The sequence below is a fragment of the Thermobia domestica genome, chromosome 8, assembly GCF_964235325.1.
Source record: "Thermobia domestica chromosome 8, izTheDome1.hap1.1, whole genome shotgun sequence".
Classification (NCBI taxonomy): domain Eukaryota; kingdom Metazoa; phylum Arthropoda; class Insecta; order Zygentoma; family Lepismatidae; genus Thermobia; species Thermobia domestica.
The window spans coordinates 88348986-88413263 of NC_137461.1; the positions used below are offsets into that span (position 1 = coordinate 88348986).

General features: G+C 36.1%; 2 non-coding genes and 1 pseudogene across 3 annotated transcripts; 1 reads left to right on the top strand and 2 right to left on the bottom strand.

Moving 5' to 3' along the window:
• Nucleotides 1–12965: 12965 nt before the first annotated feature.
• TRNAG-UCC (transfer RNA glycine (anticodon UCC)) lies at nucleotides 12966–13037 on the bottom strand. Its single transcript has one exon. It is a non-coding gene; the product is annotated as a tRNA-Gly (tRNA).
• A 1884-nt stretch (nucleotides 13038–14921) lies between these two features.
• TRNAG-UCC (transfer RNA glycine (anticodon UCC)) lies at nucleotides 14922–14993 on the top strand. Its single transcript has one exon. It is a non-coding gene; the product is annotated as a tRNA-Gly (tRNA).
• A 5711-nt stretch (nucleotides 14994–20704) lies between these two features.
• On the bottom strand, nucleotides 20705–53115 carry LOC145691781 (glucose dehydrogenase [FAD, quinone] pseudogene; annotated as a pseudogene). Its single transcript, XR_014132543.1, has 2 exons — nucleotides 52540–53115; nucleotides 20705–23857 (listed from the first exon to the last, which is right to left on the bottom strand). The product of XR_014132543.1 is annotated as a glucose dehydrogenase [FAD, quinone] pseudogene (transcript).
• Between the last annotated feature and the right edge of the window lie 11163 nt (nucleotides 53116–64278).

Genomic DNA, 64278 nt, shown 5'->3' on the forward strand with positions numbered 1-64278 from the left:
TGTGGACCTTTTCGAAGAGAAAGCAATTCTTAAATTGTTCAGCAAACCGTGAAGTCGACATAATTTAAAATGGAGAGTCATTGGGGATAACGACCTTTTACTCGTCTAATGAAGTCGATGTTTTACACAGAACATAGGCTTAGTAATGAGGAATTTTGATTAAGAAATGGTTCTATTCTGTTAATTTGTTCTTTTTAAGCACATTATTCTCAACCACACACACACACACACAGAGAAAAAATGGCCCTCAGTGGTGCAAAAGCTCAAAAGAAAGTTATTTTTCCCCCCTTTTCGGACTAATTAACTGTCAATATGAGTTGGTTACCAGAGCCGTAGCTAGAGGGGGGCCAGCGGGGCGCTCGCCCCGGGCGCTGGTAACAAGGGGGCGCCGAACGAGCAAGAAGAAAGAAAAAGTGTTGAAAATGAATAAACGACGCGGCGCCCCATAAAAGTTCTGGCGCCCTATTAAATCAATAGTGTTGGTTAGCAAAGAAATGGATTTATTAAAAATTTTCTTGCGAGCTTCGCTCGCAACTCAAACGTTTCAATAATAGTAACAAGTTTTTCAGTTATTAAAGAAAGTTGTTATATATGATATGTTAATGACGATGTGATATCAAGGTGCAGAGATGTCTTATAGATTACGCAGGAGCATTTTCAAAATCAAATGTTCAGAATCTGAAATGTGTTTTGATGTTGATGAATTTGCTCAGTTAATCACGCCTTTCTACCCAATCGGGTTAATCGCGATGGTGAGAATGAAGGTATGAAAAGTAGAGGAGTAAAGAGAACATGCAAGCTATTGTTTGCGCGAGAATATTAAAAATGAAAGTAAACAAGAATAATAATATTTTCGAACTTGAAGAAGTTGTAAAATAGGGGCTTAGGAGGTCAGAACTTAACCAACGATTTTGTCTTTTTCAAAGACTGATCACTACCAGTGATTTTAAAAAATTCAATTGACATACGAACTGCTTTCAATGTTTTTATTGGAATCAATTCTCCATGGTATTTTTTCTGCGTATGTATCTAATTGTGTGATATTTTTATCTATCTACATACACACATTATATATCCGTATGTATTCCGTTACATTTCACAAAAATATTTTTTACTGTAAAAGATTCGAAATTAAAATACTATTCAAATAGAGAATAAAATTACGAAAGTTTACAATTATTACTGGAAATCAATGCTGTCCCCCATTTTGAACATTTTAAAAGAACATAGTTTCTAATGTATTAAAATTTTATTTCTTATGGATAGTTTGAAACGTTGTAATTAGTTGTAAAGAGCCTGAAGAAAATTCCATTAAAATCCTCCTACAATAGGGAAGCCGTGTTATACATGGAGTTAGTAAATGCAGATGGTGGCGTTGGAAAAGTCCGGGTCTCCTGAGCACAGTGGTAATGTCAGAAATTAGGCCCTTGTCTCAAAGGACCAAAAATGTTGTCCCGAAAATTTGAGCTCGGCTTCATTCTATTTTTCTTTTAAGCATGGAGTTATTGGATACAGATTGTGGTGTTGGAAAGCTCCAGGACCTGAGGCCCCAGAAATGAGGTCCCAAAAGTTTGGGTTCGCGTCTCTTTTATTTGCCTATTTAACATGATGTTGTAGTAGGGTGTTGGCGTTTGAAAGATCGTTGTCGATTAACGAAAGCGGTAATGTCAGAAATTGGGCCCTGGCCTCAAAGCCCCAGAAATGAGGTTCCGAAATGTTGGGCTCGAGTCCACTCTATTTTTCATTCAAGCATGGAGTTGTTGCACGCAGATGGTGACGTTGGAAAGATCCGGTTCCCCTAAGCACAGTGGTGGTCAGAAACCGGGCCCCCACCATGAGGTCCCAGAAATGGGGTCCCGATGATTTGGGCATGAGCCCCTTCTATACGCCTATTAAACATGAATTGTTGTATGAGGGTGATGGCGTTGGAAAGGTTCGGATCATCTGTCAGAGGTAATGTCAGAAATTGGGCCCTGGATTCAAGGTCCCGGAAATGAGGTACCGAAATATTGCTTTCGGGTTTCTTACATTCGGCTATTAAACAATGTGTTTTTGGAGGCAGGTGGTGGCGTTGGAAAGGTCTTGGCCCCTTGAGCAGTCCGGTGATGTCAGAAATTAGGTACGGGTCCCGAAGTTTGGGTTGTGTTGTAAACTTTTGCAATGGCTCAATCTCAATACTTGATTGCGAGAGATAAACCCATTAATTCAGCTATTAATATGCTTTTATCTTGCACAATCAGGTATTGAGATCAAATTAGACAAAAGGTTTACGACATAAATAAAAAAAATTGGGGCCCGGAACCAATTTTTCATCAACGTTGTATTCAAGGGACAAAGACTTCCAACGCCACCACTTTCATCCTACAATTCCATGTTTAATAGGCAAATAAAATGAACTTAAGCCAAAGACTTCGGGGCCCCATTTCTGAGGTTTCAGGGCCCGATGCCCGGTTTCTGACATCACCGCAATGCTCAGAAGATCCAGACCTTTCCTACTCAGAAGATCCAGATCCATTCTCGTCCAACAACTGCACGTTTAATAGGCAAATAGAATGGACCCGAATCCAAAATTTCGGGAACCCCACTTCTGAAGCTTTGAGACCAGGGCCAAATTTCTGATGTTACACTGTACCCAGACGTCTAGGACCTTTGCAATGCCACCTCCCATGTCCAACAACTCCATGTTTAAATGATGAATAGAAGAGACCTGGGTCCAAAACTTCTAGATCCCATTTCTGAGACTTCGAGGCAAGGGTCCGATTTCTGACGTCACAACTGTGGTCAAGGGACCAAAACCTTTCCAACGCTACTACCCTCGTCCAACAACTCCATGTTTAATAGGCAAATAGAATTGACCCGAATCCAAAATTTCGGAACCTCATTTTTCGGGCTTCGGGTTCCATTTCTGACATCACCAATGTGCTAATGAAATCCAGACCTTTCCATCGGCACCACCCGCGCCCAAGGATCATACGGTTTTTTAGTCGAATAGAATGAACGCGAGCCCAAAATGTCAGGACCTATCTTTATGTATTCGGGATCCGGATTTCTGATATCACCACTATGCTCAAGGGACCAAGACCTTTCGAATGCTATTAACTCCGTCCAACAACTTCATGTTTAATAGGGAATAGAAGGGACCCAAGGCAAAAGCTTCAGAAACCCATTTCTGGGGCCTTGAGTGCCTGATTCCATTTCTGATATAACAGATGTGCTAAGGGGACAGAGATCTTTCCAACGCCATTACCCGCGTCCAAGAACTCCGTGTTTAACATTCGAATAAAAGATACCCGAGCCCAAAACCTGGCCATTTCTGAGACCTCCAGGCCTGGGCTCGATTTCTGACATTGCTGCTATGCTCAGGGAAACAGGATATTTCCAACGCCACTACCCGCGTCCACCAGCTAAATGTCTAACACGGTTTCCCTGGCGTAGGAGAATTGGCTCCATGCTCTTTCCATAACTGTTCTGCAAATGGATTTGTATACAACCAAAAGTAGTTTTGTCAAGTTAAACAGAAAGTACAAAATAAGCATCATGAAAGCAACTCTTATTTCTAAAAGGATACATAATGATCGCTTTTGGCTGTTGCAATGGTCTGTCCAAGAAGCTTGATAAAAATTTAGCATAACAACAAAAGCTGCTTCTCTTACTTGTAAAAAAAATAAATAAAAAAGCTTTGTAAGGTGAGTGTAGAGGGGCGCCGAATTCTTTTTCGCCCCGGGCGCCGAAATCTCTAGCTACGGCTCTGTTGGTTACCACTTAGGACTATCAGAAGGTTATATTGACGCAAGACCGTTGGGAGTCCTAGTATTAAAAGGTGGAGGAAATTTAAAATGTTTTGTAAATTAGCATGTAAAAATACTGTCTTGATATATAAGTCGAACGGAGTGTTTTGGTCTGGTAAATGTACAATTTTAAAAGTGATTTTGTTTTTCATTTAAAATCAGAAATACACTTGAATCGAGACTTGATTTTTAACTACTATCAAAATAGTTTATTTACCAAGCCAAACCCATTCTGAAAGGTAAAGGGAATTGAGCTGGGTCGATTTATAAATTAGATTGGATTTAAGTTTATCGTCCCATTCAGCAGTGAGGCTGTATGAGATGTGGACCTACATCTTAATATGGGATCCGAACTAGATGAGCTCCTGACGGGAATCGAACTCGGGTCTCTCACTCTCTCAGTCTCTCAAGAAGCGCACGCTGTCCACATAGCCACAGAGGAGCTTGACCGATACATAGAGAAATTCAGATTTCTTATACATTAAATCTCTTAATAATGAACAGTGATGGAACATGATTATTTACAAAGAGGGTACATAAATTTACCACACTTAACAGCTCATGCAGTATAGAGTGAATAAATTGTAATGAATTTTTTAGTTTAACGTCCCACAGTTATGGTCTTTAGGCTAAAGGAAACGGGTGATTAATGAAAGTGAATGTTTGTGTAATTAAATTTTTGGTGGGCTCCCACCGGAAATAGAACTCGGGACCACGTGTACCAAAGAGGGACATTAGCCATTACACCAGCAGGGAGGCAGTAAATACGTTAGTTGTAAATGTAAATATAGAATACTATCGAAACACTGTACTCGAGTGTTCAAATTACTAAGGGAGATGCTGCTCTATAAAGATAAAATATGTATTGAAGGATGTGTTTATATGAGATGTCCTGCAATACAATATAATGCTTGTATGATAATTATCTTCTTAGCTGCAAGGCATACATCTATAAAAGTTCCTTAATACTTACTCACTATTAAAAATAAAAGAACTCTGAATCAAGAACATGAAATTATTATTAATTACTGAAAATTAAACAGAACTAAGTAATCATGACAGTTTATGACTTTCTCAAGAAAAAGTAATAGATATCTGCAATGTAATCCTGCAGACACAAATTTCTGATCTATATTTGCTTATAACTGCCTGATCATTTGGGTATATTTTTAAATTGCAGAAAGTATTTTCTTATGTGCTTAAGAGCTAATATCGTTTTCTCTCCATTATGAAAAGGTTTCTGAAATGTTTGGAAGATAAGAAGACTATCTGGGTCCATATCTGAGGGTATCCGTAAACGGGAGGGTTCTCTCCTTTGGCGGGACATTGCCCGTGTTATGGAGGTAAAAACTATTAGGAGATGGCCATCAAGGGAGGCTTGACTGTATTTAATTTATTGTGTCTGTCCGTCAGAAGAACAAAAAAGAATCACACTTCTTGATTTTTACCACAACCCCATTATACATTTGCGGGGTACAGAGTAGCTTAGTGGTAGAGCGGTTACCTCTGGTGCGTGGGGTCCCTGGTTCGATCCCCGGCCAGATAAGCTTGTAGTGGACAACATTGTGTCTGTAGGCTTTCTCGGGGTACTCCCGTTTCCTTCCACATTCTCCTCCCACCATTTTCCATACTTATTCACTTGCCTTAATCATCCGTCTCCCTTAGACTAAAGGGCATAATCGTTAGACGTTAAACTGAAAGATTTTATTTCATTTTCTTTCCATAATGCACTTATTTTGTCTGTCTATGTGAATGTGTTTGTGTGTCCGTCCGGAAAACAAACAAACAAAAATCTGAAAAAATTACCTGATAGATCATCATCGATCTTCAGCAGGATATAAATCTAGAAGATCAAGAGTTAAGAATCGAGTTTGTTGATGAAGATGATATTCAGACTGAAAGCATCAGAAATCAACCACTTTCTGTTCTAAAGTTTATCACGATAGAGTGAAAACGGTAATAAAAATGGATAAATGGTTTTGTGCAATCAATTAAGCGTCCCAAGAATATATTCAATATCCACTGTAATCTCTCTCTACAAAGGGTGGAAGTAGTAAAATGTACTACCACTTCCAGTTTCAATATTAATTGAGAAAGTATCACGCCACACAAACCAAATTCCTTTACGAGATGTACCTGCTTTTATTCTGTGGAAGAGACTTTTCTTATTTGCTCCTGATTCTTTGTTGTGCACTTAAATATGTTTGTTCTTTTCGTGTTATTTTCGTGTTACATGTTTCCTTCAGTTCTCTACTCAGATACGGCCCCGCCAAGTGAACTTTGTGGTGGACAAACACCATGTGCGTGGGTTTCTTCGAAGTTTTCCCGTTTCCTCCCGTTTTCTTCATTCCAACATTTCATTCATCTCTCATCATCACCGTCTCCTTTAGCCTAGCCGGCATAACCGTGGGACGTAAAACTCAAAAGATTTCATTTCATTTTTTTTCTACTCAGATTACCTGGGTACTCGTGCAAATCATCTTCGTTTTCCGCAATATGTATTAATGAAAATTATCTATATCATTTGGATGTAGAGTAATTTTATATGGAAGCCATTACCCTATACTACACTATAAGAGCAGCTGTTTCAGTTTCATTAAGTCATTTCAAGCTCATCTGTTGTGGTTGTTCCAGATTCTACTTCCAACAATATACAGTGAAACCTCTGAGTAATGAACACTACAAAAGAAAGGTGTTCGGTGCAGAGAAGTTACGTCCATTTATGCACGTACTATATTGATCACAGCTCATGCAGTACTTCATGTAGTATATAGTAAATGTGAGTACATCAGTTGTAAATGTAATGTAAGATAATTTAGAACCATTCTAGTCGGTGTTCGAGTTACTAGCGGACTTTCCAAAGAATGGAAGGGGGGATATTGTAAAACTAACAACGTTTGTTCCTTTATTTTTGAAATTGCAGGGAAAAGTGGAAGCTACAAAGAAAAGAGGAGTAAATTTGTCAGTGAAGGGAATAAGTTCCTTATAGAATTCTCGGTGTCTTCCCACTTGCGACAGTCCTATTAGCGACAGGAACTGTTAACTGTCCTATGAGCGACCGATTCGATCTGTTAACTGTCCTATGAGTCACCGATTCGTTCATATTAAGATAATGGAAGAAGATACGGTTCTCTCTTCTTGAACTTGTTTCATGCTAATGTGATTTAGAACCTAACAAAATGTACTATGAAAAATTTCGCTCTATCTGAATTTAATATGTGAGAATGCTCTCATTACATTAACAATCTTTTGTACGTTTTTCCTAATATTATATTTTTGAATTAATTTCTATGAATACATTGACTGTCAAGGGGAAAACTAACTAAATACATTTAGAGTAGCTCCGCCTTTGTCTATGATTCTAATATAATTAAAAATTTCATGTTAAAATGATACGGAGCATAAGTTTAGATTGAATATGTTTATGGCATAAGAAAGAAGTCAGAAAAAGATAGTGGCACCCGAAGAAAATTTTCTAGGGAGGGGCATCTCCATGGTTGCTGTATCATGTCTGGTATATCTGGTATTTAATATATGTGGTTTCCTATATTACGTATACATTTTTGTGAGCCAGGGGGGCGACCCCTACCTTCCCATCGGGCGTCCATGGAGAAAAGATGTTCACCACTTGAGGATATCAAAGAAATCTAAACCACGGTGTATTCGAAGAAATTAATACACAAGTTACAAACCTCTCGCAGGACTTAACAGTTCGTCTAGTTATAAGGGATTATTTCAGATTGCTACACGACAAGCTCTTATGTATAAGTTAAAAGAAGGGAGGAAGGCAAATTAAGCAATTAGTTTACGTTTTAGTAGCTTACAATAGGGGGGAAGGTACTTTAAAGAGTTTGTTTACCTTTTGGATTGTTTAGAGTGAAGTGCATTGTAATTGGTGGGATTAGTTGAGAATAGCCAATCAGATGTAAGGGATCTCAAAAGCTGTCTTTTATCATTGACATTTTTTTTTTCATTTTATTCATAGAGACTTAGGAAGTCTAAAAAGTAGATAGTTGGCGAAACTGTTACACGTTTAAGTTCTTCAAAATAAAATATATTACTGTGCTTACTGAGTAATTAGATTTGAATCAAATTAAGTACAGAAAACAAAGTTTTTGAAGAAAGGGGGATATTACAACTGGATTTTCAATAATTACATAGGAATATACTTTTCATGGAAATATCCCTGTTGTCTCGTTAAGTCATTTGTTATGTTTTATGTCAAATCTAACTCAAAATTAAAATAAGTTTTATTTGCACTCATAGTAGAGGAAAAATATATTTGACGAACAGTATCACTGGCACGTACATATTTCATACCAAGGTTTTTCGGGCGCTAATAACACCAGAGGCAAACATATTTTACGAGATGGAATCATATCATCTTCCATCATCTCAATGTAAATGAATCGGTCGCTCATAGGACAGATAACAGTTCCTGTCGCTAATAGGACTGTCGCTTCTGGGACTAATTCGAATTCTCGGCCATACAACCGACTCCTCACAATGTCGTTTACTCTCTGAAGATTTTCTAAGATTTTCATTAGAAAGCAATTTAGTGTGAAGAGAAAAAATAATTTATTCAGATTCAGGATACATCAGTTCTGTGTATGGTTCACCAGGTTATTGCATTCGTAACAAAACACTTCGTGGGAAGAAGTTTTATATATATATATATATATATATATATATATATATATATATATATATATATATATATATATATATATATATATATATATAAATCTACTGCTCTATATCGCTTATTTATTATCAGCTTGCAGAAGAATATTTTTTGTGCTAAAGGTGAATGAAGGAGAATAATTGCTGTCCCTCATGAAGAGGTTATTCAAATGTAAGAAAAAACAAAAAAAAATTATGATGATCCAAAAAATGCATCAAAAGATTGCGATCTTGGCCAATAATTAGTTTTTGGATCAGGACCCACAAAAATTTTGAACGGCCCCTAAATCGAGTTTTCGTATTTTCTACGGAATAAGCACATTATACTGACTTAAGTGATAATTTGGGTGTGACTACACTATATGTAGTTCCCAGAAGGCGTACAAGAATCTTTTTGTTGAAATTTATTCTATCTTTTTGGCAGTTTTTGGATCAGGGACCACAAATTTTTTGAACGGCTCCTAAATCGAGTTTTCGTATTTTCTGCGGAATAAGCACATCATTCTGGGTTGAGTGATAGTTTAGGTTTGGCTACACTATTAGATCTTCAGATATAAGGCATGCGATAAAATTTTTGATTGAAATATATTTGATCTTAGATCAGGGGGCACAAAATTTTTGAACTGCCCCTAAGTCGAGTTTCCATATTTTCTACGTAATAAGCACATCATACCGAGTTAAGTAATATTTTAGGTTTGGCTACACTATATGTAGTTCTCCAGATATAAGGCGTAAAAGCAAATTTTTCTTTGAAATATATTGGATCTTTTGATCCAATAAACAAATAAATAAGGACTGTTCCTGTCTGTATCCGAAAGTGTCTATAAAAACTTTCTGAGCTGTTTTCTGTATTAGCTCATTCTAAATGGTAAATGACCTGATGATTGAATTAAATTTTATGGCTCGTGCTGTTTTTTCTACTGATTTTCCTGTTCATGATGCGCCCAACATACTTCTCTAACACATCTCAAATCCCTCCATAATTATTTTCTTTCAGATTTCCGAAATGTCATGTTTTTTTCTGATTCATACAGAAGAACAGTACTTAAAGTGAGGCGGTATGAGCCGGTTATGCATCCGAAAGTTAGAAAATCGGCCGGTATGGCATACCGGTAAAAATAACTTATTTATATTGTAATTTGCAGGTAGAGAAAAGAAAGATTTTACACAGTAATAACTACGATGTTAGCATTGAGTCAACAAATATGTTTGCACTATCAAAGATTTCGTTGCTACTGCTAATAGTTAATAGTTCCCTATCACCCTATTCAATGGCAGAATTTATGCTCTTGATTTTTTTTTTTTTTTTCAACATTTGTGAGAGCGATTCCATTCCCCCTCAAACAATTCTAGATACTGTACTGCCCGCCTAAAATGCTTAACCTGGATTCGTCTCTGATATTGACAGGACTCTTTTGTTAAATTCAAAATTATTCTTTTCATTTTGTCTAGAATTCTGTGTTTACAACTATACAAGAAAATTAGTATTGAGCACGAGACGAGACCAGAGGAAGTTTTTGAAAATGGAAATGAAGTTGGAAAGAATCATTAAATATTAGATACAAGAGAGGAGATGAGATTGCCTACAAAGCCTTGCAAACGAGACGAAAAACACATGAACATATATGTATTTTCTTGTTTTAACCCACTTAAGGCCGCGTTGGATCGCTATGTTATTGTAAATACGATGTTTAGGTAAACGTACCATCCGTGTTCTTCCACATTTAGATCGCCGATATGGTCAAGCATAATTTTTATGAAAGCATACCGCCTCTGCTTCTTTCCTCACTTCGTAATCACTATTGCTCAACAATCAGTTTAGATGCAGAAGTCTAAAGGCTAGTTCATCAATAGAAAGCCTAAGCCTTGCAAGCCGTTTACCTTTTACACTTTTATATTTTGATATTCAAAAGTTTTTAAGTTCATTCAGTTTAGAGAAGGAAAATTCAGTTCCTTGCCGGAACTAGAGCCTTTTTATTTCGAGTGTGCCCCTTCTGGAGCTGCTGTCAATAGTATGTGCTTTCCCATACCTCTCTCGAAAGAGGAAAGACAAGTTGATGTAGCTGAGACCCTTCATTTGTTGGATGCGGACAGAATTGCTACATTTACTAATTATTTCACGGGCTTCGCTGTGCACCGACTGGTTAACAATTTTAGGTAGTCCACGATCTTCAATCGCCAAAGACCACACGATTGAATGACAAATTGGCGACGCAGCCGAAGAAATTCACTTCTTTCCCAAAAACCAAAGGGAAAGTTTCCTCCATAAGAGGGATGGAGGGAGTGAGGTCGAAGTATGTTTCACAAATTTTCCTCTCTGCAGCAAGAATCGTGTAGCTATGAGCGTATTCCTCTTCGCTCCATCTACATCCGCAGAGTACGAACGGCCTGCCAGGTAGGACTAGTTGCCTCTAGAGAAATCGGTTTCTTGGGCGTGAGCGAAGAATAAAGGAAAGTTATACGAGTAATGACAGCGCATTTCCGGGTCCCTGGAGCCTCGTTCCGTAATGGTTTGCGTCAACGCAACTCAAATTTTGTGTTTGACAGTATTTTGCGGGAATTGGCAGAGCTTTATAGTTATTTGTTTCATTATTTACGTTACGTTTCGAAGGTTCTTATAGACTGAGCCTCCTTCATTGGCTAATTGCCTCTTTCAACGTTCTTCATTGCTAGCACAACTTATCCAAAGCATAGGTATAACTGGAAGGAAACTAGGCTCCCTAGCAAGAACTCAATATTCCAAAGAGGAAGAGTTATTATTATTATTATTATGAATGTACAGGTGTTATGAAAGGTTAGTGGTAGCTCAAGCCAGCAAACCAGTATGTACGGCACTGATGATAGTGGAGCGTGAAATATTTACATATTAGTTCTCTTTCTTTCTCTTTCTCTCTCTCTCTCTCTCTATACATACATACATATATATATATATATATATATATATATATATATATATATATATATATATATATATATATATATATGGTCATATTTGTTCCATACCGTCACCTCATCTGATGTCACGTTAAGCACTGCAGAAGAACGCATTACATTAAGATCTTAATGAATCATTTCTTTATCGCTGAATACTTTTTTCTATGTCAGTAGTCTATTCCTTTTATGCAGGATGTTAATAAAGTATACCGACTTCTATGAAGTGATTTCTCACATCAAAGTAAGGGGAAAAAAATTAAATGGGTCTGTGGGGAAAAGTGCGTAATTTGAGAGCTAAGAGCTTCCAAAACCGTGGAAAAATACATGGATGAGTCAAGTAATTTCGTTGCTTCTGCTCTAAACCTATATACAAGACTCTCAGACTCACATTTTCGATTTCATACAAAACGTCAGCTAGATAATGATGACATACGCAGTGGGTATTTCACTATATTTTCATATGTAAATACGTTTTCTTACCTTTCTTATCTTTGATCCAATTTCTTTTATTTTTTTTCTTTTCGGTAATTTCTCTCCATTAAAATATTTATAAGTAAACAAAAATCATGAATATTGCAAGTTCAATTTTTTGCTCAAATTCCTGGAACGCTATAGAAGCAACTGATGCAGGAAGTACTGGCGGAAATACACATCCAATGTAATATGCGTTATTTTGAACACGAGGAACCGTGGAATGACGATCCATATCGGCGTGAAGGAAGTCACATATATAAGTCATTCAGTAATGGATATTCTAGCAATGTGCAATGGTGTAGAAGGGATTGCACACAGGGGATAATTCCTAGATACGCTCCCAATAGAATTACTAGATATTCACGAACTTAAAGTGGGGTCAAAGTAGGCAAAAGTAAGCACGAATGGCAGTGAGCACGGAATGGGCCAACAGGAAGTTGGAGGAGTTAGGAATGGCCGGCCAACTCCGCGTTTCCTTATGTTTTTTATAACCTGTGCTGAGATGCATTTTTTCATAATTTCGAGGACCCTAGGTCCGAAACTGTACGTTTTTACTTACATGCCCAGATGATGATTTTTTTTTCTTATTTTGATGGGATGAATAACCTTTTAAAATTTGTCGGTATAGTTCATTAACATCCTATATATTTATTGACTGAGTGTTCTAACTTACCTCAATGTAGATATTGTATGAATCACTAAGCCAGTTAGGTACGGGTAGAGTGGGTTTTTATGTTCATGCATGTAATTTTACCATGTGTGCATATAATTTTTCCGCATGTAATCTTTATCCATGTTTTTTTTTTTTAATTACGGATACTACATGTTTGATTTTTATTCATTATCATCATGTATTTGGCATGTTTCTTTCATTATTATGATTTTATATATAAACTGCTTATTTTATAATTGTACTGTATTATCTTGGCGCACTAATAGATGTCAAGTTATTGTTGCCGCCAATAAACTGCTGTGGAATTATTACGCTCATACAGTGGTTGGCTAAAAGCTGCTGTGGAATTATTACGCTTATACAGTGGTTGGCTAAAAGAAATTGAAGAACAAATCTTAAAAAAAGACTGGACTTGCGATGGCCGGGAATCGAACCCGGATCAACTGCTTGGAAGGCAACTATGCTAACCATTACACCACCATCGCTCCACGTTTTAGGTCTTTCTTTAAGAGGTAATTACGGAAGAGAAAGCAATTCTTGACTTGTTCAGTAAACCGTTAAATCAACATAAATGAAGAAGAGTAGAGCCATTTCAGATGAAGTTCAATTTAAAGCGTCTAGTGCAACGATATTATATTCAGTAACACAGGTGCATAAACATGGGCTCATTGTACCCCCTAAATTTTGATGAAAAGGTGTTGCTATCTGTTAATTTATTCGGGATAATTTTGGAACTGGGGGGCCAAAATCAGATAAAATCACCATGTTTACAGGAGAAATGAATTGATGTTACGTAAGAGTAATTACTGAGTACTAACATAACAAAACATGACCTAATGCAACCTTCAAAAGCACAGAATATATATAGGAAGAATGTACGAATTTTAAGAAAAGAATTCTGGCCAACCAAATCCAACCTAACCTAAACTAAACTAACCTAACCTACCTAAACCATCAAAAAATACAGATTATATAACAAGAAAGCACGAAATTTAAGCAAAATATTCTGGCCCCCAGTTCCGAAAATATACCATTTATTCTTTTACGTATCACCTTATTCTTAATTACAGAGAACAATTAATGTATTTATACACACGAAAAATTCTTAAAAGTAGTTACAAGATAGATATTAATGTAGCCTACACAAACTCTTCGTCTAACAGTCTTTGTATCTTTTGTTACTCCGCTTCAAAATAGAAACTCCATTGCCTTTATTTAGAGTAAAGTATCTTCTCTGTAAATCAACGATGTATTCTCATAGAGTCATGTAAAATGCATTGTATTCCCGGCGGGAGCTCATGTGGTTCGGATTCCACGTTAATCAGTAGGTCCACGTCTCATATAGCCTCGCTGCTGAACGAGACGTTAAACTCAAAATCAACTCAACTCAACTAAAATGCATGCTTACGGTACGTTTCACAAACACGGATAGTTATTATAGATATAACGTAACTATTAGTTTCTGTATAATCTGTAAATTCCTTAAGCTTGGTTCCATAGTTTTGTAGCGGGAATGCTTCGAAGTCAGATTTGTCATCCTCTCGGTAGCATATAACATTGAAAGAAGCAGGTTTCCAATCCACGCTTGCTAGAGCCCTCTTTATTCATTTTGATGAGAACTTATCGGCGTTGAATTATTGACATGGAATTTAGATCAAGGTGACCCGACGTTCCGTTTTAGCCGGGACAGTCCCTTTTTTCCAACCGTTGTCCCGTTTTCTTCTGATTCTCGAACGGGACGCCTAAATGTCCCGTTTTTAAGTAAAAATGACCTAGGTGTCCCGTAATTATTATTCAAAATGTAAATCGTCAATGCAAATTCTACTCTTCCGTACCAACACTTGTTGCCAAGGTTCAGCCGTGTCTAGAACTTCTGAATTTTCAAATGGGAATTGAATGTTCGTGGTTCAAGTGGGAATTGAGTGAGAATCCTGAGTGTTCAACTAGTTAAAAGAATTGTTGGGTAGAGCTTGCAATCGGGAACCATTATTTGTTGTGTGATACACGTAAAGTTAGAAGCCGTGTGTTCACTCTTACTTGTGTATTTTGTAAATTGAGAACACTGCTGAATCCCAAAATGCAATCTGGAAGTCAGATCTCCCCCTCCCCCCCCCGTAGCCGATTCGTATGCGTCTCGTTTTCGCAAGTGAAAATTCTGGTCACCTTGATTTAGATCCACACTTTGGTCATTGATGAAGCGGATTACGGAGGTCCAGAGGCAGTCAGATCCATGGCCCGGTGAACTGTGTAGGCGACAAAATATTGTCTACATTACATGTATAAAACGCCTATCATCTGAAATGATTCCGCACTTCTTCAGTCATGTGGTACTGTACATTGGATAGTTATTGAACAGATCGTAATGTAGAGCGATGGTGGTGTAATGGTTAGCATAGTTGCCTTCCAAGCAGTTGATCCGGGTTCGATTCCCGGCCATCGCAAAATACATTTTTTTAAAAATTATTTGTTCAATTTCTTTTAGTCAGCCACTATATGAATGTAATAATAATTACGAGAATATATTTTGTTAAGATTATATGACATAATTCTATTAGTCCAGTTAAAAGTTCTAAGATATCATTAATGTATATTCCAAGAACTCGTATACTAACAATATCTAAATTTTAAGAAATTTTCATTAAACAAAAAAAAAAAAAAAAAAAAAAAAAAACGTTGCTGGAAGCGTTCATTTGCATATTGTAGGGTTTTGTAAACGTGACTACCTCTGGTGTGTGAGGTCCCTGATTTGGTCGTCGACCAAGTAAGTTTGTGGTAGACAACATCGTGTCCGTGGGTTTTCTCAATATATGTGCGCTACCTCCCACACTCTCATTCCATCAATTCTACATTATCATTCACCTGTCTTAATTCCCGACCGTCGCAAGTTTGAACTTTAGGTCGGTTCTTGAACTTGTTTTAGGGAGCCACTATACTAGTGAAATTATTATTATTATTACTATTTATTATTGTTATTATTATAATTATTACATAGGAGAAGGGACGTGGTAGTGGAACGAGGAAGTGCATACGCAAAAAGAGAAGCAAAGAAATAGTAGGATGCTTCTGGAACAGAAGAGGTAAATGTAGCTTTAAGGGATGTTATGGATGTTATAACACAAGATGTGAGAAATGGAGTCCCCCTGATGTATATTTGCTGACAATATTGCTATGCAATACAAATAGGTAGGAATTTAAGAGGAAAATAGAGTGTCGTAGGAAGTCTTTGGAAGATTGAGGCGTAAAAATAAGTAGAAAGAAAACGGAATATTTAGAGTTCAATAGAGATGGAAATGGGAAAGTAAGGCTACAAGCAGAACAATTGAATGAAGTGAAAAACTAAATATTTAGGCTCATCCATTGCCAAGAATGGCGATTTGGCCTTGAAAATAATACAAAGAATGAGAGAAGGATGACGTAATTGGGAGAAGTTTCGTGAAGTTTTGTGTGATCTTAGATTATTGTTGTTGATTTTGAGTTTAACGCCCCTTTCAGCAGCGAGGCTATATGAAACGGAACCTACTGATTAACACTAAATCCGAACTACATGAGCTCCCGCCGGGAATCGAACTCGGGTCTCCGACGCCCAAGGCGCGTACGCTAACCACAGTGTGTGATCTCAGAATCACAGTGAAAAATAAAGGGATGATTTGCAAAACGGTGCTTAGAGCAGGGATGATACATAGAGGAGAATCATGGCTGATAAAAAAAAAAGCAGCATTCCAAAGCATTCCATTGATTAAAAAAAAAAGCATTCCACTGAAAGATTGCTAGAATGTTTATCAGAGTATGAACGTGTGAGAATAATAGAAAAAATTAGCTACATATATTTATTATGAGGTATTGTCAAAGTTGAATCGAGGAAACCTACCTAGAAAATAAGCCTATGCTCAAAAACCACGGTATTATCTTTCAAAATGGGAAGAGTATTAAAAATGAAAACAGCTAATGTTTGAAATATTCAAGGTATGCAATATAAATAAAGTAAGAAAGATTAGGAATCAAACAAATGAATGTTCGAGCTCCACTAGTGAAATAGAATATCATTGATCAATTATAAAATTCTGCAGTAACACTGCAGACCTTATATGAGCGGTTCGGGTGAGCATATTGGTGTCACATTTTCTAACTTCTGGGTAACCTGGGAAAGATTGACCATTCCCATGCAGTGTACATGCCAAGCAAGCTTTCCCTGCCATCTGCAAGTGCATGCCCGAAATTTAACTACCTACATATTCTTCTGTTGTTCGATCACAATCCATTTCACCGGAAGTGGTGCTTACCATTATGTTCGCCCGAGCCGCTCATATTTTGGCTGTTTCCGAGTCGCTAGGTCTGCTTATGCCAACGGATCTGTCTGGGTCTCCAGGTTTCTCCGGGTCAGCCCGGCCAGAGAAGTGAGATCCAGACCTGGATTACCTGTATAAAAGTCGTGATCGTGACCTGGTTACGCATGACCTGTTCCATCACTGTTTGGAGTAAATCCTTCACTTAACTATCTTGTTTTCTACGTCTTCCATCCTAGGATGTCACGCTGAGTGTCTTCACTTCAATTTCTTCAAATCTTATTTCCTCCTGGTGCTTGGTCGTGCATTTGAAGATCTGTCGTTTTCTTGTTTATTTTCGTATTGCACGTTTTCTTGTTCCTTACTCCGATTAAGAGTCTTCATCCCGGCGAAATTAAAATACCGCTAAGTTTACAGTAATTGTGTGATATCTTCAAATAGATAAAAGATAATTGAAATATGGAAGAAAAGCGCCCTAGACAATATTATTTTGCGTGAGGTACCGTTATCACAAGTCACCTAGTGGCTTTCCGTTTTCAGCTGTTTAGAAACGCGAAAATAAATGCCGATTTTCAAAATGACTCGAAATCGAAAGCAGATAAGTGAGTCGTGATAACGGTATCTCATGTAAAATAATATTGTCTAGGGCGCTCTTGTTCCACATTTCGATTATCTTTTATCTATTTGAAGATATCACATAATTACTGTAAAATTAGCGGTATTTTAATTTCGCCGGGATGAAGACTCTTAACTAGTCCTAGTACTCATGCAAGCAGTGATTTCAGGGGGTGACTTAGAGAGTAACATCCACTCGGAACTAAAATTTCATCCGAAGCAAATATCCGATCGTGCTCGTTAATTCAAAGTCCCCCTGGGGAGGGAGGGGTCTGAAATAATAATGTTTACAAGTTTTCTCCCTTTCTCCAATATGAATTGCATGTATAAATGAAATTAAATATCAGTGAAAATTACCTGTAGAGTAACTGTATATGGAAGCTACATACTATAGCTGGAACTGTATACTGGTACATAAATTTTTCAAATGGAACGTTTTTCATTAAACCTGCACAATCTTTGGTGACAGATGGTCTATAATTACAAGCTTTCCTTATACGTTGACCCATATTCTACTTACCACTGTGAGACAATTTTAATTGATTAATAGACCCAACAGTCACATTTCTTTGTATTTTTGTTGCTGCCCATTTCCAGTATCAAAGGTCTATCAGAGTGAACCAACAATCGCTTGGGGTCCGAAACACTGCACTTCCACTGGAAGTCGAACAGGAGTCTCTCAATCCGAAAACGAGATGTTTAATCATGAGAGAGGCATGTGGCATAATTAAATAGCCCTAAATGTCTTACTTCTACAGCATACGGAATGAAGGCGTTATTTTGTACGAGACCCTTAACTCGTAATGTTCAAAGAATCTTGAAACAAAACCATGACTTATCAGATCGATGGGCCAAATTTAATAGTGGTATTTTGGAATTCCAAAGCATGTCGGAAGATCTTGTCTGTCTTTACCAGATGTCGATTTTTTTTTTTTTTTTAATGAAATGTGGTAGCTTTGTTTCTTATCTCATATTCGGAGTTTACACAAGAAAATAAGTAAATCAGCTGGAAGTGGTCTATCTATACCAGGAAGTCGATCTTTTTTTTTTTTTTTTTTAATGGAATGTAGTAGTTTCGTTTTTGTTTTTAACCTATATTCGGAGTGTACTTAATAAAATAAGAAACACGCGTTTAGAAATATTTTTGTTCTAAATTGTCTCCTTTACACAGGAAAAGAGTTGAAAATGTAATGGGAAATAAGTTTGATAGGTTGTGATTACAAATATTTTGATAGATTAATTGAAGTAGGAGGCAGATATGCTTGAGATTGACTGACCAAAATTTACATCGGAGTACCTGTTTATTATTTGCCGGGTTTTCTTATGTAAATTGACCAAGAACAGATTTTGTGAAAAATAGAGGTTTTATGATTAACATTGAATTTATTGAGTTAATATAACAGAATTTAATAGTAGAAATTGTGAAGGTCTTTGAGTCAAATAAAATAAAATAAAAATAGTGATAATTACAATTTATCTCTGTGATGTAAAAAGGTTGCCTAGTTCATTGTATCTAACTTCCGTATGATTTATTGATTATTACAGATTAAGAGGCCTCATCACTGCGAAATTAAAATACCGCTAATTTTGCAGTAATTATGTGATATCTTCAAATAGATGAAAGATAATCGAAAAGTGGAACAAGATCTCCCTAGACAATATTATTTTGCGTGAGATACCGTTATTACGACTCATTTATCTGCTTTCGATTTCCAGCCATTTAGAAAATCGGCATTTATTTTCGCGTTTCTAAATAATTGCAAACGGAAAGCTACTAGGTGACTCGTGATAACATTACCTCATGCAAAATAACATCGTCTTGGGAGGTCTTGATCCACTTTTCGATTATCTTTTATCTATTTGAAGATATCACATAATTACTATAAAATTAGCGGTATTTTAATTTCGCAGTGATAGGGACTCTTAAATACTAAACAAGATACCTACAAATATCTGTATTCGGCTAAGGACTTTCGCAGACTTTGAGATACGACGCACGTGAGATACGAGGTTACACAGGCTTTTACATATAAAATACCATTTATAACGCTTGATAGGTGAATCTGTGCATAAAATCAAGCCAGAAAGTCTATGTACAGAAATGCTGGAGAGTGCGTCCTTTCCGAATCATAAGCCACCGGAATATCGAAACAAAAAATGAACATTGGGGCGCCACCATGACACAAATACCAACGACGCTAGAGAAAACAATGTGGTGAATTTCCTTATATATATGCAGAACGTTACGCTCATTTCGATGTACGTTAACTTTGAGGATTTTCGGGAATCCCTTCCTTCTTTTGAGGAATTCCTTGCATATGTTTCTGCTCATCTTGGTTTTGGCCGTTGAAAACTGAAGTTATCACATCCTGTAAAATTTGCGTTGACGCCCCAAAATTCATTTATCCGGTATTTCGGTGGCTCATAACTCGGAAGGAAGGCACTCTGCAGCATTTTTTGTATATACTTTCTCGCTTGTTTTCATGTATAGATTTACCCCTGTAGCATTGTAAATGGTGTTTTGCAATACTCTGTATATAACTTTCCTTTTTCTCATTTTATATTGCAATACCGAAGTTGTAACACGTTTACCCATTCAGAAGTTGAGGAATGCCATTTTGTGGTCAAATATTAAATACTACAATAGCTAAATTCTGAATGCTTTATTAAATCATGAAATTTTCAACTTGCTTAACAGACCAAGTCGATTATTGTAGCTTTTAATTCAGATTAGGAGCCTAAAAGAATAAATAAATAAATAAATAACCTCCCGTTTCAAACATCTTCTGAAAATGTTCTCTTTATCCGTAAAGTGGTTGTTGAGATTGTGATGAGAACATTCTTTCACAGTTGTCGCAAATTTCCAGTATCATTCTGTGAGGAAAAGTAGAAACATCATGCCTTGTTTTCTTGTATACATTTCAGGCCTCAAGCAAAAATGGCCATATTCCACTTAAAAATTCGATTTCCCGTCTGTTCTAGTAGTACAAAATACCACCATTAAATTTGACACATGCGATTCTATATGTCATGTTTTATGCTTCTCGACTCTACCTAGGTATATGCAATACGAGCTGAATTAAGAGCTTCATACGAGATAACTACCTCACCCTGTATATTGGTAATATATGTATAACAATGGCGTGTAACACTGTATATAATATATGTATAACAATGGCGTGTTAATATCTAGTATTACGTATACTTTTAAATATACAGAATACATAAAGAGTGTTAAAAGCAAACAAAGAAAAATCTTTAAATTTTTGTTTACTTCTGATATGTGACTTTCTCTGTTGAATGTCTCAGAAGAATGTCAAATATTGCCTTGTTCTCGTACATCGACCTTATTAAATTGTTACATTGCTTCAGGGAGATAATATGTGAATTCAAGTTATTTCCTGGGAAAAAAAATAAAAGAAGAAAAACAAACAAAGCACTTAATAGAAAACGTTCTTTGAATTTTTTGATGCAGATTTTCCATTCCTATAATAGTATAACTTTTGGTATTGTAGAGAATTTACCAAATATTTAATGGAAGTCTCGTTCTTATTTGAAGTTCAATAAAAAGCACATTTAATTTGTAAATAGTATATTAAATAAAACAATTTGGATTAACAGTACCAAACATAACGATGTTTTATCCTTTTTTAATTATTTTTTTAAATTTTATTTTGTTAATATTGGGTGGTTCCAGTAGACTAGGAATGAACATTGTTCACACGTAAAATTAATAGGTAAATTTAAGGTGTGTTCCCCAACGGGAATGGTGTCATGTTTTTCCTGTAAATTGTAATGAAATTTAGTTAAAAAAAAATATCGTAGTACACAAACAGGATTAATAAAGATTCACCATTTAAAAGCGGAATACTAAAGCTTACGGGAAAGGCACCGAACCATTCCTGCCAGGAAACTTCCGTAACTTAACCTTAATTTTGTAGTCTGTTCTACGTAATGTTAAACTGAGGAAATGTGTTACCTGTAGTCAAATATGATATTTGATCCCCTGCCATCCCCTCAAAAAAAAGTTCACACAATTTAGATATAATTTATGTAAAAAAAATATAAGTATTTGGTAATAAATATGATATTTTGCTTAAAACAGAAAATTGAAAATAAAAATTTAGTCATAAGCATTGTGGGCTCTTGACGGAAGTCACATCAGTACAAATTAAAAGTTTTTTTTTTTCACTTTAAACTAAGAGTAGAAAACTTATATTAAGTATTAAAACATTGAGTAAATGTTCTTCCGTTAATTTTAATTTTTAGAATGACGTGACTTTCCTCGACAGCCGCCACTATCTTATAAGTCTGATAATGGTTTTGATTTTAAGAATGTAAATCTGAAACAGTAAAGATTATATGTCCTTTCGGTTCAAACAGTAATATAATATTTGACTACAGGAAGTTAATAATTTACTGTTCTATGTCACCTTTGACTCGTCCAGTACTCTTTGATCATATCTGCACCTTTTTCAGCGATCATTATGGTTGGAGCCATTGTATCACCTGTTGTTATAGTTGGCATAACGGAGGCGTCGATTACTCGTAAACCCTCAATTCCATGCACTTTCAGTTCATTGTCTACTACTGCTTCTGAATCGTTCTTGGGTCCCATTTTGCACGTTCCACAGGGATTATACACTAACTGAGTATACTGCTTCGTAGCACATCTCCAATAATCATCGGAAGCAAATTTGAAAATTTTACATGCTGGAAAAGGGATAGTATGAATTTTGGCACCGAGCTCTCTCATCACCTTAGTTTCACTCATATTAATAGCAATCTTTATTGCTTCTAACAATACGTCCATGTCATCTGGATGGTCGAAATAATTTGGCGATATAACAGGATGAAGAAACGGATTTTTGCTTCTTAATCTGACATAACCTTTACTTTTTGGACGCGTGACGATCGGAAGAACACTGTACACTTCCTGGTTGTTGATTGGTTTAAATACTTCATCATAGAATTGTTTGGAAAGACCTTGAATTTTCCTTAGTTGAGTTCCACTGTCCGTATTAATGGCACCTGGTATGAGAATAAATTGAATATCGGGAAAATCGTCTGATGAATTAGCGTATTTACTATTAAGAAACCCCACCACCTCGATACCCATAGGAAGGGTCATAGGACCGTCTCCCATTAAAGCGTATTTAACTCCCGTGGCTACTGACATAAACCGACGCACATTTAGACCAACTGGTTCATTGATTCTGAACACAAATCCGCCAAGTCCAACATGGTCCTGGAAATTTTCTCCAACTTTCAAATCCTGAATAACAGGTATACCTAATTCTTCCAGATGAGTTCTTGGCCCTATCCCAGAAAGCATTAGCAACTGGGGTGAGTTGATTGCTCCGGCAGATAGAATAACATCCTTTTTTGTACGAACCACATGTCGTCTTCCGTTACGTATAAACTCTACTCCATACGCTCGTTTCTCTTCTTTGTTGATTCTAATTTTGGTCACTCGAGTTGACATGGCAATGTGAAGGTTCTTCCGTAGTCGTATTGGTCTTAAGTAAGCTTTGGAAGTACTACACCGAGTTCCTCTTCTCATAGTTAACTGAGGTATCATAAATCCTGTTTGTTTTTCTCCATTGAAATCCCTCACTTCATAACCCATTTCTTCAGCAGCTTTGAGAAAAGCTATTGCCATTGGTGTGTGCCAAGGAGCTTCTTGTATTGTCAAGTAACCGCCAGTCTCATGATACGAGTTGTTCGCTAAATATGGATTCCTTTGGTCTTCAGATTTGAGAAAGTAAGGAAGTATTTCTTCGTAACTCCATCCAGGATTTCCCAGTTCTTCCCACCCGTCGTAATCTTTTCGGTTACCCCTTACGTATAACATCCCATTTATAGTACTGGAGCCCCCAAGAACTTTACCCATTGGCCATGCACAACGCTTATTTTCCATTGCCTGACACACACTTTTCATGGACACTGTTTTATAGTTCCAATCCATTCGTGTTTGTTGTAAAAACGTAGCGAACAGTGGAACATCGGATATTTCATTCTCATCAGTTCCAGCTTCTAGAAGTAGAACTGCCCAATGAGGCATTTCGGTAAGTCTGTTCGCTATAACTGCACCTGCCGTCCCCGCACCGATAACCACAAAATCGTATTCGTCATTAATTTCCTGCGCCTCCATTGGTCTTCCCTCTGGGTCCATGAGGTCATATTGGTAGTATGTGACGATAGCCAGCAGGACGGGAACGAACCAAACACTGGAGCCTAAGAAGCCAGCTGTAGATCGAAGTGCTGAGAAGATGAATGATGGAGCTGCTGCTACTGCTGACATGTTGTACTGTGGTTCAGAACCTCCTCTTTTCCCCCGGTGGTGTTATATCATCATCACGAGACATCTTAGCTTCCTTTTGTGGATATCTGTTGACTTCTGATACCTAAGATGAGAAATAAAATGTGAATAACACTTTAGAAATTCAGTTTTGAATCAATATTCTTTCTTTATAATATAGAAAATTTAATGCTTTTGCTAAGCTATAATGCCACTTTAAAATAATAATAATAATAATAATAATAATGAAAGATAATGAAGAACTGGGTTCAAAAAATCTCGGGCGCCAGATCACCATGACGACTGGAAATATAAGTTTAGTGCCTAGTTTAACCCGCAAACGCCCAAGACCAGTTTTATTTGTTAGCAACTGCCTTGAACAATACCGTGTTACATCGAAAACCTGAGAGGAAAACTGAACGAAATTCGTACAACAAGAGAACGGGTAGTGTGCCTGAAGTGGAACAACGGTGGTTTGGCTAAATGAATGATATAGCCCGTGTAACGTAGTGAAAAATAAAGTGGGTCACTGGTGGCACAAGGAGCGTTTGTGGGTTAAAGCTAAAACATGTAAACCTATGTATCATATTGATTTTGTTGTATTATGGTGTCTGATTTTCAGAACTGGCGCCTAGATCAGACGAAAAATTTTCGAGTACTGATGAAGTCTATAAAAACTTTAAAACTGGCCAAGATAGTATCTACAAAATGCTATTAAGTAAACTAAAAACAGTGTTCCAACTTTCTTTTTTTATGTAGATCAGAAATTTGGATTTACACTTGGTCATAGTAATTATTGAACATCAATTGCTATACGAAACATCAAAACAGTTATTAATTCATGTAGTAACATTTGACAGATACTATCTGGCTCACTTTCTATTTTTTATTATTTTAATTGTCTTCGAGGTATTCACTAAAATTCTAAATAGAGAGGTTGAGCTTACAGTTAGTGGAGAGTGTTAGCGATTTTTCTCTGCCGTATTTGCTTAGTAATCGGTGACTAAGAAGTATGGACAGTGAGGTGAAAGAGAAGATTGAAGAAAAATATGTGCAATCGGCTATATGGTATGCAGTGTAGAAAATAGCCGAGGAAAAGTTAAACAGATTAAACACACTCCATAACAGCATTGGCAAGATGAAAAGATCACCGAAAAAAGCATGGTAACTGAAGTGATGCTTAAGAACATAAAGGAACGCAGATGGGCGAAAACTTCGGATATCTAAGAACACAGAAACCTGAATAATGAATTGAAAAGAGAGATTGACAAAGCCAAAAAGAAATACATAGAACAGATATGTCAATAAATGATGACACTTAAACGGCGCGGTTGACGCATCAGAAAGCACCATAACTAGGAGAGAAACCTAATAAAAGTATGTACACGTTTAGTGTGTAGTCATTGACCATCATAGAATTTCTTAGAATCTGGAAGGAATACAACAAGGATCTACACGACCAGAAGAACGTCTAAAAGATATTGCGATACAAGCAGTGGAAGAGATAGATGATGAAGAAAAAGGACCTAGTATGTTGAAAAGTGAAGTAAATCAAACTATCAAAGACATGCGAAGGAAGAAGGCCACTGGAAACAATGACATACCAGCGGTTTTGCTCAAGTGATTTAGATTTACAATGCAATGCAATGAAAGGACTGACTTCACTTATTAACAAGAGCCACCTGAGGATGGGAATGGCCAGAGGATTTTCTTGATGTTACAGTGGTTCTAAGAAAAAGCAGGTAAAGAAATGCAGTGATTGCAGAACCATCCCTACACTGGAAATATTATTGTGCGCATACTGAATAAACAGCTGGAAAGTAAGATAGAAGAGATGTTGGAGAAAGATCAATTTGCGTTCTGGAAAGGAAAAGACACCAGAGATGCTATTGGGTTGGTGAGAATTGTATTAGAACAAGTTCTTGGCATAAGAGAAGAGTTGTGTTGTGCTTTATCGACTGACAAAAAGCTTTCAACCGTATCAATTGGACCAAACTTCTGAACATAATTAAAGAAATTGGGGTCAACTGGACTGACCGACGACTCATTCACAATCTGTACATAAAATAATGAGTGAAGATGTACTTGAATCAAGGAGGAACAAATAGTGTGGAGATTGAAATATGAGTCAGAGAAAGATGTAGTAGGCCTATGTCCCCAATTATTCAACGTTTACAGTGAATGCTTAATAAAGGAACTATTAATGGGAGTTGGAGATTTCAAGATTGGAGGGCAGATCATTAAGATGATCAGGTATGCAGATGACACGGTTATTATAACTAGAACCGAAGAAAAACTACAGGAAATGATAAACAAAATAGTTGACACGGGGAAACAATACGGAATGGAAATCAACGTCGAAGAAAGAGTTATGAGAATAGCCCGTGGAAACGCCCTTACGGGTCAGAGTAGAACGAAGAGAACTTGAAGAGATCAATCATTTCAACTATCTGAGAAATATTTTGACGAGAGATCAGGTCAAGAATTGCCGCAGCCAAAGAAGCATTCAACAAGAAAAAAAAATCACTCTTAACTAGCAGGCTTAATATTGGACTAAGGAAGAAACTGGTCAATTGCTGTATATGGAGTATTGGACTGTATGGTTCGAAGACTTGGATATTACGAAGGTTAGAGAAAAAATATTTAGAGAGCTTTGAAAGATTTAGAAGAAAAAATGGACGGAGAGAGTAACAAATATGTCTTAAAACGGGTAGGAGAGAAGAGGAGGACACTTTTAGTGAGCAACCTTCGCAGGAAGGCCAATTGGATTGGACACATCTTGCGGCTAAAATGTCTTCTTCATACCATCATAGAGAGAAAGATGGAAGGAAAGCAATGAGTAGGAAGAACAAAAACATAACTGATCGATTATTTGCAAAATAGAAGAAAATATTAGGAACTAAAAGAGTAAACTGAAAATCGAGAACCTAGGAGAAATATTTCCAAGCCCGAACCTTAAAATTATAATAATAAAACTCATTAGTCTCAGGATCTGTCAAGAGGAAGAATACTTAATAATAATAATCTGCGCCAGTGGCGGATCTAAATACGCTAAGCAATTTATGGCCGGAAACTGCTGATCCGCCACTACACTCATTCCGTGTTAAGCTGTCCACTAATGAAATCGTTGTAGCATATGTTTGTCAGTTTTGCTGTAGCTCAGTTTTACAGTACATCTACTTTTTAGTATATAATGATATCTTTGTGGATTTAGATAGTTCGTTAATTTATTATTATTATTATTATTATTATTATTATTATTATTATTATTATTATTATTATTATTATTATTATTATTATTATTAATTCTTTCTGCAAAACAGTTACAAAATTATATATAGGTTTGTTATCTTAGAGAAATAATAAAATATACGAAACCAAAGCACAAGTAGAATTCCAACAATAACTTACCAGGTTAGATAAAATTTTCGAATGTAATTAAACATTTATTTATTCAATTCCATGTGAATATGGACTAACATGCATTGAACAAAACAGGACGTACAATAAAAACAGATGTAATGAGCACACAAGATGTAAACGATTAAATCAACCAGAAAAGTCAGCATTAGTTCAACATGCACTGGAAGAACAGCATAAAATTATGTTTGAAAATGCATCGGTTATATGCAGGTCTACTCATGGATATAAAACGTTATTAAGAGAAGAAATGGAAATAAAATTACGTGGTAGCACATTAAACAAAGAGGAAGATTTGAAATTAAGTTTGTAAATATTATCTTAATCAACACTATCAAATTATATATATGTATTGTAACAACAAAGCAATTTTTGCCTAATTATTTACATTAAAATTTAACAATGAAATATTGTTAAAACCGACGGCCTCATTCAAATTTGTAACATTCAAAGTTAATTAAAATTAGAAATTAGACAACAATAAGATCCCACTTTGCATTAAGTCCGCTGGCAAAACTACAAAATATTACATTCCTTGAACAGTGCACAATTTACATTTTACAGATTATTAAAATATAATTATTCACTAATACACGTTATTGTGATAAGCCTCACAACAGCATCCTCAAACCTTCGCCGAGATTACAAACAAAAGATCTCCTCCAGTTCCTTACCAGAGGGTAGCGTTCCCAAAACTGACGCAACGTTCCCTCTTTGTACTGCCATGCTGATGCGTTGCAGTAGAAACGAGGTTGCTCTAGCATCTCCTGACGATAAACGAATGCGATGACCAACTTCTTTTATAAAGTTAAGGCCTTCGGGACCCCATGAACCACCCGATTCGACAGCTATAGCGACAAAATGATATTTGTCGAGTAAATTGCTATATTTCCTGCGCTTTTCTGTTTCCCGGCGAGCAGCCACGTTGCCAGCTTGTGCTGAGGAAGAATGAATATTTGAAGGGGCGAAGGTGTCGGAACAAGTAAAATCCCATAGAAGTGCTTTTCCTTTCTTCCACGGTATTAGAGTCATACCATCTGGCCTCTTGCCGTCTGCACGACTGCATCCCAACGGTTCACATATAGAAGGAACTCCTGCTGAAATTAGTGCCCTCATGATAATGTCGTTGACGCTGGAGTGGCGTGAATGTCTGCCCGCACTATTGGCACAGGAGAGTCCATGAAGGCCCTTCTTGTCTACGACACTTCTACAGGCAGGACATCTGTGTTGCTCGCAAACATCTGCTCCCAAACGCAGTGCACTGGCAATTCGAAAACTGTCATTGGGAAGATGTAATCCTAAAGAAGGTGACGGGATAGCATGGAGCCAAGCGCCTGCTTCTGGAGATGATGTAGCTAGAAGTCTGGCCTTATCTTCTGGGTTATCGGATGACTGAAGCAGAGCTGAAAAGTGATGATTTATAAGAGGATCGTCCCAAGAGGATTGTAGTCCTCTCTTATCAAGGTCAGGGGGATCTGATCCCACTATAGATGACCACTTAGCAATGCTATCGTTGACATCCGAATCCGATACTAGGCTAAGACCTTGTTGGAGAATGGTCTCGATCAATGGCTTAGCGCCATAGAATGAAGACAGAAAGGATGAAATAGCCAGATCCATGGCGCGACGAATGCGATTAGATAAAAAGAATTGTTACAAATATCGATTTGTTTCTTTTGCAACTCTAGCCACCTTACTTTATTTGCCTAGTCGTATATTCGACGCTGATTTATGCTACTACGTATTTTGCACATGCTAAGTTTTAAGATTTTTTGTTTCAACTAGGTTTTCGCTTCATGTATTTTCGCACCTTTTTTATACTATGAATTAGACAACTAAATTCGATCGACTATCAATTACTCTACAATGTTGTAATTAACTGAAGACTGCTCATAGAGAATTCTTATTCTATATGCTTTGCATTCATTATTATAAATTTAGTTATTGATAATTCAGGATTAGTCCTATCTTACAAGTTTACAATAAAGTAGTGACAAAAGTATTTTACATTTTTTTTTCTTAACCGAATACCAAAATAAAACTCACTTCAAGACCTGTGATGTATATAAAGGATTTGTATCCGCATAGTTTACGCATCCCGATTTTACGTGGCCAAAATAGATTTTAAAAGTGTGCAAATTACGTTAGCAAATACGTTATATAAAATATAAATAGCTATTGAAGATTGTACTAAGAAAATATTAAACATGCAATATTTAAATTCTACCTCAGTTTATAACTGTAGAATGCGACAATTTGTTAATAAATTGTTAAATAAATTACAATTGTTTTGGTTTCAATTTGTTGCACGATGATAGCCAAAGAATAAGATTTGATTTTAGTAATACTTTTTGTCCAGTAATTGTTTACCAATTAAATAAATAAAAAATAGGTGCCGTATTCATTCAGGTTCTTGTTATTGAGCTGATTATTTACATTGTTTTCAACGATTCGCCGTACGTGTAGTCGTCTCCGGGGGTGGGTAAGGAGAGTTCCAACACCAACTGTCCCGTCCCATTTTTTTCTTACGAAAAGTTGGCAACCCTGATTGTAAGTAAAAGTAATCATTCTTTGTATCTTTATTTTTTGTTTAAAAAAAAAGTAAATTTGTGCCAATTCAAATCTTTCTTTCCAGCAGATTCAAAATGAAAACTAACTAAAATTTATTTTTAAAAAACGGAACAAAAGTAAGCATAATATAAATTTATTATTATTATTATTATTATTATTATTATTATTATTATTATTATTATTATTATCTATTGTGTTAAAATTTTGTGCCTTGAGATGAGGAGCAGCAAGACATTAAATCCGGTCTTGGTTGCGATTCTAAGTTCTGGAGAGAGGTACTTCGTGGCTAAACGGTTAGCATACCGTTGGATTCCCGGCGTGAGCTCATATGGTTCGAATTCCACGTTTATCAGTATCTCCACGTATCATATAGCCTCGTTGCTGAACGGGACGTTAAACTCAAAACCAACTCAACCTTTAAGTTCTGGAGTTTATCTTTTCTCTAATGAACATAGTATTTTTTATTGTAAAGAATGATACTAGTATAATTTAGACAGGAATTCATAGGAAACTCCGGGGGAAGCTTTTGGGGGAAAGAAATTAGCCGAGACAAATGTGAGCTCTGTATTTATTAAATATGTTGAAGTGAGAATTTATATTATCAACTAAAAATACTCCCTTCCCGAAACCATCATTTCCCTCCAAAGCAATATGGCAAAATATTCCTTCCCGTGAGTGGCACTGGGGAATTTCGGCTAATACTAGACCCTTTCTTAAATAGGAATTTTTGATTATATGATAGTTGATCATCTACACGCTTCATTACATGATCAAGGCATTTCTTTACAAATACCAGCATATTAATACGGTGTTGACCTGGAAATAAGCCCTACTATACCTTTAAAGTTTGTACATTATCTGAACATAAACCACTTCCTTATTATTATTATTATTATTATTATTATTATTATTATTATTATTATTATTATTATTATTATTATTATTATTATTATTATTATATTTTTACTTTATAATATTAAGAAGGAACTGTATCATGAGGGACGTGCTAGGGGATATGGTGACAGGAAAGAGAGGGAGAGGGTGAAGGAGACTACAATTAATGGACGATATCAAAACAGACAAATCGTAATGGGAAGACGAAGTGGTTAGCGGAAGACCTGAAGTGTGGAAGCTTCTGACAGTGAGTTGTAGCAAGTGACCTGTCAACAATGTCAGAATACCTACAATAATGATTTTAGTTGATATGATTTCTGTTCTTTACAATATTTTACTATTGTGCTTACGTACGGTATTTAACACTTTATTTTGGTATTGTACATTAATTGTTTAATTGCCTTATATGTTACAGTGCTATACTTGACTTAAGCTTTTCTTAACATTTTAAATATGTAATTAAGTTAAATTTAATTATTTGGGCTCGTGAATCTCTTAGATCACTTGACTTGTAGGTGAAAAAATGTTGAAAGCATATTGCAGCTTTTAAATACCGTATTTTTTTTCTCCAAAAAAATAACAATATTTGTTCGTTAAATGATTGTTCATATTTTAATGAATTCTTTATAGTTGTTCTTGAACGAAAAAAGACCTACCGGTGCCTGTTGAAGTCACTTTTAATTAAGTGATTCATTGTAGCTACAAGACCTCAGTATGATGTGGAAAAATAAGATATAGAATGGAGTGAATTTGAAAGCAACAGCTGCATATTGAAAGGTCAAATACCAAAGTGTCTAAAGCGTAAAATTTTCAGCGAATGTATTCTGCCTGTCTCGAGATTATCTTAGGTGTGGGTAAGAGATGTTAATACTAACGAAATAAGACATTCACGGTCTGTAGACTACACAACGTATCATGGAGAAGTGCTTGTAGTTACTCTAGGAATCACCCGCAAAATTTGGGAAAAAAAAAGCATGAATCAGAAAGATGACTAGAGTAACGGATATTATCATGAAAACAAACACATTGAAGTATCAATGGGCTGGAGATATTTCAAAAAGAATTATGGTCGGTGGACATGAGCAATTCATGACTGTATACTAGGGAGGGAGAGAGAGAGAACAAAACTAGGAAACGTCACGGTAATATGAGTAGCGAGGGCTCAAAAATCAGAAATTAGCATCACTTTGAACAACCTACAATATGGCAAAATGTTTTTAGAAGCCAATTTTGTAAGTCGCGAATTTAGCCTAGCCTTAATATTTCACAGTTAAAATTTGAATAATAATGTAGCATATTTTCGGGACAATATACAATTGACAATAAGGAAATACAAAGAAGATAGTGAGTGGGAGTATGGAGTTAGCACTATGCATTATTACCTAGGAATTCTTTTGTGATTGAGCCTCTCCGGTCATTACCCCGACACCTATATAGAATAGTTATTCGAAATCCAACGTACATATGTGTGAAAACATCGATTTATTTTACTGTCCCCAGTGCGTTCACTTGGCGGCGTGCTGCGAATGTCTTATTGCTTTATATCGGAGGGAGTGGCAGGACTTTCCCGTTTAAAGAAGATGCGCTCGGAAAAAGTTGGCAAAAAATTAGTTCACCACTTTCTCTCGTGTAGCTGCCTTTGTGTTTCCTTAGTTATCACTTTCTGTCGTATAGGAGACTCCTCTGTGGCCTACTGTTCCCAATAGATCTTGTTTTGTGACGTTTGAGAGTTCTTTAGCAAAATAATATTTTTTGGCGAAGTACGCTACCATTTTCAAGTCGCTGTTCAAACACCTGATTGCCTCGTCATCTGCTGACTAGGCGTTATTTACCAAGAAGAAGGACTCGAGAATAATTTCTTTGAAGTGCCTCTCTTAGTTAGTATGAAAGTAATAAAACAAAGAAGGCAATTTCTCTTGTGCATTACGCGAGTGGTGCGTGATTATTGCTCTGAAGATTTATTTGACCCAAAATTTCCAATGCTTACTCTGTTCTGTGTATTCTGAAGATGGTTGTACCTCTTAACATGCTGGCTAGCAATATAGCGCTTTTGAATAATTATTATTGTTCTTTGAGAGGGAAAGGCATTCACAAGATTTTTGAGATTATAATGAATTGCTGGCAACTAAGTTGCCATGACCTTGATGTTTAGTTAACATTCAGTTTAACACGATGAATACGATTCTATATATATATGAATGTATATAATTAAATTATATATAAAAGAGACTATTATAAAGAATGAAATGAAGGAATTAACGATCATGTCATTAGTGAAAAGTACCCACACAAGGTTAAATTTCTATTTGCACTTTTAATACTAATTTGAGGATGCTGAATCCAGTGAAACTTTTTATTTTTTATTTTTTTTAAACATATCTGTCCATGGCAGCACGTGAAAGATGACCTCAAAGGTGGGATCTTTGAAATACCACTTACGCCAATATTAAATGTGCTCACGCTTCTATTCATACATTTCTAATTTAGCTCTTTATACTAATTTAAGGAAACTAAATCTAGTGCAACTATTCTTAATGCACTAGAATAATGTTTCATAAATAAGTATATTTATTTCATTTAAAATCTTATAATAGTTTGTTCGGATAATTCTCTCAAAGATAGGTCTAGTAAAATATTTGATTAACAAATCCAAATACGAGAATTCCTCTCTCTACCAAAATTTCAAAGAATATTTTGTTAATGAGGATTAATTTCATTCTGATTATTTTCCCGAAAATGACAATAATGGTTTTATTCGATTTCATAAATATTTCATGAACAATTCTACGATTTTTATAATTCATTTAGACAAAGCAAGGCTGGCGTATTACTGGGATAAATTCTGTTTGAGCAATGTTTTCGGAGAAACACTATTACAAATGATATAATCACTTCCAATCCTTTTTATTTTTATTATTTTCAGAAAGGGTGGTTTACTAAGGTGTTATTAGGACGATTTTGTTCGTATTTCATAAAAAAGCCATTCTGTTTCGTTCCCAATAATAGGGCATATTTCGTATTTCCTTAGAATACTAGAAAATGTAATTGTATTTGTGGTGTATGTTTTGTGTGGATAATTTTCTTGCAGGTGCCCCTTTCTTCGTGTTTCATAGTTGATTATTATTATTATTATTATTATTATTATTATTATTATTATTATTATTATTATTATTATTATTATTATTATAACAAAATCTTGAAGCCATACGTCACAGTTTCACCACCCCTACTCTGCCCACTCCGCCCAATAGGATCGCAATGTTTTGAGCCAACAATCATGGCGGAAACGAAAGTAGCTAATCAGACGATGGCGGAAACGAGAGTAGCCAATCAGACGTGTCTATGCTCGGTTGTTTTTTTGGCTTCATCGATTTAATACGATGAAGATACATATGGGCAGATCCTCTATTTATAACATCCTTGATATAATCCATGTGTTTCGGAAAAACGAGAAAAGGATAATTTGTTGATCGGGCAAGTTTCTTCCGACAGAAGATTTTCGAAAACGTCTACGTCTATAAAGAATGGTATCATTTCTGATTCAACTTAAGAAATAGAAGCAAAGTGGCTTAAACCTTTAATTCCCTTTGAAGTATACGTCTCAACTCAACACTAATGAAAGAAGAAGAGGAAGAAGAATACGCGGCTTATTATGTGTTAATACATGTTAAGTGCTTGTAATCATTATTCACTATCCTTTTTAGTTCACAGAATTGTAATAATTAGGCTGCGCCTACACAAGCTTTAAGGCTGTTTTGAATATATTGATATTCCTCTTAAGGGTTCTAGCTGCAGCATTATTTCTTTACATTTCACAGAACGTTAGAACGCCAATGGATAAATTCTCATTAGAAAACTGATATTACCATATTTCGTAATATCCATGAAAGTAACCAAACTATACTTGATGATTATTGCAAAGGTTTTCATGCAGCTGTCGAAGTATATGATTTACAAATGTATAATTTCATCCTTTACTGAATTTTGTATTGTTTTTCTTTCCTTTTCTTCTTTTAAATCACATAAATACACTACCACTCAAGAGAGTTTGAACACGTTAGATTTTTTTTTTTTTTTTTTAAGCAGCTACTGTGAACCTATTATTTTGGCACGAGAGCTTTGCTTCCGTGTGACGGAGGCACTTTTATCTAAAGCATACAATTTGGTGATAGTTGAATAATCGATATCTGAGAGATATTGCAAATGATACATCTAATTATAATTGAAGCAGTGAGTGGGAAAAAGTGAACATTTCGTAACATCATACTTTTGGAAAACTTAAAAAAGAAGAAAAGAAAAGAAAAAAAGTTACCGGAAATATCATTGACATTTGTTCCATTTCCCACATTACCAAAAATGGAATACTATTGGATATTTAGTTTTTCAAAAATTCCTATCGTGGAATATTCTCCTTGATCCACTGCCTGTTTTTCTTAAAATTGAAACCAAACCAAAATATGACAATTTGATTTAAATAGAAAAATACAAAGTGTTAACAACAATGTAGAAGAGTTTACGACGGACTAAATATCAGAGGCGGATCTATAAAGTAAAAACTGGGGGGGGGGGGAGCAGATCCCAGGCTGTGATAGGTATATCATGTGTAAACTATAAACTTTCAAAAATATAATAGCTTAAATTATTTTTGTCACTTAAAACACTGGGGGGCCTCGGCCCCCCGCCTATGGGCTACATTCGCCACTGTTACATATGACATTCTATATTCAATTATCGCTCATTGGGAGCGTATATTTACTGTTCGTCGTGGATATTTCAACGAACAACAATTTGGCATAGATATTAAACCATCGTAAACATTTTTCATTTTTTTCGTCTTTTAAAAACGTTAACGTGTTAAAAAGGTATAAAGAACTACAAAACATGTAAACCTTGCTTCCTTTCAAATTTCTGACCATGCATTGATCTTGTAAGCCTATATATTTCGAACAAAACTCTTCATGTTGCATCACCTTCCACACTTTTGTTTATAACTTGCAATATCTACTGCAAATTGTCTTTTTGAATGTCCATTTTAAGATTTATAATTATCTATATATCCTGCAGTATCTCTCTGATACCAATCCGTCAAATGTTATGCTTTAGATACTAGTATCTCGACTAACAGTGGCAAAATTCTCGTGCCGATATAATAGGTCACAGTAGATGCTGACTCAAATCTTGGCCGTTCAAAGTATTTCGAGCGGTATTACTACCGTATACGATCTGCAGAACTCAGCCCGATCTTGACCAAATTTGGTATGGAGGTAGATCTTGACTAAGTGCGCGTATTTTCCTTGCAGACCTTTATTTCTCAAGTTATTGATAATTGGAATCCGGTTTAAACTTCATTAGGTATTCAAGGGAAAAAGATGACTTATTACTTAGTATTCAGAACAGAAATAGGGGGAAATCCATGGAATAAACAAACTGTTAAACTTTGAATAAATGTAGTGTGTATAGTAGACTCTTCATCCCGGCGAAATTAAAATACCGCTAATTTTACAGTAATTATGTGATATCTTCAAATAGATAAAAGATAATCGAAATGTGGAACAAGAGCGCCCTAGACAATATTATTTTACATGAGAAACCGTTATCACGACTCACTTATCTGCTTTCGATTTCGAGCCATTTTGAAAATGGCATTTATTTTTGCGTTTCTAAACAGCTGAAAACAGAAAGCCACTAGGTGACTTGTGATAACAGTACCTCACGCAAAATAATATTGTCTAGGGCGCTCTTGTTCCATATTTCAATTATCTTTTATCTATTTGAAGATATCACATAATTACTGTAAAATTAGCGGTATTTTAATTTCGCCGGAATGAAGACTCTTAAAAGAGAGATTCACTAAAAGAAATGAAGAACGGAACTTTTCCACAATCGAGAAACTCAATGAACCAATACGCGTATAAAGAATATGTTCCATATTATTAGTAGTAGTAGTATTAGTATTATTAAACTAGCTCTATGGTTTATGGAATCTGGAGATTTAGTGCCGCATTCACAAAAGTTCTCCGTTTACTTTTGCCCTTAATCAACTGGATTCAGTTTCTACTCTGTTTTACCGTCTCCTTTAGCCTAACAGGCATAATCGTGGGACGTTAAACTGAAAGATTTCATTTTTCCTACTTTGTGTTTTGTTTCTGTGGGATCTATCTGCACTAGGTCCTTCTAATGGTCTTTCTCCATTCGGATTCTAGTTAATTAAAATTTTCAAAGCGTTTCTTTCATTCGTTCTGACTACATGACCTGCTCACCTAATCCTCCTAGACTTTAGGAACTTAATAGTGTTAAGTAACTGGTAAAAATTACGCAGTTCCTCGTTATGAAGTTTCCACCATTTCTCATTTCCGTTCCTCTTGGGTCGGAAATTCGCCTCAGGATTTTATTTCCAAATATTTTTAGCCTGTATTCGTCTCTTAAAATAAGTAACGATATTTTTCAGCCATGCAACACAACATGCATAATTATCGTTGTATTTCAAGCTTCAAATTTTTCGACAGAATTCCCGGGAAAAAAGAGTTTGAACTGAATATAATACGAATTTCCTACTTGTAGTCAACATTTAATTTCTTCGTAAACATTGTTTTGGTCTGTTAATGTTGATTCTAAGTTATTTGAAAGTATCCACTTCATTGAGAAAGTATTACTCAATATTTAAACGTGTCTATAATTTGTAGTAATACGGTCAAGGCGAATTTCGCTGTATTTAGTTAAAAACCCATCTTGTAGGCTTGTAATAAAATCTCCGCATTTCTTTCTCTTGTCTTCATATAATCTATCAAATTGAGATACAATCAGAATAAGCCATTACCTGGTGGGTGCCACTCAGCTCTAAGTCCTGATTACTGTCTAATATTTCTTATAGCTTATTTCAGAACAATATTTAATAGTAATGGCGACAACACATTTCCTTATTTCAGGCCATTCCCAACTCGAAAGCTCGTGGACAAGTATTTCCCTATTCGAACTTTACTTCAGATTTCATTCAAACGAATTTTAAATGTAAGTAGCTTTATCGATATATCAAATTCGGTAAGAATGTTGCACAGTGTTTTCCTCTTAATCGAGTCGTAGGCCTTTCTCAAATCAATAAATGATTGATGTAGCGGGCCGTTATATTCCCATTTATTTTCGAGTATTAAATGAATGGGAAATATCTGGTCAATAGTGTATCGATTTCACCTAATCTGCGCTGATAGCCTAGTCTCCAATAATTTCATCTGTGTTAGGTCAATCTTGTAACAGAATGTTTGAGAGGATGTTGACAAGAGAGAGAAATGTCTTAATATTTATTACAATCAATGTTATCGCTTTTCTTGTGGATTGTAGCAATAATTCCACTCTTACGACAATTCCTCTTTGTTCCAGATTAGGAAAATGAGTTTATGTATCTCGCTCCAAAATTTACATCCTCAAGTTAAATTAACTTGGCGGGAATTTCATCTACACCCGGAGATTTATGTTCTTTAGTCCCTTTATATCAATTTATTCGGTTGGGCTCTGCTGTATGGATTTCACTTTGTCTAGGAACTTTTTTTTTTTTTTTTTTTTTGCATGTTGAGAAATTGTCAAAGAAATCTTTCCATCTATTCAAAATAGTATGCGTACATGTGAGAATTGTGTCTGTTTTCTTTAATATATAAGTGCTAGGTTGATAGCGTTTCTAAAATTCGTTGATGCCTTTATTCATGTCCTTGAAGTTCAATGATTTTAGCTTTCAGAAAATCACATTTCTTTGTTCTAAAAGTTTTGGAAGTATCCTGCTTGATGTCTATTATTGTTATTGTTTTAAATATTTTAGGAGTAGAAAAATTACCTTCCTCGGCACATATATTATTGTCCACGTTCCCTGGTCATAGTAGTTATAAAGTTCATTAACACAGTAAGAAAAAATTACTGATTGACCATCGATCCTTAATTGGACGATTGGAATAGAACAATGGAAAGAAGAAGCAGATGAATTAAATTACTTCCTTTGCTTCAGTGACTTCATGGAAACCTTTCACTAACGTAATAATACATTTTTGCTCATTGTACATTTACGGTTCTGTAATAGTTTTTATGGGAAAGTTCCTGTTTTTTGTATGTGATCTGTAAAAGTAAATATATATGCCCAGTGTTTTTTGATGCTAGAGATGGTACTTACGAGAACGTTATTAATCAAAATATGTGATTTAATACCCTTAGCTGTTTTGGATTAGAAAATACTTTCAAAGAGAACGGAATTAGTTTCCAATGCTTGTTCGGAAAAATTACAGGTTCAGTGCTCAACAATGTATTTCTCTTTTTTTTTTCGTATCTTTTTAGGTTCTTAATCTTATTCGTGGTAGAGCGTTCACCTCTGGTGCATAGGGTCCTTAGTTCGATCCCAACACGCGCCAAGTAAGCTTTGTGGTGGACAAACACCATGTGGGTGGGTTTTCTCGGGGTTCTCCCGTTTTCTCCCACTTTCTTCATTCCACCATTTCATCATTTCTGATCATCATCTTCTCCTAAACGTGGAACGTAAAACTTAAAAGATTTCATTTCATTTTATTCATATTTAAGGCGAGAAGTAATTGATTAAATTACACACGAAAATTTCCGTAGATCAAATTGTATTCCAATTATCTTAATACTCCAGTTACTATATACGAGGGTCACTACGAAAGTTTTGAGATGTGAAATAACTTACATACTTAAAATCAATTTAACACATTTTCTCACAGTATTCACCATTACACTGTACACATTTTGCATCCTCGAAAACCACTTTTGAAAGCAGTGTTGCCAGTCTTTTTCTTCAAGTGTTGAAAAGTTCATTCTCGTAAGCCACTACAGCTTCTTCAGGGCTGCAGAATCTCTTCCCACGCATGCGATCTTTGATCCTGGGGAACAGAAAAAAATCACACGGGGCCAAGTCAGGGCTATACGGCGGATGTCATAAGTTTGACCACCGTAGATTCTAAAAACTGAATTGTGATGTTGGCCGTGTGTGCGGACGCGTTGTCATGATGAAGCAGGATCCCACGCAATCCAGTTCTTGGACGCCGTTCCCGAAGCTTCTCGAACACTTTTGTTAGGCAAACAGCGGTGTACCACTGAGCAGTAACAGTCCTTTGTTCTGCAAGTGGAACAGTTGCAACATGACCAGATTTGGAGAAGAAAGCTGCGACCATCTTCTTCCCCACATTTCGCGGTCGCTTCACTTTCGTGGGTGGATTTTTGTCTGGAAAGATCCAAACTGTAGACTGGCGTTTATTTTCAGGGCCACATTGATAGATCCAAGTCTCATCACCAGTAACAATGTCAGAGACGGGTCGAGAATTGCCTCCATCGAATCTTGCAAGCATTTCTTCACACCATTCCACACGCATGCGCTTCTGCTGTTCAGTCAAAGTGTGAGGCACCCAACGAGATGAAACCTTCCTGAGCCGAAGATGGTCATGAAGAATTTTTGTTACTGCTGGCGATCCAATGTTCACTGTAGATTCAATGTCCTTGAAAGTTGTTCGAGGATTTTCTCGAATCATTTGTTCCACAGCGGCAATGTTTTCATCTGACACAGCTGTTGCCGGACGTCCAGCACTCTCTTCATCTTTAAGCGATGTCCGGCCTCTTCTGAATTCACCAAACCACCGAAAAGTTGTAGCACGGGAAGGAGCAAGGTCCCCAAATGCCCCCTGCAAACGGTCAAGCCTTTGTGTCTCATTCAAACCACTTTTGAAATCGTAAAGGATCATTGCCCGAAAATGTTCCCTATCGAGCTCCATTCTAGACAGCCGAATACTGCTCACATCAACAAACAAGTGAATGTGATACGGCCACGCCGATAAGCGAGGCGAGTTGAAACTTGCTTCGCTTCTTCGCTCTGGATACCACTACCGAACGCAATTGTTGGAATTCAAATACTGTGTCACAACAATGCGTATCTCAAAACTTTCGTAGTGACCCTCGTATATATATGTATACAGTGGCGGATCCAGGATATGATCAAGGGAGGGGCTAAACCATAGTTTGCCGCTTTATCCAGTGTAAAACAGGATTGAAGTCCATTTGATCCAGTGTATACCTGAGGGTCAATAGCCCCCCTTGGATCCGCCCTTGTAGGTATATATATATATATATATATATATATATATATATATATATATATATATATATATATATTAAAATAAATTATATTTATTTCAGTTAATTGGAAATGTGAAATTCATTGTTTTTTTTTTTCAAAGTCGACTGAAGGAAATACTTTATTATTCTCGCCAAAGTGATTAAAATACACCATAATCTTACGACGAAAGTATCCCTGTTGGAAATATGAGAATGTGAAACTAGATTAACAAATTATTATTATTATTATTATTATTATTATTATTATTATTATTATGTAATCTCGCAAAGTATAATTGAGGGATTAACTTGAAGTCAAAATTGTGACGAAAAACATAAATAAATACTAATAAGCCGAAAGATGATACATTGAAATCGATAGATCTTTTTGAACTGAACAAAATGATGTGTGTGATAGTAAATCATCGTGCAGAGTTTTCCAGAAAGTCGAGAAGATTTCATTTTCTCTAAAGCTAAAATTGATGCTGACTACGCCACCTATTAAGATGAGACTGATGATGAGAAAGTGGGAAGACAACAATTCATGACATGAATAATGAAGTCTATCCGTATATTGATAAATTTTAATTTTTGTTTATGTATAATTTTGACCAAAGAAAAGACATATATAACAATCCATGGATGACATGAAGTTTAAAAAAAGTCATATATGCTTAAGGGTGAATTGTGATGCGAAGTTGTTGAGAAAATCCAGGAAAACTAGTTTCTATTGCTAGAAAGGTATGTTATCGTTGCAATAATAATTTACAATGCTTATTCTTCTAGAAGAGATTTTTATATTCATATATATACGGTACCTATTTTTATATTTATTCACTAATAATAATGGTTAGGTATCAGATTGTATCTGTTGTTGTTGTAGTCTTGCTTCAACTAACTGCGACACACACAGTTGTAACATTGGCAAACATCATAGTCATAACAATGATTCTCATTTACTCGTTATTATTCATATTCGTAAAGAAATAACTTGATGTGGTAGTGTAAGTACACATAGAACATGAAGAATATCTAACGAAGATATGGAACACTAATAAGTATCATACGATACACTTCGGTTTATAGCATATCTTAACTCCAGTGACACGGTCGGTTTCAATAAAGTCAAGAAAATATCAAAGTGTGTATCTTGAAGTATGCAAAAGGGTTAATTATCGGAGGTATTTCTACTGCATCAAGTAGAGTGGACTAAGAAGCTACGAAAGTAAGTACTTCGATATATTTCCAGTTATTACGTACTCCTAATACCTTTTCATATGTCATATAAGCAGGGTTGAATTCAGGGGGTAGCCCGGGGGGAATCTCCCCCCCGAAGAAAATTCATTCCCCCCCGGAGAAACTCAAAAAAATTTCAGTCACAACATGTAGAAATTACTTCACATAATTATTTGCTTTCTTTCCGTGCACGTGCAGACGAAATCCAATCTCTCAATATACATATAAATGACGCAGACCCATTCTATATAAATATTAAACATGTAACATCTAAGATAGAATGCCAAATAGCCAATAAAACTTGTATTTCTTAACGCTATGACCGAGTTTGGCAGAACATGAAATTGTCAACTGTTGAAGAAAGGTTTGTATTTTAGTAGGTACTATACTCTCGCCCTATATTGTATATTAGTAGGTAGCACTAGCACAGGTTGAGATAGGAAAGGAAAGATAGGGAAGATCTTTCGATCATTCCATATGATCTCTGATGTCAACAGACTTCAGTTCTTGAAAATGTACAGTTCTTGCATTATTTGAAATAAGGCACCTAAATCCCATTTCTCGCATCGGAAGTAACAGACGTAAATGTGTTTTACGATTGTTAAAGTAAACACACCTTTCATTTAGAGGGATCAGGGCGTCATTTAGAGGGATCAGGGAGGAACAGTTATCCCTTCTGGATTAGAGACTTATATAGAATTTATCAATATGATAGTAGTATATAAGTGAAAGATTGCTATTGAAGGTGATGAAGATCCTGCTCAGAGCCGTGCCATGGGGGAGGGGCAAGCGGGGCGACGGCCCCGGGTGCCGAAGTAAGGGGTGCAAAATTCGGGAGGGAAAAAGAAAAGAAAAGAAGGAAAGAAAAACAGAGGAATAAAACACATGTGCACATATTATATAAAATGAAAGGAAAAAAGTAATGAAAAGTGCTCAAAATCAAGGAAAAGCATGGTTTACTTTTTAAAATTTTCTCACCTTTCGGGGCTGGTCTGTTGACCTCACTCATATATACGGGGGTGCCGTCGTATACTCTCGCGCCAAGCGCTGATTTTCCACGACACGGCACTAATCCTACTGAAGATTTCGTAAACTAAACTATTGATGTGTATGCAGTGAAGAAACCAAGGCTAATATGCTTGATTTAGAATCAGAAATGTGAGAAAGAATGATAACTTTTTGTTAAGATATTTGTGTGTGTGTTTGTTTTAGGACAAAAAATATTTGAGTTAATTTAAGTCTTTTTAAAAACTTCTACATTAGTAACAAACAGTAACTACTGAATATAGGAAATAATAACAAAAATAGCTACTGTAAATAGCAGTTAAAGTTTAGTGTAAAATATTTTTGCCAGTCTTTATTTACTGCTTTAGATGAAATCAAACGATTGTTTTTTTAAATTATAATTTCACATTGAATATTTATCAGCAATTAGTCTCAATATTAGGTAAGATGTGTATGTGAATGGAATTGTTAAATATGCTGCTTTCTTGCAAAAATACAGAAAAACAACCCTCCCCCCCGAGGAGTTGACATTCCCCCCGGGTGAAAATGTCTGAATTCAACACTGCATATAAGACTGTTTTAGGGAATAAATTACTTACTTTATGCACAATAATGTAATGTATCATTGACAAATGTACAATTTGAGCATAATTCTATATATATATATATATATATATATATATATATATATATTTGTATTTTAAATATGAGTATATATAAACTATTCGTTAAGATTTAGGCCTACCTGCCTTCAGATTCTGATTTATATATATATATATATATATATATATATATATATATATATATATATATATATATATATATATATATATATATATTATCAGTCGTTAGTTGACTTAATTATGTGTTACATATTTTCTTTCTGTGTTACAACGAATGCATTCTTCCATAGAGAAACAAAACCAAACTTAGAATTACATGACTATAGTCAATAATCAGTCAACATACAGTACGATATACACTAATTTGAAATGTCGTAGGTCATAAACCCGGTAGTATAATAATTTTCACTCAAGATTTGATGTGCAATTATTTCTGTTATGTAAGTTTATTTCTTTTGGGATGTAGAAATTGATTTTTAAAAAATAGTTACAATAAATCAAATGATAATGTAACATTATAATTTCATGAGTTGAATTTCACTTAATTTTAAATAACTGGTCATGTTTTTAAATAACTGGTTTCAGTTTTTTTTTAATCTATTGAAATTACTTTTATAGCAACAGTATTCACCACGGTTTACGTATAGAAAAAAAAAATGGAATTGGTCTTTGTGATTGCATCAAGGGAAAACGACTGAACTGCTTGAAATAAGTTTTTGTATATAGACTAATTAGTGCCTACCTCGAACTGATTTTTATTATGTTACTTGGATTAAAATACCTATTCTAACGGGGTTCAAAATTTATGACAACAATAGAATATATCACGAGCTCCACACAGGTTAGATATATGAAGTTCAGCATATAAAAATCCTCATTAAAAATAAGTAAACGAGTGTTCCGTCTTGTTTTCTTAAGACATTATATAAACATTAATTTGTCACTTTAAAATGCGTATTCCATCTTAAGTTGAGCTGAGTTGATTTTGATTTTAACGTCCTTTTCAGCAGCGAGGTTATATGAGACGGGATCTACTGATTATTGTGGAATCCTAACTACATGAGCTCCCGCCGGGAATCGAACCCTGGTCTTGTATTCCATCTAAGTGGGGGATCATTCACTCACTCACTCACTCTATGGCCTATGGAACTCAGAGGTTCAGTGCCGGGTTCACAAAAGCTCTCCACTGACTACTATCCTTAGTCAACTGGATCCAATTTCTACTTTATATTCCTATTTCTGCGAGATCTCTCTTAATAATGTCTTCCCATCTGCGCCTACGTCTTCCTAATGTTCGTTTTCCGATGTCTTCCAGTTAAGACTTTGAAAGTGTTCCTACTCTCTTTCATCCTCACTACATGACCTGCCCACCTGAGCCTCCTAGACTTGATGATCCTAACAATGTTTGGTAAAGCGTGTAAATTATAAATTATCTAAGTGGGGGGTATGGGGATTAAATTATTTGCAGACTAAAATATTTTTCATAAACACACTTTTCCCGTGCGAAGAGCAGGCATTTCAGCTAGGCAGTTGCTGCAGCGGAAAATAACTTTCTACATCTTAGTTTAACATTACGAAATTATGTATGCATATACGTGTAAATAAATGATCCATGTATATGTATAGCAAGAACTGTAGATGAGGTTGAGAAGCGGGACGTAAGAAAATGAAACCTATGTGTTTTATTGAAAATCTTATTTAGATTTACCAATACATTCCAAAATCAATCCCAAGAGAAAATATTGACAGGAAAACATAGTTTGACACTCTGTCATACCACAAGTTAACAGTGTTGCCAATGAAACATTTTTTAATAATGACAGTACGTCAGGTCATTACACATTTCAAATCTACGTGTTGAACGGAAACTTAAAATATCACATTGATTACTTAGTGTTCCAAACTGAGGATACTACAGTACCACAAACATCCGTAAACATCAAACTTTGGAATCCGCTGCAACAGTAATAACACAATTTAGACCGGCGTACGAATGTCATTCAAAACTTCCTTAGTATCGAGTGTTTCTAACAATTACTCTTATAGTCCAGAAATTGAAAATTTGACTTTTTAAAAGGTTTTACTTCAAAAAAAATGCTTAGTAAGTGTCATAATATTCAATAGATGCTTAGATAATTTTCAATAAAAGTAAAGACATTAATGCCATTTACGGCAATTCGATATCTCAACCCATTCCGAAGAAATGAAAAATACGAGTACAGATTTCTATATTGTTTAAAATGACGAGTTAAGGGAAATTGTTTTTTGAAAAATGTACTGTATTTTCGTGTGCTTCTGTAACATCATACCAATAGTTTTTGGTAGTTGTAATTACAGGTTCTCTCAAGTACAAAATTTTAAGCTGCGTTACAGACTTTAACAATGTTCATGTCTCCTGAGCAGGTTGAGATACCAAATTACTGTAAACCTCCTTATAAACTTCACATTTATTGTAAACAGCCTGCGTGATTTGATGTGACACTTATCAAAGCAGTTTTTTGAAGTAAAACATTTTAAAGAAAGTTAAATTTTCAATCTCTTGTAGTCTTGCTTCTACTTGTTAGAGATATGTCCTAGTATTCGACGCTAGGTACTCCTGGTGTACATTGACATATTCATTTCACTTGCGTTATTACTGTAATATATATTTAGGATGTTTATGATACTGTAACGTCCTTAGTTTGTAACACTGAATAATAAATGTGGTATCGAAAGTTTTTGTTGAACATGTAGGTTTGAAATGTGTAATAACCAGACGATCTAGTGTTATTTTAAAAAAATGCTTCTTTATGTTGGATTGGCAACACTGTTAATCTCCTGGTATTGCAGGATATGTCAAAGTCCACCTATTGATATTTACATGTTACAAAATATAATCTATTTTTATCAATTAGTTTAAAGTTACAAAGACATTTCAAGGTATGTGATCCCATATATTTGTCTTAAGTGAAATATTCCTGATGATGAAGTTAACAAAAATATATACCGACACGTGATTTTTTTTTTGACAAAAATTGAAATGAAATCTTTGAGATTTACGTCTCACGGCTATGCCGGTTAGGCTAAAGAAGACGGTGATGATGAGTAATGAATGAAATTCTGGAATGAAGAAAGTGGGAGGAAACGGGAGAACCCCAAGGAAACCCACGCACACAGTGTTTGTCCACCACAAAGTTCACTTGGCGAGTGCTGGGATCGAATCCGGGACCCCAAGCACCAGAGGTGAACGCTCTACCACTGAGCCACGTGCAAGTGATAGATAGGTTTGAAACAATCGTGATATGCAGTTCGGTTCTCGATGGAAGGATATTGTTCGTAAATAAAATGTTAACTTTGACTTACAAACAGTCAAATGTCAATTGTCAATTTTGGAATGCATCCCCACAGAAACGATATTGGCTGAAAGGAGAGGATACGCAAATAAACTCAGATTGTTGGTGATTAATTGGTTATGTTTTGATTGAAACTGGAACTATGATTCATTAACAGTAATTGAAAATTGTGTATAACTTAGTGCGTCTAGAATAGCCAGTGTAAGCGTCAGTTTATATGTGTGATAAATAGTATTCTAAGATATACATATAATGATATAGTATTATGTAGCAGTTGAGTAGGAAAATTCAGTAGCAACCTATAATCGGTTACCTTCATTGTGGATTCTATGCGTTTGATGAAAACTGTATTGAAGCATATCATGATCTTATTTTCAGTTGTTTCCGTATGTCAGTATTTGTTTTCAGTATTATGACTACTCAGACAGAACACACATGTACACTCATATCCAAAATCATTGCCACATGTCTATAAATATGTTGTTGTAGGAATGTAATTTGATACCGAATTCTCCCGGTATTTCTTGTTATAACGTTAGTATGTGTATAATCGGCAAAGACATGTATGTGGAAAATTTCATGCCAAAAGAGCAGTAAATAAGAACAATAAAACGAAAATAGAACTTTATTGTCCATTTAGCAACATTTTATTTTACTCATTCTAATTTTCATATTTATAATTCTTTTTCTATGAAATTTACCACAAATATACATTTCCCGATTATACACATAGTATCAGTATTAAAAGTACCATGCAAAATCATTATCAAATTATATTGTTACAAGGAGACAGTTATAGATATGCGACTGTCATTTTGGACATGAGTGTACATACGTTAGTTTGAATTGCATGCCACGGTGTAGATCGTATATAATGTTTTAAAAAAAATACCAAATTAACGAGTAAATTAAATGTTTTACACATTGGTATTTTAGAAAGGTGGGGAGAAATATTTTACTTTAAGTCTATTACACAATTTAGACTGGAAAGTGAAAACAACGTCTAAAAGTTACGTTAACAGTTGTCTGGAATTTATGAAAGAAAATTTTATGAAGATTAATAGTATGCGATTTCTTATGTGTTTTAAAAGGAGATCGAACACGTCACGTTTTATCTAGAGCAATGGTTGTCAACCTAATTTCTATCACGACCCCATTTTATCACATCCTCTTGCCAGCGACCCCCTTATAATTCCGGGTTTGTAATAAGCTTGTGTGGGATTTTTAATATACCTATTGCGGAGATCTCACGATATCCCTCTATTTCTATAATAGTAGAGTCCATTTTTCGTATATAGTGGATACAGTAACTTTCCTAAAAGCGAATGGATTAAAACCAAATTTGGTCAGTTCAACCATATTACAAATATCAAATGCGATCCGTCATACTGTTTCAAAATGGAGGCCATTTGAAAATTTTAAAACTTCATAACTCACTTAAATTTAGGTTATACGATAAAAAGATAAAGCGATTTCTAATTTTGGTTAATAAAACTTCGGAAAGTTGTTAAAAAGGTTGTTGAGTATTTTAAATGACTTGATAATGTGCGTCACGAAGATTGATAGTGAAATCACACCATGCTCAGGTATCTCACTAGCTTTCAATTTTAATTGTATTTCAATATGCAGGTTTTCATTTAAATTGATTTTTAAACAACTCTGCATCTGTCGAAAATGTTTAGTAGGCTTATTTCTTGTTGTTCTTAACAATATGTATAAAAATTTGCCTATCACACAGGAAAATTCAAAATAATATTCAAAAATGTTTTTCGGTATTAGATTCTAATTATATTTATTTCTTCCGCTTATCTTCGCGACCCCCAGGTTGAGAAACCCTGATCTGGAGCAGCTCCAGTTTATGAATGCTATCCTGTATCTTGCTATGTTTAGGCAGGACAAATAACTGCTTTTCCTAGAATACTTTTTTTTTTTTTTTTTTTTGCGTAATCTTAAAATTCCCTGTAACCAGTTACTTTGGTGTTATGTTCTTTCAGTGGAGAAACATACACGTATACACGATATTGTGAAAATTAATCAATGCAGCCTTTCCTACTGGTTAAGGAGCGTGCCTTTGGTGCTTGTGGTCCCTGGTCCGATTCCAATTGGAGAGCATTAAACGCATTAAGGTGATTTGGATTTCATGTTAAACTGTATGCCCAACTCTCGTATTGCCTTGGTACTTACCAGAAGGCTAAACTTCAACAAATAAATTAGACAATGTCATCTTTTTTTTTTTTTAGATATATAGTATTTTTCACGTAGCTCTTTAACCGCATTTCCTGAAAATTAGGTAGAAACGTGAAATGCAGTACTGGTAGTCAGGAAGTTGAGGAGTGTGACTTGTCTATGGACTTGTAAACGATTATACCAAGCTTAGTGTGCATAAGAAGGAAATGCTGTTTTGTGAACTATAAAAGAGTTTTCTTCTGGCTCGTTATCTTCGCCTCGTTTATTGTTGTTTGTTGAAGTTTAGCACTGAGGCTATATCAGACATGGACCTACAATTTACTGTGAAATCTGAACAATCGTAATGGATACTTTCCATCTGGAATCAAACCCAGGACTCCGTAAATCTAAGACCCTTAGACTAGCATACATCTTTGCACGTAATCAAAAGTGAAACGTTACACGGTGGCTCAGTGGTGGAGCATTTATTTCTGGTGTGGGGGTCATTGATTCGATCACTGCCAACGTAAGTTGATGGTGAACAACATCGTATCTGTGGCTTTTCTCGGTGTATTCCCGTTTCCTCCCCAGGCCGGTAGCCAGCCTAAAAATGTAGGGGGCGCCGGTAGACGTTAGGGGGTCGATCCAACCATATTATAGTTCATCACTATATTATAGTTTATTTGCAAGCCCACCATGAAAATTTTAGGGGAGCCGGTAAAAATTTAGGGGGGCCGGCCCCCTAGTCTCCCCTTGGATACGGGCCGGTTCCTCTCACATTGTTATTCCACCATTTATTATTCCGTCGTCATTAACTTGCCTTAACAATTTGTTTCCCTTAGCCTAAAGGACGTAATCATGGACCTGGAAATATCATTGGTTGATAGAATGAAAAATGTTTTACGAGTTTTCTATAAAGGTGGATACTAAAATATGTTTCTTGTATGTATAGCCTTTAGCAAACATTGTCAAAGCCATCAAGTCTACAAAGTTATGTAGCCAGAATGGGATAAAGTAGGGACGCTTTCAAAATTTTGACTAGAAACCTAATAGGAAAAAGACAATTAGGAAGACGTAGGCGCAGATGAGAGGACAATATTAAGATGGATCTCGCAGAAATAGAAATACAAAGTAGATACTGGATCCAGCTGGATAGGTACAGAAGTCGATGGAGAGGTTTGGTGAATGCAGCATTGAACCTTCGGGTTCCATGAGTCGTAGAGTTAGTTATATATATATGAAATAAGTTTGATTTTCCAAATCTTTATGCTTAGTATTTGAGGTAATATTGTCAATTTCGTTTAGTATTAGGTTCTAACATTGAATGATAATATGGACCTGTTACCAGTGCGCAAAGTAATTGCTCAAGTTTTATTATTGCTTTAGGAGTGCATGTGTTCGATCCCGCGTTAAATTATAAGTGTACGCTGTACATATATTTGACACTGAAGTAGAACGTCAAACTCCAAGCAACGTTGCTAGTTGGTTATGTAACAGTCTACAACATATAAAAATTTTAAGTTAATTTTGTGGATCAAAGTTTAGCGTTCCTTGCAGGAGCGAGAATATACAAGAGGTGGACCTACAGTTTAACTTAGGATACTAAGCATGTGAACTCCCTTCAGGAATCGAATCCGGGTATCCCGTGCCAAAGGCGTGTACGCTAACCGTATAACAAAGAGGAAAGCTTTATTGTTGAAAAATCAGATAAACCCTGAGAGTGATCAATCATCACTTCCGCCTTGAAACTAGGGTTGTCAATTCTGTAAAATAAAATTAGCCTACCGGCATCTGCTCATAATTCTCGAAAAAAGGTTGGAAACAATGATATTTTAAGCCTTGAAATGTATAGTTTAGCCTGATAAAAATATAAGTTTGCCGGTAGAATACCGGTTAGGTGGTAGCCTTACTTCAAACCAACTTCTGCACGTTTCAAGATATTCCAAAAGTGAAAGCATACGTAATGTCACAATTTGTCAGCGCTATTTTCTAGAATTTCACTTAGTGACATACGAAAGGCGGTTAACAAAGGGACTTATCGGTACTTATGTAAGGAAACTTACACCGTAAGATATCAACTACTTTTAAATACTATCTTTTTATTTTGGCATTTTTTTTCACAAATTTTAGTGCGTGTTAAAGAACAACAGTTGAAGGAAAACCAGCCACTTGGGGCCATATTCTGTAACAGTTTGCATCAACGCACTTCATTTTTTGCGATATGGAAACATGCACTATAATAACTACTTTCAAGCTTTTTAACCTGTAACAGATTCTAATACGATATTGCAAATTTATAGTGTAACCTAAGAAATAACGTTTGTTAAAATTTAACGTCTCTCACAGCACCGAGGTTATATGAGACGTAGACCTGCAGTTCAAGCTGTAATCCGAACCATAATATTGCGTTTAAATTTTAATGCTTTCCCGCCGGAAATGGAACTCGGAATCATTTGTACCAACGGCACATATTACAAAATAATGTATATTTGATTTATCGGTTTACAGAAGACTGTGTTCATTGCTAATAAATATTTTTTCTATATAAAAATGTATTTATCATCGTATACTACACGATGACTTATTCAATAATTAGTAAATTATAATAGTACAGTGGTTTATAAATGTTTGAATTCGTTACTAATAGCTACAGATGGACTAGCTCTATGAAAATGACGGTAGTACAGATATTGGACGGGCGCCATATTATTAACCAACCTTACCCGCACTTTGAAAAGAACGAAGATTCACAAGATAGGTGAATTATTTTGTGTATTATCCTAGGCAACAATGTAAATATTTAAGCTAAATTTTATTTTTGGTATTAAATAGATTTTTCTTGGGCACCAAAAGGGAGAACGCGCTGAGTATTTGCCCGGTTGCCCGGCGGACCAGTCCACCCCTACTGATGACTTACGAGTTCAACGCCCCGTTTCAACATTGAGACTATGTGATGTATGGTCTACGGTTTAATGCGATCTGAGCTGCATGCTACTGCTTGGTCTAGTGGTTGTTCTGTTGTCTTTAGAGTACGGAATCTTGGGTTAGATTCCCGGTGGGCGAGCCTTGAAATTTGAATGTACAATGATGATTCCGATTTTACTTTAAACTATTTTTTATTTGCTGAGAAACACTAACTGAATGCTACCCCCATCGTGAATCTAATCCGGATCTTTCCTACCAGTGGGAGACTAGTAAATTTCTATAATGAATTAGAAAATTAATACCAATTCGAATTTTAGATTTTCAAGAGAACAATAACCTGATTTCTGATATTAAGGGTCTATCTTATTCTTGTAGACGTAAAGATAAATTGTGCATATGAGCTTGTATTTATACCACATGCAAATATTATTCTTAATGTCTGACGTCGCTGTTGTCTTAACAAGACAATTACAGAAAAAAAAAGTAATTATAATAATATGTCTAGTTGCATTACTTACCCATGATGCAGGTTGAATGTGTGTCGGTTGTTGTCGCTTTCGTTGACTGTTAGGAGAATGAGTAGAATTCTAGGTCAGTAACAGAGAAAGGACTTGGTTTCTCCTCTCCATCCATCAAACAGGTTCAACCTAGGAGCCTTTGGGAAAGAGGTGTAAAACGAAGGGGTATAGAACATCGCATATAGCGAAACAAGAAAAAAACAAAAAAGAGTAAATAGCCAGCAGGCAGTAATCTTGAAATCGAGACCTACATATTGATATTTTTTTGTCGTTCTTTTTCTCTAAATAGACTTGTTTCTTATTAAGATTGTATGACATTCCGTTTGTTGAAAAAAAATAAATAAATAAAAATAAAAAAAACGTAAACTTGAAATACTGTACTTATTACGACAGCGTTATATTGATTATGGAGACTCACTTAAGCTGCTGGTTGTAAAAATAATTAAATGTTGTAAGTATTTAGACAAGACGTAGTGTCTCCTATAATCGAAGATAACATTCGATCTATTAATGCATATGGTTCTGGGTTCGATTGTCAGTCGTAACATTGGATTTTTAGTTTTGATAGACATCGTAACTCAAGTTGGAATCTACTTGAATTAAGAAGTAGTGTATTCCTTTTTTGAAAAATAGAAATAGAGTTATTGAAACCCAATCGTGACATTATCCAGTTGAACGTGTTCCATTTGACCCACCATAGCCCTCTGCCTAGAGTAGTGCCAAAGACCATAAAGTTGTAATAGATATAAAAATAAATTGTTATTTCCACTATTTTAAATCTTTTCACAACTTTTAAATCTTCTTTCCTGTAATGGTGGACATGTTCGGTGTAAAAGGGACGTTAGAACTCCAACTAATAGCCAACCAACATTTAAGAATGTCCATTAGAAATTTACGGACCTGGTCAAAAGTTGTACACAAGAAGGTGATAGTAAGTGTTAGTAATTCAAGCATGGCACCCGTGGAACATCCTGAACATGTTATACAGAGTACACGAAAAATTCATTACTTAATATCACGGCAATGACGCCAAGAGGTTGCGTGGATGCTGAATGTTTGTATGGAGTATGACAGCATCCGCTCGAGTGATAGCCATTGCCGGAGCAAAGCTGTCTGTCAATCGCTGTTCCACCGCGTCCCACAAGCTCAAATTCGGAGACATAGTGGGTTTGGATATAGGAGATGTTCACTGATTTGCCTTGGTGTTATTGAGACACGAGTCATCCTGCTCAAAATGAAGTTCTCGAAAGTGGCTAGATAATATTGGAGGATGGAATTAAGAATGTAACTAATGCACATCTCGTTAGTCGTACTCACCTGGATGAGAACCAGAGATGAGCGAATCGCTATTATATTACCCCACATGCAAGAATGCCAGATGTGGATCCTGTATGGCAAATGTAAACATACCCTGGATTTTCCGCTCACCTTTACCTCTACGGACACATGCACGTCTGTTACTGTTTCTGAGAGAGAAACAACTCTTAGGCCCGCCATATATTGACGTAGGACAGGACAGCCGAGTCAAGATGCAGTGTGAGAATGCAACAAAACCTTGTATTGTATATTTCCTCGAGCATGTGCCAGACAAAGGCCTCTCTCACTTGTGACTGAAACTCAGAGTCAGTACACTCAGGCTTCTATCGTTGTATCCTCTTCTGCCTTCCTCTGCCTCAACTTGGCTGGCCTTTGGTCGATGTGCGGCCGGCCTTATCATTGAATATTACCATACTCCACCTCGCCTCTGGAGTCTTTCTCAACACCGTCGAAGACTTTCTCGGTGATGACCAGGTGTCAGAGGTAATTGTCCGAGAGTAGCGTGGGAACGCAGACCTCTCTCTCCCCAACTGGCGATTGTGTAGTACTTGTGCGCTCACATGGGATGCCATAGTCGTCCTGTCAGTTAGTGCAGCCCAAATGACTCTAATATCCAGATGGTCTCCTGTGCGTCGCGGGGCTCATGTCTGTTTTCTGGATACCGTCCTCTGCCTCTCATCATATACAACACCGATGGGGCACTGACACGTCATGACTCACGTAAGTGGTAATTCTGAGGGATGAGCCTCTGCCTCTAACAACTCCACTATACTTATACAGTCACAGTCGTCACGTAATTCCATAATAGGTGTACCTTTTCGTCATCCTGGCACAGTAGACGTAGGCTGTTATCCAATACTAAAAATATGTATGCCCTCTGGACACACACATTGAGTGTATGATGTGATTTCCGTTCTAATCGGACTGTGTAGCGATTGTTCTTAAGTACGTTTTCCACTAGTGCAAGATATCATATATTTACATGTACTGGTGGAAACAATTGAAGAACAGTTGCTACACAGTCCGATTAGAACGGAACAAATATATAGTACAAAATAACTACGTATAATAAGTATTGTATCTTCCATAATTTATCGTTCATACGCTAGAATTTATATGTTGAAATTTCAATATTCTAATTTCGTGCTTTCTATCTAGTTTTTCGAATTGTTGCTTTCCGTATTTGGTGCATCTTTTCTCAAAAAATAAATAAACGGGACAGATGGTAAGACCCTGTAATCTATAACTCTTGAGAAGCGAGATACTGTGGTTGGAAACGAGCCATACTATGAGGGCTAATCGTGTATGATGGCTCACCTGATACATCTCAACTCCATTCGACGGCGCTCCCGCCAACTGCACCTGATTCAAGCTCCGGTCGTAGTTTAGAGCCCACGTTGATAGTAGATCCCCAGCATAACTTTGGTATTACATGAAGGCAGAAAGTCAAACAGTAACATGAATTGAAATATTGCTTTTCGTGATTTACTTACATTTATGCCCCCTCCATCTTTATGATGTTCTGTGAACAAAAGGATATATTTAAAAAAAAAAAAAAAAAAAAAAAAACTATGATGATGAAACTTTAAATAGAGATGATCCATAATTATGTATTCAGTAACACTCGAAGTTATGACTGGCACGTTGTCCTATTACTAACCTATAGTTCCACAGATCTTTTGACTATGTCAACTGATTATCACAGTTTTAAGAGATGTTCAGAATGATTGGCATGAGATAATGGAGATATTTGAGAGTCTTCCGTGTATGGGTTAGGAGAAATTGCTCATTCCAAGGACTGGATGTACCAAGGGACATGGCCTCTATAGCCCTCCTGAATTTCCTAGACACTTCTTCCTTCTTTCCAGTGCAATCATTTTAACCAAGAGTAATTTGCGTACTATGGAATAATTGCATAGGGAACAAAACAGATAGCGAGCAGACCATTTATGTTTTTCGAATGTTAAAGTAGCTTTAAATTTGGAACTATTTTTCTTGTTGTATATGAAGTAGGTGACGAAGGTCTATAGACTGTTTCTTCATGTAGCTAATATAAACTAACTCTATGGCCTATGGAACCCGGAGGTTCAATGCCGCGTTCACAAAAGCTCTCCACTGACTTCTATCCTTAGCTAACTGCATCCAGTTTCTACTCTGTATTCCAATCTCTGCGAGATCCATCTTAATATTGTCTTCCCATCTGCGCCTAGGTCTTCCTAATGGTCGTTTTCCGATTGGTCTTCCAGTCAAGACTTTGAAAGCGTCTCTACTTTCTTCCATTCTAGCTACATGACCCGCCCATCTAAGCCTCCTAGACTTGACGACCCTAACAATGTTGGGTAAACCATATAAATTATGTAGTTCCTCGTTATGAAGTTTCCGCCATTCCCCATTCCCGTTCCTCTTGGATGGGTCCGAATATTCGTCTCAGGATCTTGTTCTCAAATACTTTCAGTCTATGTTCTTCCCTCAGAGTAAGTGACCATGTTTCGCAACCATACAGAACAACAGGCATGATTATCGTTTTGTATATTTTAAGTTTCAAATTCCTAGACAGAATTCGCGACGACAAGAGATTTTGTACCGAATAGTAACACGAATTCCCTGCTTTTAGTCGACATTTAATTTCTCCGTGAATATGATTTTCCTCTGTTAATATTGATCCTAGGTATTTGAAAGTATCCACTTTATCAAAAGTATTATTTAGTATTTTAACGCATCCATAATTTGCTGTGTTCCGGTCCCGACGCACTTCCATGTATTTAGTTTTCTCTGCATTTACTTCTAAACCCATGTCCCTGCAAGCGTTTAATAAGATCTCTGCATTTCTTTCTATTGTTCTCCTATCATCTCCTATTAAATTTACATCATCAGCATTATGCCATAACCTGGTGAATACCGTTCAACTGTAAGCCCTGGTTGCTATCTTTGATTTTCCTTATAGCGTATTCCAAAACGAAGTTAAATAATAATGGTGACAACGCATCTCCTTGTTTCAGGCCATTTTCGACGTGAAAGCTCGTAGACAAAAATTTTCCTACCCGAACTTTACTTTGGAATTCATTTAAACATATCTTAATCTATTCTCGGTATTCCAAGTTCTGCAAGCACGTTGTATAATGTTTCTCTCCTAACCGAGTCGTACGCCTTTCTAAAATCAATAAATATTTGATGTACCGGGGTATTGTATTCCCACTTTTTTTCGAGTATTTGGCGAATGGTAAATATTTGGTCGATAGTTGATCGATTTCGTCTAAATCCGCACTGATAATCTCCAATAATTTCATCTGCGTATGGGGTCAGTCTTGCTAACAGAATATTTGAAAGGATTTTATAGGATGTTGACAGAAGAGAAATGCCTCGATAATTATTACAGTCAGTTTTGTCGCCTTTCTTGTGGATTGGAACAATGATTGATTCTTTCCACTCTTGTGGCAATTCTTCCTTGTTCCAGATAAGGAGAATGAGTTTGTGTATCTTGTTCCACAATTTTTCGCCTCCAGCTAAAATTAACTCAGCCGGAATTTCATCTACACCCGGAGATTTGTGTTTCTTTAATTTCTTTATAGCGGTTTCTACTTCTATTCGGTTGGGTTCTGGAATATACGGTTCTGCGGTGTGTATCTCCTTTTCTCCACGAACAATAGTTTTTGATTGTGTGTTAAGCAAATCGTCAAAGAAATCTTTCCAACTATTTAAGATGCTATCCGTGTCAGTGAGAACTGTACCGTCAGATTTCTTTAATATATAAGCACGAGGTTGATAGCCTTTCTTAAATTCGTTGATTCCCTTATACATGTCCCGGATGTTTTTATTTTTACTATTATCTTCAAGTTCCTTAATTTTAGCTTTCAGAAAATCGCGTTTCTTTGTTCTAAAAGTTTTGGAAGTTTCCCGCCTGATATCTGCGAAATTTTGTGTAGTCATTTCTTTCGGATTTTGTAGCCAGCGTAATTTTACCTGTTTTCTCTTCTCTGCTAGTTTTATGCATTCCTGGTCGAACCATGGTTTGTTCCTGCGTATTTCCGCGTGTCCCAATTTTTCTTTTGCTGAAATTTTAATGCTATCTCTAATTTCAATCCAGGTATCCTCAACACTAGTGCACTCCGAATCTTCTAAAGCCGAAAATCTATTCGAAACTTCAATCTGGTATTTCTCTCTTACCTGGCTCTCTTCTAATTTCTTTAAATTGAATCTCTCCGTTTTCGGGCAATGAATATTACCTTTATTCAACGATAACCTCTCTCGTATTATCGCTGCTACCAGGTAGTGGTCAGTGTCACAATCAGCCCCTCTAAACGACCGGACATCAATTATGCTAGATTGCCTTCTTCTATCTACTAAAACGTGATCAATTTGATTATGTGTTTTCCCGTCTGGTGATGTCCAAGTGTATTTATGAACGTCGCGATGTGGGAATTTTGTACTCTTCACGATTAGGTTTTTGGATGTTGCAAAGTTCACCAGTCTAACACCGTTGTCATTACTTTCTTTATGCAGACTTTCGTTCCCTATAATCGGTTTGAAAATATCCTCTCGTCCTACCTTCGCATTGAAATCCCCTAATAGAATTTTCATATGGTATCGCGGGAGTTGGTCAAATATCCGTTCCACTTCTTCGTAAAAACTGTCTTTTATATCGTCATCCTTATCTTCCGTTGGGGCATGTACATTTAAAACAATAATATCACACCACCGTCCCTTAAGAGTAATAAAAGAAAGTCTGTCAGTAACAAATTCAACCCGTTTAATTGCTGGTAATATACGTTTATGAACGAAAAACCCTGTTCCTAACTGGTGATTTTTATTTCCTTCCCCGTAAAAGAACGTAAAATCTCCGGAATTCTCAGATCCATTTCCTTCCCACCTAACTTCCTGAACTCCTACTACGTCCATCCTGTATTTCTCTAACTCCCTCGTTACGGATTTTAATGCGCCTGCCCTATAAAGACTCCTAATATTCCATGTTCCAAATCTCATGTCCATTTTCTTTTGCTGAGGTCGTGCCAAGTTATCAATCCTTGTCCGAGGCTTTTGTGAATATTTCTGAACAAGTGTTTTTTTTTTTTTTTTTTTTTTTTTTTTTTTTTTTTTTACAGGATGAGGTTGTTAGCCCTACCCAAACCCCCAAGCTGGAGGACCACTCCTAGTCGGCTGTCCGCGACTGCTTATTCAGTATATTCGCAGCTAACCTCTATATCTAGAGGCCTTCTCCTCGATCCGCAACCTGAGGACGCGCCATGCCGTGGTGATAGGAACCCACGTTACACGGATGTAGCTAATATTAACTGACATATTATGCACTTTATTTCCAGAATTAGATTTTGTTTATGATTTGGACGATGGTCATACCAAGACACGCGTCTTGATGTACCAAGGGACAATACTTTGAATGCAATGAACCTTACTTGTAATGATTTTATGAATATACAGTATCCAGTTTTGAAACCCAAGACACTTAATTCAATATTCATTATATGATTTGATAAAACTGCAATATATTTATTATTAAACGCATATTGTGTTCCTTGTTATTAAAGTTACTTTATGGAACAAAAATTCCAATTCTAAGGAGAAAGAGGAAGCAAGTTTTGGTTGCTGGATAGTAATTTTACCGTTTGTTTTGTAACAAATAAATTAGTTGTTGAAAACAATTGATTATCATTAGATTTAATATTGTTTCTAGGTACAAAAATCACTGTCCCTTGGTACATACTGGGTATGTATCAAGGATCAAAATGATTTCCAGGTAAAAATTTCTCTAGTGTTTTTTTCATTGGTGCAATTTCTTTGTAACTGTTACAGTATCAACATGTTTTCTTTAGCCTTGTATGAACGTACCCACTTCTGCAAACCAAAATATGAAAAGTGTCCTTGAGGTGAGCAATTTTCTGCTATTTTTCAAATTTGAAATAAAAATAACAACAAATTATATAAACATTTTGGAAAGTAGGCCGTCTAATATTTACAAAAGGCTTCTAAAAGATGCAATAGCTATTTTCAAGACTTTTCATGTAGTGCATAAATTGGAGTACCCGAAAATTGTGATGTTAGCTGCTCAGCCAGGTTTCTGACCTTATAAAAAGAAAACTTGCCATTTTACCTTCTCACAACAGATGTTACCCTCTGGCTTTTGCTTCGAGAAACTTAATGACGTGAGGTAGCCTGTAAGTGTTTCTTCTCAAAGGCAAGACACGATGAATTTATTTTCAACGAACTTAAGAAGTTTGTTACTGAATTCTCTATGTCTGTGTGTCTGTCCGTCTGTCTGTTATTTGTGATTTTTTTCAATTTTGATCCTGCGTTCGATAGAGCATCAAAACCTATCTGAGCAAATGATTAAATTTTTCGCGTCACTATTACCGTTCCTGACAAGTAAACCTTACGTTTGGGTGAATTGAGTAGCTGACTGAGACACATATGAGAAAGTAGTACTAAATGTGGTCAGTATTTCAGTGAAGTTGTAGGTGCGAAGCTCCAGGGGTTTAGGAGATACAGCTACCAGAACATCACATGGAAGAACAGAATAGTCTTCATACAGTTGGAGGTAAAAGCCCTGTAAGACCTCTTGTAACGACAAAAGGTGAATAACAAATATATGGGTACATATTAGGACTAAGGGGAAGTCATATAGTAAGGGTATATCTGACGGCGGCCATCTTGAAATCCGCCGTTTTGAATTAAGGTTCAGTTTTTAAAATAGGAATAGGGTCATGTGATACATGATTTAAGGCGCAAATTTAATCAGAAGAACAATGGTGACGTTAGTTTTGATTTACGCGCAATTGCTAAAAAGTTACAGGGAAATTAAATATTGTTACAGCATATGTATTAGTCCTTTACCCCACCTTGTAAATTTTGTGTTAGTGATAATAATTAAATAAAAAGCAGGTGGATAAATATTAAGTCTATGGTAAGAGTTGGCTTGATGGCGGCCATGTTCAAATCCGCCATTTTGAATCAGACAAAAATTTTAAACAAAACGCATAACATTGACACCTTATGAGTAGCAAATTTTACCATAAATCCAACGGTATGACCATTTTTGCTTTATCATTAACCAGCATTTGTTATCGCATAAACAAGTTGCTAATTTAAGGAAAAATGACCAAAGTGGAATTGAGTCATTATTGAACTTGGGTCTTTCTACCAGAAAAGTCCTCAATTAGTACAATCAACATGTAGTTCAGAAAAGAGTGCATGACTTGCACAAATGCTCTGCTCACAGTGAGCACACCTGACAAAGGCAATCGAGTTATGCTTGACACATTTGTCGTTAACAATTCCGTCTAAGCAGTAGTCGTAAGGAGCGATCCAACGTCCAGGTTCTTCATTCAAATATCCAGCTTGATATCTATTGCATTACTCTATTCCCATTTAATTTTGTGCTGGTTAATGATAAAGCAAAAAATGGTTATACGGTTGGATTTATGGTAAAATTTGCTATTCATAAGGTGTCAATGTTATGCGTTATGTTTAAAACTTTTGTCTGATTCAAAATGGCGGATTTGAACATGGCCGCCATCAAGCCAACTCTTACCATAGACCTAATATTTATCCACCTGCTTTTTATTTAATTATTATCACTAACACAAAATTTACAAGGTGGGGTAAGGGACTAATATATATGCTGTAACAATATTTAATTTCCCTGTAACTTTTTAGCAATTGCGCGTAAATCAAAATTAACGTCACCATTGTTCTTCTGATTAAATTTGCGCCTTAAATCAGGTATCACATGACCCTATTCCTATTTTAAAAACTTAACCTTAATTCAAAATGGCGGATTTCAAGATGACCCCCGTCAGGTATACCCTTACTATATGACTTCCCCTTAGTCCTAATATGTACCCATATATTTGTTATTCACCTTTTATCGTTACAAGAGGTCTTACAGGGCTTTTACCTCCAACTGTATGAAGACTATTCTGTACTTCCATGTGATGTTCTGGTAGCTGTATCTCCTAAACCCCTGGAGCTTCGCATCTACAACTTCACTGAAATACTGACCACATTTAGTACTACTTTCTCATATGTGTCTCAGTCAGCAACTCAATTCACCCAAACGTAAGGTTTACTTGTGAGATATTGGCCAAAAAATGTTCGATTCCAAAGATTTATGGAGACATAGCTTGGGAACCATAAGTTATAGAGAAATTATATTTATCAATACGTACGAGGATGATAAATATTTTGATACCAAATAGTAATCGGTGGCCAATGTCCAACTGGCCACTGGTTTGGTCAGTTCACCAGTGACCACCAATTCATATCGGTACAAAAATATTTACCATCGTCTTAGGCAGGGGTGGACTGGCCATAATCAAGTACCGGCCCGATGGCCGCTGCGCCCTCCTCACATCAGTGCCTTTGCGCCCTCCTCGGGAGGGGCTAAGACCCGTCTTTGCCTCGGGAAGGCGCACAGTTTCCTCTCTGAACACATTAAAAAAAAACAAAGGTACATAATTATTTTATAAATTCGCTAGCCTTTGATCAGCTAGGGCTCCACCCCAGACCCCGGTATTTGCTAGGCCTGCGGCCTCGCTCTTTCTGTTTTCGGCTTTGGGAATGCCATTATAATGATCTTAGGGACCCTGAAATTTATAGATTTGACTCTAATATCGGTCATTTTGGATGATTTTTATATATCAACCCTCCCACCCCCAATGCTCCGCCACCAGATCCCGTCTTTACTCGGCCTACGGCCTTGCCCTTTCTGTTTTAGGCTTTGGTGGTACCATTAATGATCTCAGTGACTTCGAAATATATTGATTTCACTCTAATCTCGGTCATTTTGGGTCATTTTTACATGTCTCTCCCTTTCACTCCCGCCGTTATAGACGCTAGTGGCGTTACATAAAAACAAGACTCCGTTCAAGACTTACAGATGAACATCTGGAATCATTGTTCTTGATGAACTCAGAAAGAGACATTGTGACCAAAATAGACAACAATCTTATTATTGACAAAATGTGTGAAAAAAAGCAAGGAGATGCGAAGGCTCCTTCAAGCATAAAGCAGTGACTTTACTTTCATTTTCCAGTTTTGTTTTTGAATTTCTTTTTTCGCTAGGTAGGTATATAATTCTCAATTTACTTTTGTTAATTTGTAGTAAATGTTTCATGTTTACTTTTTATTGACGGTTTTAAAAATAGATGAAAAATAAGTTAATGTTATGATGAACATAGCTTTAAAAGGACAGAAGTATGAAAAATAGCATAAGCCCCAAACTTAACTCAAATATTCAGTTATAATTAGGCTGTTAACAAATGTAGCCGAAGAATTTAAACAACTGGTGTGATTTTTGTAGTCTCAGTTAAAGTGTGCAGATTTATATAGGCCTAATATACGAGGCATGTTTTTTAAATAAGGCTATTTGAACATAAGTACACAACGAAAGGTTATTTCAAAAAAGTAAATGTATTTTCAGAAAGTACATACTTTACTCTATTTTTCGACATAGTTGCCAAGTTTGTTCAATCACTTATCATACCTCTCAACCAATATACGAGGCGTGTTTTTTAAGTAAGGGTGTTTGAACATAAGTACACAACGAAAGGTTATTTCAAAAAAAGTAAATGTATTTTCAGAAAGTACATACTTTACTCTATTTTTCGACATAGTTGCCAAGTTTGTTCAAACACTTATCATACCTCTCAACCAATTTCAAAATACCCTCTTCATAAAAACTTGCCGTCTGCTCTGATAACCAAGAGTTCACTGCAGTTTTCACATCGTCGTCATCATTGTAACGGTTGCCACTGAGGTGTTGTTTGAGGTGGAGGAACAGATGGTAATCGCTTGGCGCAAGATCAGGACTGTAGGGTGGGTGGTTTAAAACTTTCCAGCCAAAACTGTCCAACAAATCGCGGGTCTGACCTGCATGAGGTCTTGCATTGTCATGGAGAAGAACAATGCCCTTTGTCAGCATGCCGCGTCGTTTGTTTTGAATCGCTCTGCGTAGCTTTCACAGGGTTTGGCAGTATGCTTCTGCATTGATAGTGGTTCCCCGTTGCATGAAGTCGACCAACAAAACGCCATGCCTATCCGAAAACACTGACGCCATGATTTTGCGCTGGGACAAAGTCTGTTTGGCCTTCACCTTTACAGGCGAGTGTGTGTGTCTCCACTCCATGCTCTGTTGTTTCGATTCGGGCGTGATATGCGAAACCCATGTTTCGTCTCCAGTTACGATCTGACTCAAGAAGCTGTCACCTTCTTCGTGATAACGAGTCAAGAACTTCATGGCACACTCAAATCTTTGGTTTTTGTGGTCCTCTTTAGGAGTTTCGGGACCCAACGGGAGCACAATTTCCTAAACTTTAGGTGTTCAGAAACAATTTTGTAAAGCACTGATCTCGACACGTCAGGAAATTCGTTTGAGAGACCTGTTATTGTGCAGCGCCTGTTCTCACGAACCCT